This window comes from Vitis vinifera, chromosome 13 (genome assembly GCF_030704535.1).
Source record: "Vitis vinifera cultivar Pinot Noir 40024 chromosome 13, ASM3070453v1".
Taxonomy (NCBI): Eukaryota; Viridiplantae; Streptophyta; class Magnoliopsida; order Vitales; family Vitaceae; genus Vitis; species Vitis vinifera.
The window spans coordinates 10,765,857-10,837,945 of record NC_081817.1 but is presented as its reverse complement, the minus strand read 5'-3'; the positions used below and the strand labels follow the sequence as shown (position 1 = coordinate 10,837,945).

At 34.8% G+C, this 72,089-nt stretch overlaps 3 protein-coding genes and 1 long non-coding RNA gene across 19 annotated transcripts; 2 read left to right on the top strand and 2 right to left on the bottom strand.

The window, feature by feature from the left end:
- Positions 1 to 17,286: 17,286 nt before the first annotated feature.
- On the bottom strand, positions 17,287 to 27,566 carry LOC100249913 (pentatricopeptide repeat-containing protein At5g46100). Of its 13 annotated transcripts, XM_059741522.1 has the most exons (5): positions 27,371 to 27,564; positions 27,124 to 27,148; positions 24,745 to 26,177; positions 18,658 to 18,779; positions 17,287 to 18,558 (listed from the first exon to the last, which is right to left on the bottom strand). In XM_059741522.1, exons 3-4 carry the CDS (start codon positions 26,153 to 26,155, stop codon positions 18,712 to 18,714), a joined length of 1,479 nt encoding a protein of 492 aa, XP_059597505.1. In that variant the 5' UTR covers positions 26,156 to 26,177; positions 27,124 to 27,148; positions 27,371 to 27,564; the 3' UTR covers positions 17,287 to 18,558; positions 18,658 to 18,711. The 13 variants fall into 13 exon arrangements, with proteins under 13 accessions (XP_059597505.1, XP_019080009.1, XP_059597504.1 ...); XM_019224464.2 differs by lacking the exon at positions 27,124 to 27,148 and having other exon boundaries at positions 24,745 to 26,357; XM_059741521.1 differs by lacking the exon at positions 27,124 to 27,148 and having other exon boundaries at positions 24,758 to 26,357.
- On the top strand, positions 17,763 to 18,682 carry LOC100244781 (protein DMP6). The gene has a single exon (XM_002265378.5). It carries the CDS (start codon positions 17,763 to 17,765, stop codon positions 18,396 to 18,398), a length of 636 nt encoding a protein of 211 aa, XP_002265414.1. The 3' UTR covers positions 18,399 to 18,682.
- A 764-nt stretch (positions 27,567 to 28,330) lies between the features above and the next one.
- Positions 28,331 to 54,352, top strand: LOC100265348 (probable aspartyl aminopeptidase). 4 transcript variants are annotated; one of them, XM_010660473.3, is made up of 11 exons: positions 28,331 to 28,589; positions 29,133 to 29,217; positions 32,666 to 32,801; positions 33,171 to 33,443; positions 43,841 to 43,988; positions 44,843 to 45,082; positions 45,653 to 45,785; positions 48,462 to 48,643; positions 49,492 to 49,604; positions 52,301 to 52,405; positions 52,693 to 53,907. In XM_010660473.3, coding segments are annotated over exons 1-11 (1,608 nt in total). In that variant the 5' UTR covers positions 28,331 to 28,397; the 3' UTR covers positions 52,694 to 53,907. The 4 variants fall into 4 exon arrangements, with proteins under 4 accessions (XP_010658775.1, XP_002266672.1, XP_010658776.1 ...); XM_010660474.3 differs by lacking the exon at positions 52,693 to 53,907 and adding an exon at positions 53,982 to 54,352 and having other exon boundaries at positions 28,337 to 28,589; XM_010660475.3 differs by lacking the exon at positions 52,693 to 53,907 and adding an exon at positions 53,975 to 54,352 and having other exon boundaries at positions 28,337 to 28,589.
- LOC100243056 (uncharacterized) lies at positions 52,489 to 54,202 on the bottom strand. Its single transcript, XR_002031566.2, has 2 exons — positions 53,605 to 54,202; positions 52,489 to 52,937 (listed from the first exon to the last, which is right to left on the bottom strand). It is a non-coding gene; the product is annotated as an uncharacterized LOC100243056 (long non-coding RNA).
- Positions 54,353 to 72,089: the final 17,737 nt, after the last annotated feature.

Genomic DNA, 72,089 nt, shown 5'->3' with positions numbered 1-72,089 from the left:
CTACCTACTACTTTTCACATATGGAGTTCCTTTTTCTTAGGATTAATGTCCTATGAGATCTGAGGAGAAAGATCACATAAAGGTATTAGTGTATATCTCTATAGTGAGTAACCTTACAAATGTGATACTATATTAGATTGGATATTTTCTTGGCTATAAGGATGATGGGTAAATATCATTCCAATTAGAGATAATAACATTGGAAAATAGTTATACTTATATTCAAGTATCTTAAGAGAACAAAAGATTATATGTTAGTGTCTCATTGTTATGAGTTAGTACCCCTTGGGTGCATGAATTCAAACTTTCAATCCCATAGGACTTTCACAAGTCTACTTTTAGGTTGTATCCATTCTAGGTGGTCAGGTTGTTAGTTAGATAATTGTGTAGTAGTTTTGTATTTTTTTTTTTTACTCCACTAAGGAAGTTGAGTAAGTTGTTGCTTTTGAAGTAGCAAAGAAAGTTGTTTAGTTTAGGAAGTTCCTTAATGGACTTAAGGTAATTCCCATGGTTGTATTGCCCATCATCTTGTCTTGTGACAATAGTGGGATGGTGACACAATTTAAAGAACCAAAAAATAATCAAAATGGTAAACATAAAGAGAAAGTACCATTTGAGAAGATACCATATGGGAGAACTTGACGGATCCTTTTGCGAAGGTGTTATCTAGGATGATCATAGGGATAACATAGGCATCGATCAAATGTATACTTGACATGTTTTAAAGGCTAGTGAGAGTTGCTAGGATAGAGTCTTTGAAAGCTTGACATGATATAACATAATAAGATTTCATTAGTACATGTATTTATTATGATTTTTAGTCTCTTTTATATCTTTGATTATATTAATTAATTATTTCAACATTTACGTTTGTGTCACTTACATTATACATGATTTGAGTGTATTAATAATTGCATAGAAAATTCAATTTATAGATTTTTTGTAAGATGATAAATTACATTATACATCTCAGTTATTAAACAAATGTTTTGATTAGGCAATCAAGATTCTTAATTTTGATCAAAACAAGGATGAACTTTGTGTGTACAAGAAGATGCAGGGATGTATGATGGTGTTTTTTTTTATCTTATATGTTATAACATTCTACTCATTGGGAATAATGTAGGGTTACCGTCATAAATCAAGATCTGATTTACCTACTCAATTCCCGATGAAAGATTTGGGAGAAGTGTAATATACTTTTAGGGTTAAGGTCCTTAGAGACCACAAAATAGAAAGTTTGCATTGTGCCAAGCCACTTACATTGATAATGTAGGACTCCAAGAAAGGTCTACCTACTACTTTTCACATATAGAGTTCCTCTTTCTTAGGATCAATGTTCTAAGACATCTGAGGAGAAAGATCACATAAAGGTAGTAGTGTATATCTCTATAGTGACTAACCTTACAAATGTGATACTATATTAGACTAGATATTTGCTTGGCTATAAGGATGGTGAGAAAATATCATTCCAATTAGAGATAAGAACATTGGACAATAGTTATGCTTATATTCAAGTATCTTAAGAGAACAAAAGATTATATGTTAGTGTCTCATTGTGATGAATTAGTACACCTTGAGTGGATGAATTCAAACTTTCAATCCTATAGAGACTCTCATAAGTCTACCTTTAAGTTGTATTCATTCTAGGTGGTCAGGTTGTTAGTGAGAGAAGTGTGAAGCAGTTTTGTATTTTTTACTCCACTAAGGAAGTTGAGTACGTTGTTGCTTTTGAAGTAGCAAAGGAAGTTGTTCGGTGTAGGAAGTTCCTTAATGGACTTAGGGTAATTCCCATGGTTGTATTGCCCATCATCTTGTTTTGTGACAATAGTGGGATGGTGACACAATTTAAAGAACCAAAAAATAACCGAAAGGGTAAACATAGAGAGAAAGTACCATTTGATACGTTAGATAGTTGAGAAATGAGATGTTGGCTTTGAGAAGATACCTTATGTGGAGAACTTGGTGGATCCTTTTGTGAAGATGTTATCTAACAGTGTCTTTGATGGTCATAGGGATAACATATGTATCAAATGTATACTTGACATGTTTTGAAGGCTAGTAAGAGTTGCTAGGATAGAGTATTTGAAAGCTTGACATGATGTAACATAATAATATTTTATTAATACATGTATTTATTATGATTTTTAGTTTTTTTTTATGTCTTTGATTATATTAATTAATTATTTGAGCATTCAGGTTTGTGTCACTTGCATTATACATGATTTGGGTGTATTAACAATTGCATAGAAAATTCAATTCATGGATTTTTTGTAAGATGATAAATTATTCAAGTTGGTTCATCAAAATTAAGCAATCCATCATAAATTGTAATACACTACTAATTACAACCACAATTTATGCTCCAATGGCATATATAGGGAATGAATTATGCAATATAAAAGCTCGACAAACCCATCTTAACTTGAATTATTGCTAATACCCGAGCTATGGATCTAAAATATATCTTGAGCTAAATCTCATGTTTAAAGCATAAAAAGGATGCAAGTTAAAGGAATTTTTAGCCATAGTAGAGAAATGACTAAATATGCTTAAAAGAAGCTCCAAGAGTGTGAAGCATGATGAGAGCTTTAACAAATAAAAATGAAGCCATTTATAGCATGAGAGATGAGAAATAAAGGTTACAGTTGGAGAGTAAGCAAACATAAGAAAAAAGTTTGGATGTCATAACTAAAAGTTCAAACATGGAATTGAAATTCAAAATTTGGCAGTAACAAATACCTTCACTTTAATGTAAATATATTCGCTAAAAAGTAAAACAAAGAATCAAATATGATAAAAAATCAATTTAACAATTAAAACATTTTCAAATTCCTTTTCTCTATGCAAACGAAGAATGGTAATAAATAATTAAATTAAACCAACCTGAAAAACAAAATTATCTAATTTAAACTTAATTTTTATTCTTCTTCAATTCCTTGTTTTTTTTGTTTTCCTATACTTTTCCCCTTTATTAATTTTTTTTTCATTTGAATTTCTCGTCAAACTTTATAAATGAAATAGAACCCAAACAATCTAATTCTAGTAAATAGTAAATTGGCAAATTACGAATGCTTTAAAATGCCAATTGAATTGTCCACACATTTCTTTTTTATTTAGGTAAACTCTTTCACCAGTGACTCAGCTAGTCAAACCAATCAATCATGTGAATCAACCAATTATAATAGAAACCAATGGTCCCCTTTTTAGTCTTTTCCTTCCAAGGCCTTTTTAAAGAATGACACTATTGGTTTAAGGGTATGGAAACAAAGGACTAGCCCAAAAGATACAAACAAATAACAGAATGAATAAGAAGAAAAACTTATCAGCTGAGGCATGACAAGCATTGTCCTTGAAATAGATCCACCCTCTTCGAAGACGAACTCGGTGCACTAGGGTACTAGTGGTCTACCTCTAGGATTCAATAGCCAGATCTTGCCTTGAGTACACTCTGTAAGCAAGACGTGTACAACTTAGGTTTTGAAAAAATTCCTCTAGATAGATGTATGAAAGGCTCGTTAAAAAATTGGCATTCGTCTTTAGAGAGTGAGGGGTGACTTGCTTTTATAAGCCACTAACACAGTCCCAATAAGACTCTACTTGTAAGCAAAATAGGACTGAAAGTGGAATAGAATTCTACTTATAAGCGGAACTAAACTTCACTAGCATAATTCCAATTGGACTCTTCCCAAAAATATAAGACTAAGTCAAATGGAATAAAAATTAAAATTAAAAAAATTATTTTGAATTTAAAAAAAAAATAGTCAAGTTCGCTAAAACACTTTTTCACATTTACACTCTTCTTATAATCCTCTACAGAGTGTAGATGTGAAAGGAGAAAAAAAAATGGAAGAAAAAGAATCCAATGCTTCAGTACTGGTGCCCAAATCCTATGAACCAGTCTTAGGACAAATAAGTATTGAATCACAAAACACGATGAAAATAAATTTCTATGAACTAGTGTTTCTTGATGTAACTCAAGGGACTTTTATCCACATTGGTTTTCTCAACTTTACTACAAGCTGTACAAAATGGGTTGGCATAAATATGTCATGTGCCCTATCTAGATATTAATGAGAGCTTCAGAGAATCTACCTAAGTTCTCATAAGAAGCGACCCCACTTCCACTCTCATATAGGTGAATCCGTCAAGTATGTTCTGTATTAAACATATCATCCATAAGGAATATGGTATTCATTAAGAGTAAACATTCCACCTTAATCAATGTAGAATACGCTCTATCTACACTATAGGGATAGACTCTCATACAATTAGAGTTGATAGAGCACCTTAAGTCAACAAGTGATTTGTTATTACCCATATGAACCTACTTCATGGAATTTCCATTCTAATAGGTTAGGTTACCACCACTCTTGACTTCTGTAATAAGCATAAGCCCCATCCTCCACGATGTTTTTGCCACTAGTTTCTTATTTAGTGGTTTGGTCAAAGGATTGACCAAATTCAACTCGGACTTCACAAATTCTAAGGATATAATCCCATGTTTCAAGCAACTATCGTACAATATTGTGCCTTAGGCGTATATGCATGTTCTTCCTATTAGATATTTACTCTTAACCTTAACAATTGCAACTTGACAATCACAACGCATAGACACAAAAATGGTTGGTCTCATCCATAAAGGGATATCTGTTAAGAGGTTTTTAAGTCACTCAACCTTAGAACTTGCATTTTCGAAGGCAATAAAATCAGCCTCCATAGAAGACCGAGTAAAGCAAGTTTGCTTGGCATACTTCCAAGAAACTGCATTTCTACCAAGGATGAAAACATATCCACTAGTGGATTTTATCTTATCTAAATCTAAGATCCAATTTGCATCACTAAATCCTTCAAGGACACTTGGAAATCCACTAAAGCACAAACCATAGTTAATGGTGCCTTTCAAATACTTAAGGACTCTACAAACAATAGTCCAATGGTTTTGATTAAAACTTTGGGTGTATTGACTCAATCTACCTACTACATAAGCAATGTCAAGTCTAGTACAGTTCATTAAGTACATTAGGCTCTCTATGATCTGAGCATACTCTATTTGGGTAACACTATGTTCTCTATTTTTTTTTCAACTATGAGCTGGGATCATAAGGAGTTGACACTGGTTTACGATCAAAGTGTTCAAACTTCCTTAAGATCTTTTCAACACAATGCTCTTGAGAAAGTTTAAGCCCATTAGGTGTTCTAGTTATTTTAATTCCTAGAATCACCTCTGCCTCTCCTAGGTCTTTCATATCAAACTTAGAACCTAGGAATTTCTTGGTCTCACACACAACCTCTAGGCTAGTTCCAAAGACCAGGATGTCATCAAAATAAAGACAAATGACTACACATGTGTTATCCTCATACTTGATGTAGATACACTTATCAACATCATTAATGGAATATCCATTAATTACTAACACATGATCAAACTTGTTGTACCACTGTTTAGGAGCTTGTTTTAACCCATATAGTGATTTAACCAACTTACACATTTTTTCTCCTTCCCTGGAACTACACAACTCTCAGGTTGTTCCATATAAATTTCCTTTTTCAAATCCCCATTCAAGAATTCAGTCTTGACATCCATTTGGTGTATCACCAAATTATGAATGGAAGCTAGAGCGATCAATTCTCTAATTGACGCTATTCTAGTCACAGGGGCAAAGGTGTCAAAGTAATCTACATTCTTCCTTTGTTTAAAGCCTTTGGCAACTAAATGAGCTTTATACTTCTCTATGGACCCATCTTGTTTTAACTTTCTTTTAAAGATCCACTTACAACAATAGTCTTTGCACCAGAAGGTAAATCTACTAACTCCCATGTATGGTTATACATGATTGATTTGATTTCACTATTAATGGCCTCCTTCCAAAATGGTGCATCAGGAGAAGTTATAGCTTCTTTGTAGGATCTAGGGTCCTCATCTATTAGGAAGGTGTAGAAACCATCTCCAAGGTTTGTTTGTTTCCTATCTCTTTTACTCCTTATAGGTTCATATTCAAAAGGTTCAATAGATTTGTCTCTACTTGTTTTCTGAACTAGTTGTTCACCATTTAGTTTCATAGGAAAGATGTTTTCAAGGAAATCTGCATTCTTTGTTTCTATTATAGGATTGACATCTACAAGACTATTTTCTAACTTAGTAACAAGAAACCTATATGCCGCACTATTCTTAGTATAGCCAATGACATTACATAAAAGGTTTTAGAACCTAACTTTCGTTTTTAGGTTAAAGGAAAAGAACTTTATCTAAACACCCCCACACTTTCAAGTATGCTATATTAGGTGCATAACCCTTCCACAACTCATAAAGAGTTTTACCAGTTTTCTTGTAAGATATTCTATTTTGAATATCACATGAAGATAGGATAGTTTCCCTCCACAAGTTCAAGGGTGCTCCTAAACGTACCAACAGTGCATTCATAATTTCTTTTAAGGTCCTATTTTTCCTTTCTGCTACTCCATTAGACTCAGGGGAATAAGGAAGAGTAGTTTTGTGAATGATCCCATGATCTTCACAAAAAGATTTAAAGGGGTTAGACTCATACTCGCCTCCCCTCTCAGTTCTAAGCCTTTTAATTTTCTTACTTAGTTAATTTTCCACTTCATTTTCGTACTTGATGAAAACATCTCTTGCTTCATCTTTGTTTCTCAAAAGATATACCCTTGTATACCTTGAGTAGTCATTTATGAAAGTTATGTAGAATCGTTTACCACCTCTAGCTATTGTATTTTTTAGGTCTTCTAAGTCACCATGTATTAAACTTAGTAGATCCGATTCTCTTTCAACTGATTTGCAAGATTTCTTTGTGGTTTTAGATTCTACACAAGATTCACATTTTCCAAGGTATTCTAAGCACAATTTAGGGATTAAACTCAATTCAACCATTTTCTTCATGTATGAAAAGTTCACATGTCCTAGTCTACCATGTCAAATATCACAAGAATCAACTATGTAAGCAGAAGAAGAAGATGCATTATTATTGATAATATCAAGAACATTCAACATAGATCAACCTTGATTACAATAGCCCTTCCCCACAAATGCATCATTCTTGGTTAAAACTATTTTATCAGAGTCAAACAAGATCCTCACTTCTGCTTTCCTAAGTAGAGATATTGACACCAAGTTCCAGTGAATATCTGGCACATGAAGAACATCGCTAAGGGCAAGCACTTTTCCAGAGGTTAGCTTGAGGAGAACTTTCCCTTTGCCAATCATTGGATTAGATCTAGAATCACCCATGAATATTTGTTCATCTTCTTCCTTTAAAGTGGTATAGGAAGTAAATGCACTTTTGTTTCCACAGATGTGCCTGGTAGCCCCAAAGTTTACCACCCAGTCCTTCATATTGGTGACCATGCTCACCTCAGAGGAGACTACTACTGTATCACCTCTGTCTTTGCCAGATTTGCCTTTGAATTAGACTTCTCAGTTCTCTTCCTATGGTGACATTAAGCTGCATTGTGTCCAGACTTGCCACAGACAAAGAAATTACCCCATTTTTTAATAGTTAGGTTTTGGACCTTGTTTGATGCATTGGGCTTGGTCTTAGAGTTTTGCTTTCTAGACCTATTGTTTTTGGGTTTGGGTTTTTCTTCTACTACATTAGCCTTAGAAGACTATTCGTTAGCTTTCTCAACATTGTCCCTATTTCGGTTTTGTTCCTCAATCCTAATATGGATTATGACATCCTCTATGGACATCTATTTTCTTTTATGTTTCATGTTATTTTTGTAGTCTCTCCAAGACTCTGGAAGAGTCTCTACTAAATAACTAGCCACAAAAGGTTCGGGTAATTTAATGCCTTCAGTAGCTAAGTCGTTAATCAACAAGTGGTAGTCATGGATTTGAGATGATACATCTCTATCCTCGGTCATTTAGAAATTTATAAAATTCCCTATGACATATTTTTGAGTTCTTGCATCTTCCAAAATATATTTTTTATTCATTGCATCCCAAATTTCTTTTGCAACTTTAAATTGACAATAAATATCAAAAAGTTCATTAGAAATGGTGCTTCGAATAGCATGTCTAACTTGTTTATTTCCAATTTCTCAGGTTGGTAACAAATGAAAACCATCTGCTAGTTTTGGGTCAGTTAAAATGTGTCCCAAGTTCACCACATCAATTGTAGAGAAAATCATTTCCTTCCATATCTTAAATAATGTCATGTTGAAGGGATCAATTTTAGAGGTGTCAAGACGACTGTGAACTAGGGAAGCTTCTATTTGAAAATATTTCAAGATTGTTGGTTTAAGGGTATGGAAACAAAGGACTAGCCCAAAAGACACAAATAAAGAATAGAATGAATATGAAGAAAAACTTATCGACTCATGTGTGACAACCATTGTCCTTGAAATAGATCCACCATTCTCGAAGACGAACTCAGTGTACTAGGGTACCAATGGTCTACCTCCAGGATTCAACAGCCAGATCTCGCCTTGGGTGCACTTTGTACGCGAGACGTGTACAACTCGGGTTTTGAAAAAATTCCTCCAAATAGATGTATGAAAGGCTCTCTAAAAAATTGGTATTCGTATTTAAAGAGTGAGGGATGACGTGCTTTTATAGGCCACTAACACAGTCCCAACATGACTCTACTTGTAAGCGGAATATGACTAAAAGTGAAACAAAATTCTACCTATAAGTGGAATGAGACTCCACTAGCACAATCCTAATAGGACTCTTCCTAAAAATATAAGACTAAGTCAAATGGAATAAAAATTAAAATTAAAAAATATATTTTGAATTTTTTAAAAAAAAAGGGTCGAGTTCACTAAAATACTTTTTCACATTTACATTCTTCCTACAAACACAACATGAGATCCTTTTATGTCTTTTCCAAGTTCACAACAAGAGGCAAAACTCTTAACATTTAGGCCATGTTTGGCACATGGGAATGAAGGTTATGAATGTGTTGGAGTTGGGATTGGGTGCCCAAGCGGTAACCCAACCCGACCTAACCCAATAAATGAGAAAATAAAAGAACAGTTTCTGGGAGTTTTAAAACTACACAAAAATTGCTACTATTAAAAAAAAAATTCGAGAGAATTGTCTCTCCTTGAAAAAAAAAACAAAACAAAACGAGAAGAATACATTTTCTTCTCCCCTTTAAAACAAAAGATCTTACATTCTTCTTTCTTAAGAAACCAAAGTCCTTTCTCTTGAAGTTTTTTTTTTTTTTTTCGTTTTCTCAATGAAAATGAAGGTCAAGGCTCTTGTGTTGTGAAAAAATAATGGTTATCATATTCGTAGTTTCACTCATGACTTGGGGTGAAAAAATTGGTCAGTGAAACAACTAATTAAGATATGTTGGGTATTTCAGAAGGTAACCCAAAAACCTTATTTTACATTAGAATGAATATTTTGTTTTCATTCATATTTTTCCTTGAAAATGAATTAATTTGATAATTTTAATTCTTGTATTTGAATGCATCTATGAATATAAGCTTATAATGATTATTTGTTTTCATTTCAATGTTAAGTAACAATGTGAATGAGAATGGAAAAAAATATAAATTGACAATGATATCCTTGCACATGGTTTAAAATAATTTTTTTATTTTCATAAAAAACCTACCATACTATACATAGTTTATAATAATTTTTAAATTTCATTTAAAAAAAACATCTTTGAATTTTATTTTATTTTTTGCTAAATAATAAAATTTTACTTTGTCATGTGATTTTAAAACAATGTTCTTTTTTTAAAAAAAAAATTAAAAAAATTTGTAACATTGTTTAGTTATCATTCTCTAAATATTTTTTCAAATAAGGTGAAATAGATAACCATTTTAGAGAACAAGTACCTAGAAGTTGTTTCCATTAGTTTTTAAAAACAAATAAAATAAAATAAAATAAAAACATAGAAAAAAAAAACTAAAAAAAATAAAAATAGAACACAATATTTTTCTTCTTTCATTTTCTTTCTACCACCTAATATCAATATAAAAAAAAATCTTCACATATGATAATTATATGTGTTTTTATAAATTTCTTTTAATTTCTCTAAATTTCTCTAAATTTCCTTATTAAATAAATATATTTCAAATCAAGCAATACTTAATGTACATACAAAATTTATTAATTCTTAAAAATAATTGAAAACTCAAAAAATGATTCCATTAGTATTAGGAAGTCATGAAACTCAAATATGATCAAATTAATGATAAAAAGTCACATATCAAAATTCATTTTGAATGACTTTGCTAGTTTTTTTTGTACATATAATCATAATTTTGTAAATTTTTTTCTTAGTAAATAAACTCTAAAATTAAGTAAAACTTAACGTATTGGATTCATTAATGAGTTTAGTAATTTTTTTTTTAAAAAAAATTGAAACTCCAAATATATATATAATTACTATAAAAAAAAATAGACTAAAACTAATACATTATAAATATGATCTTTTTTTGTAAATGGGTGGTAAATGACCATCACATTAATTGTGGAATTGAAAGGTTCATTTATGAACTTCCATTACTCGTCTTAAAGTGAGTAATGGAAGGTCATTTGGAAAGCCTATAAAATGGCTTCCCATCCCTTGTAGAAAATTATCCTGAGAAAAGAAGGTTTCTCTTTCTCTCAATCTCTCATTTTCTCTTTCATTCTCTCAACTCTCTTAATTTTCTTCTATGATTTCTTCCTTCCCATTATATATTATTAAAGTAATATATACTTGTCTTTACTTTTATTTTTGTTGCATTTATCCTCATTGTACAACACATTATTAGCACAAATTGCTCTGAAGGTAATTCTCATATCTTAAACTTGAAGTTGTTTATATAGAATAAAATTTTAAATATTTATATTGCTATTGATTTGGTCATTTAATTTGTGTTATATATTGTTAAAAGCTATAAGCAAATTATTTGGTTTTGATTATAATCAAAAGTTATACCAATACTATCAATTTATTGTAACTGATTCTAATAACATTATTTTTTCATATATCTAAAGTTTCTTGACAATGTCGAATCTCACAAAACTTGAATTTGTGGCACTTGATATTTCAGGAAAGAACTATCTATCTTGGATCCTTGATGTTGAAATACATCTTGATGCAATGAATCTTGGAGCTACGATCAAATAAGGAAATCAAGCATCACTCCAAGATCCCACAAAAACACTAATTTTCCTTTACCACCATCTCCATAAAGGTTAAAAAATGAGTATTTTACGGTAAAGGACCATTTTACTTTATGGAGTGATTTGAAGGAAAGATATGACCACCAGAAAACTATGATTCTCCCAAAAGCTTAATAAGACTAGATGCACTTAAGGTTGCAAGATTTTAAAACTATTAGTGAATGTAACTTCGCATTGTTCAAAATCAACTCTCAATTAAAGCTGTGTGGAGAAAAAAAAAAATCATAGAAGAAGATTTGTTAGAAAAAACTTTTACTACATTTCATGCCTCAAATGTTATCCCGTATTAGTAATATCAAAAGCATAAATTTAGAAAATACTCTAAATTAATATCATGTATTCTTGTTGCTGAACAAAATAATGAGATTTTGATGAAAAATCATCAGTCTCGTCCAACGATCTTAACCATGAATGCAATATCGCCCCAAACTCATAGACGTGGATGAGGATGAGGATGTGATCGTGGTCATAGAAGGAATCCCCAATACCATGGTTCTTATGGTAGTAATTCTTCAAATTATCAAAAAAAAAAAAAAAAACCTTATTACACCACCAGAAGTAGAGTAATATTGAGACAAAACAAGAAAATGGGAAGTGTATACAAGATAAATCTCCTAAGAAATATGAGAATAATTTTTATACATGTGGTATCAAGGGACATTGGACGTGTACCTATCGTACACCCAAACATTTGGTCGACTTTTACCAAGCATCAATGAAAAAAAAAATAGAGATGAACTTTACTAATAGTGATGGATTTGACCTAATCTACTATGACATTGATTTCTTTGGAGGTCCTAGTGAAAAAACTGACCATTTGATAAATGATGAGAATACTAACATTGATTGATGTTACTATATATATCAAATAATATATTATTATGTCTTATATTTACATTTGATTATTACATTTATTACATTGTTGTTTACATTATGCTTCGTTTTTTTAAATATTAGTTATATCTAAAATCCATGTGTTATACTATCTCAGGATGAATGAGGATGATGTATGTTTCATAGATTATGAAACCACGCACACAATTCTTTGAGACAAAAGATACTTCCTCGAATTGACATTAATAGAAGCCAATAGAAGTACCATATCTGGTACTACAAACTTGGTTGAAGGCTCCAAAAAAGAAAACATAATGCTACCAAATGAAACTAAATTCCATGTAAATGATGCTTTATATTCTAGCAAATCCAGAAAAAATTTGTTCAATTTTAAAGATATACTCAAAATGCATATCATACTATGAATGAAGGTAATGTAGAATATCTTTACATTATTTCTATTATATTTGGCTAAAAGCTTATAATGGAAAAACTTCGAACTTTCTCCTCTAGGTTGAATCATACAACTATAAAGCCTATTGAATCATGTTGTCGTGAACCAGAAGTTCAACGACCCAAAAGTTTTTATCCTTTGGCATGATAAGCCAGGTCACCTAGGGTCTTCAATGATGCATCGAATAATAGAACACTTACATGGGCATCCACTAAAGAACCATAATATTCTTTTGCTCAATGAATAGTCATGTGTCGCCTGCTCATGAGGTAAATTGATAGTTAGACCATATTTTACTAAAGTCATATTCAAGTCACCAATCTTTTTAGAAAGAATACATGAGGACATATGTGAGCCTATCCATCCACCATGTGGACCATTTTGTTATTTTATGATCTTAATAGATGTCTTTACTATGTGGTCAAATGTTTGTCTCATTTCTACACGTAATGTTGCCTTTGCTAGATTTCTTGCACATAGTCCTGATAATGTCAATGAATTTACTTCTCAAACATTCATTAACTACTGCATGTCAATAGAGATAAATATTGAGCATTTCCCAAAATGGTTTAGTAGAGTCTTTTATCAAACGTCTCCAATTAACAGCTTAACCATTACTAATGAAAACTAAATTACCTACTTTTGCTTGGGGATATGCTATTATGCATGTTGTAGCTCTAGTCCGTATTCGACCTACAACTTACCATGAATACTCTCATTCACAACTCGTACTTGGAAAACAATCAAATATCTCTCATTTACGAATCTTTGGTTGGGCAATATATGTACCAATTGGACCTATACAACGCACTAAAATGGGTCCTTAACGAAGAATTAGGATTTATGTAGGTTTTGATTCTTCATTTATTATAAGATATCTTGAACCTTTGACAATCGATGTTTTTACAGCCTTCTTAGCGGATTGTCATTTTAATGAGAGTGTTTTCTCACCATTAGGGGAAGAAAAGTTGATTTCGAAATAACAATGAGAAATTACTTGGAACACATATACTATATCCCATCTTGATCCTCGTACAAATCAATGTGAATTAGAAGTTCAAAGGATCATTCATTTGTAAAATCTTGCAAACCAATTACTAGAGACGTTCATTAATACAAAGAAAGTATCAAAGTCACATATCTCGACTACAAATACTCCAACATGGATTGATGTCCCTATAGGATAGTTAACAAATGAATCTAAGATACGCCTTAAGCGTGGTAAACTTATCGACTCAAATGATGTAACTCCCTGGAATAAGAGAACACAAGAAGGAAAACTTGGCACTCTAGAATAAGCCATCAAAATAACTGATCAGTCTAAAAATTGATAAATCTATAGCCCCTGAAGGGCACAAATAAAGCAAAAAGCCCCCAAAAAGGCACATATTGAACAAATGGCCCCTAAAAAGGCACAAGAACTTGAAAATTGTGAGATCTCAATAAGTTTCATACACACGAGAGAAAAATGGGATCAAAATAATATTATTATTAATAATATTTTCGCTTTCCAAGTGGACTTTGATATCATAAGAAATGATGAAGATCCCGAACCATGAAATGTGGAATAATGCCGACATAGACATGATTGGCCAAAAAGAAAAGAAGTTATGCAGAAAAAGTTAAACTCATTAACAAATAATAAGTTTTTAGACCCGTAGTCTAAACACTTGAAGATGTAAAGTCTATTGGGTACAAATGGGTATTTGTACGAAAGAATGAGAATAATGAGATCATAAGATATAAAGTGTTATTAGTAGCACAAGGTTTTTCATAGAGACCTAGTATTAACTATGAAGAAACATACTCTCCTGTCATGGATGCAATCACATTTCATTTCTTAATTACTTTAGCAATCTCAAAAGGACTGGATACACATTTCATGGATGTTATTACAACATATTTATATGGATTCATAGATAATGATATATACATGAAAATCCCTAAAGAATTTAAATTGCCTAAAGCAAATGGTACAAAGCCTTATAGCATGTACTCAATCAAGTTACAATGATCCTTGTATGGATTAAAACAATCCAAACGCATGTAGTATAATCACCTTAGCGAGTACTTGCTAAAAGAAAGGTATGTGAATAACTCTATATGCCCATGCATTTTTATTAATAAATTAGAAACCGGATTTTTAATTATTATAGCATATGTTGATGACTTAAATCTCGTTGGGACTCCTAAAGAGATCATAAGGACAACAAATTACTTGAAAAATGAATTTGAGATGAAAAATCTTAGAAAAACAAAATTTTGTCTTGGCCTACAGATCGAGCATTTTCTAAATGGAGTTTTAGTACATCAATCAATATACTTTAAGAAAATTTTGAAGCGTTTTTATATGGATAAAGCACATCCTTTAATTTCTCCAATGCTTATTCGATCACTTAACATGAAAAAAAGACTAATTTTGTCCTTGTGAAAAAAGTTAAGAATTACTTGATCCTAAAGTACCATATCTTAGTGTTGTTGGTGCACTTATGTATTTTTCCAATTGGACATATCCAAACATTTCCTTTTCTATCAATTTATTAGCAAGATATAGTTATGTTCCAACTCGAAGACATTAGAATGGTATCAAACATATATTGCACTATCCTCGTGGAACTGCTGATATAGGTATATTTTAATTAAGGGAATCAAAACAACAATTGCTTGAATGGAGTTGTAAGATACCTTTCATATCCACTTAAAGCTAGGTCACAAACAAAGTATGTGTTTAATTGAAATGGAATTGCTATTTCATGGAGATTTGTCAAACAAACCATGGTGGCCACATTGTCAAATCATTTATAAATACTTGCAATTCATGAAGCAAGTCGTGAATGTATATGGCTACAATCTATGATCCAACATGTTCGAGAATCATGTGGACTCTCCTCCATCAAAGGCAACTCGACAATATTATCGGAAGATAATGTTGCATGTATTGCATAGATAAAAGGAGGTTATATTAAAGGAGAAAGAACTAAACACATTTCATCAAAATTCTTTTATACACATGAACTCTAAAAGAGTGGTGAAATTGATGTTCATAAATATGCTCAAGTGATAATCTAGTAGATTTATTCACAAAGTTATTGTCAACCTCAACATTTAAGAGGAAGTATGCTTGTAAAAGGATGTTAGTGTATTGTACTTTTTTTTCCTTCGTCCAGGTTTTATCCCACTGAGTTTGACTGGCAAGGTTTTTAACGAGGCAATCCTAACATACCAAGAACACCTTAAAGAATTATAGGAATATTGTACTTTTTTTTTTCCTTTGCTAGGTTTTTCTCATAGGTTTTTTGCTGGCAAGGTTTTAATGAGACATATTATTTTAATAAGATGGTCATCTAAGGGGGAGTGTTGTAAATGGGTGGTGAATGACTACCACATTAATTGTGGAATTAAAGATAAGTAATGGAAAGTCATTTGGAAAGCCTATAAAAGGGTTTCCCATCCCTTGTAGAAATCATTCCGAGAAAAGAAGCCTTCTCTCATTCTCTCAACTCTCTTAATTCTTCTCTGATTTCTTTCTCTCCATTATATACTATTAAAGTAATATATATTTATCTCTATTTTTATTTGTGTTGCATTTACCCTTAGATTTACAGTTTCTTCTATACACAATTATATTTTCTAAATTTTCTCACTAGGCAATAGATTTTAAATCAAGTAAGATATAATTAACGTTTTAAATTCTTTAATGAATATTCTAATTTTTAAAAATAATTTATTAAATAAATTTTTTAACAATAATCTATTCCTAATTTAGTATTAAATATATGCATATAATGAAAAGTTTGACTAACTTATACCTTAAAAAAAGTAAGCTTTATGTGTTTTTAAAGTTATTAATTTTGAATTATTGTTATTTATTTTTTAACAAAATAAATTAATTATGGTTTTATAAGGTTGTTAGTATCCATATCTTATAATATACTTTTGATGTTATTAAAATATTACTATTCATGTTTTATTAAAAACTATTTATTTATTTTTAAATTTATTTGTAATTATAAAATTATTTTTATATTTAATAAGGATTGAATTAAATTTAGTTTATATTATATAAATTGATTTTTTTTTAAAATCAAAATAAAAAATTATTAAAAACTATCTAGAAGTTTTTGGTTTTTTATGAAAATATATATATATATTTTTAAAATAATCTAGAGTTTGATTTTTTTATTTTTTTTTAAACTTTTGAAAAGTGTTTTTAAAAACAACTTGCATCAAGGGAATCAAAATACATCATAAGGTAAAATTTCACTCAAAAGTCAAATTTCATATCAATTCAAATCATTTTTTTATTCTATTCCTATTATCACTTAAAACTATCCAAACATAATAATGGATGAGAAAATGAATGAGATGTTCATTCCCACTCATCATATCCAATGATCCAAATATGACCTTAGTGATTTTAATTAATCAAATATACTATCCCCTCAATTAATAAACATATAAAATTTCTCAAATAAATATAAATATTTGTGCACATTTGCAAAATTCTAAATATCAAAATAATGTAAATAAAAAATAATAATTTTAAAAATGACAAAATAATATAACATACACATATTATAAAACTTCATTTCACTTGTCCATATATAAATACTAAATTTATAAAATTTAATAAAATTAGAAATAATAATTTATTTTATTTTATTCTTATCATAATTTAATCTATTAATACTAAATTAATAATTACTTCAATAAATGTCTCCAGCATATCGTAAAGTCATGACGTGTAAGGCATGAAGACTATGAAATTTTTTTGAAGAAGCTCCTAAATTTGGTAACATAAAAGAAAGATTTTATGCCAGAAAACATGTTTTGCAAACAAAACAAAGGCACAAAGTGTGAAACTTTAAAGCAAAGGTTTCTTCGCCCAAAACCCCACTCCTCTCATTTATTTTGCGTGAAACAATAGCAGACAAAAGACCACCCCTGGTGCCTGGTGGAGAAAAACCTTTTACAGGCTTTCTGAATCTTGCTTGAGGAAACCTCCCAAAAAGCATTATCCACATCCATCCAACAGGCATCAGGTGACTACTCACTCCTAACCACTTTGTCAGCACCAAATCTAGAGCCAAAATCATCCCCTCCACATTTCTAGCTACAGCTGCTGCTTTTCCTTGATTTCAGGTTCAGTTATGGGTTCTAGTTTCTTGCAAGGCATCACTAGTCCCCCTCCCTTCCCTCTCTTGCCCCTCACTCAAATACATCTACTTCTTCCACCTGCTTATATACACAATACTTCCATCTCAACTCACAACCACCTTTGTCAGACTATACCGGTACAGATCAGAAGAGAAGGGTTTCTACATGGAAATCAAGGTTGAAGATGAGGAATTCCAGATTCCTAATGGCCAGAAAGTCCCTCTCCTGCAAGACATGGCCATGCCCCGAGCGGAAGAGAAGACTCTGATACAGAAGGCCATTAGCCAGACATTCCAGAGCACAGCTCATTTAGCCAATCTTTTGCCCACTGGAACTGTTCTTGCTTTCCAGATTCTGTCACCCATTTTTTCAAACCAAGGGGACTGTGATCCTGTCAGCCGATTCATGACTGCAGCTCTCGTAGCCCTTTGTGGGGTGTCGTGTTTTCTAGCGTGCTTCACTGACAGCATCAGGGACAAGGACAGAAATGTTTGTTATGGGTTGGCCACATTCCGGGGCTTGTGGGTTATTGATGGATCAGCTACCATCACACCTGAACTTGCTGCAAAATATCAGTTGAGGTTTATCGATTTCATGCATGCCTTCATGTCAATACTAGTCTTTGCGGCCATTACACTGTTTGATGAGAATGTGGTGCAGTGCTTCTACCCAACACCATCAGATGAAACCAAGGAGCTCCTCGCAGCACTCCCAGTTGGGATTGGAGTCATCTGCAGTATGTTGTTTGTTGTGTTCCCCACCCAGCGCCATGGAATTGGCTTCCCCCTCTCTGCGAACTAACATTTCCTCTTTGTTTTCCTCATTTATTCATATTTCAATCTTCTCACAGTCGTATGCTCTATTTATTCTAACTATTTCCTTTGCGTACTCTTAGGAAAATTTGACTGACAGTAAAGCCTCTTTGACGCAGCTGTAGTTTCCAGAAGTTCTCTGTAAAAATCTGCACACAGAAGATTGTTATTCATAAAATATGTATGTATAAAAAAATTATATTAGAAATCTGATTGTGTAACTACTTTTCTGAAGGCATGTTGCCCACCTATGCAAAACAGAAAGTTCTTCGGGCCATCAAAAAACTGTCTGAAATACAGCCTTAATTGGAGCGGCTTGTATGAAGGACTTCGCATTCAGAAATATCATGCATGTAGTCCAAGGCCCTCCCTGTGAAAATTCAAACTTATATGATAGGTTTCAGAGACAATTCAGTGCAAGAAATAACTACAAGGAACTGGTTTGGAATTGGAAGAAATAGACACACACACACACACACAAGGAAATGTGGTGTTAAACAAGTTGGCTTGAATTTCGGCATTAGGGGAAAAAAGGGATAAATTTTGAGCAAGGGTCAAGCAACAGACAGGAGCATATTTTGAAATATTAAGCATAATTTCAAAATCCTAGAAAAAAATTAAATCAATCATAAAATTAATGACTTTATTCACAAATTATTTGATTATGTAAGGTTCAATCAGTTTACATATGTTCAATAAGATGGCCAACTATCGACTGATAGCTTTACAGTTTAAAACATACCCAAAAATGCAGAGTATCTTATTATCCAACAGAATACTTTCTTGATCCAAGTACAGTGGACAAATTGGTCCAGAGGATTCTAGACCATTGTGCTCTGAAGCTGTGGAATTTTCCTTTCAGGAGTTTGCAGCATTTTCTAAATATAGCTCTGCTGCTCTTAACCAGCCCTCAATGAAATTTGTCACATAAGAAAGATGCAAAGAACTTGACCAAGATGAATGCACATGAATTACTGAATCTTAAGTGCCCACTCTGGGAGGGAAGTACAGGCTTGAATCTGTTTCTTGCACTTTCCAGATTAGATCATTTGTATTATCTGGTCCCATCTTCCGATGCTCTACTGAACTTTCCCACAAAATCAATCAAAAGGAAATGAACTTAAACTAGTGCAGAGTTTGTGACATGCATGTAGTGAAAACAATAATAACCACAAATAGAAATATAGAAAGCAAAGAATAAGGAGGAAGTTTGATATGGTATATCTAGGTGTTGGGTGAGTGAATAGAAAATAACTTGATGGTATGATTGATTAGCATTGAAACTAAAATTCACAGTATTATAAGAATTGGGATTAGGTTGTTGACCATGTAAAATAGGTTCATAGTCAAGTATTGTATAGTAGTAGAATTTCATGTAGATCCTAAAATTTTGCTAGGATTAGTTTGTTTTCTTGTTTAGATTCTAGTGTCCAAAGCTCTGTTCAATATATAGTCTTCTATCAAGACCTTAGAAGAAATAAGAAAATAATTTTTTTCTCTCCTGTTTCTCTCTAACTTCAGCATGGTATCAGAGCCCATCGAGGGTTTCTGCAAGGTTTTTTTTTTAATTATTCTTCTGGTGACCTTCATTGCCATCACATCTCACCCTAACAGCCTTTGTTGCTGTCACTTTCAAAACTGTTTGTGAAGGGTTTTTTTTTTTTTTTAAAACCTATTTCACACTGTTAATTAATCTACCTTTATCCTTCATGTCTGAAACATCTAAGTCATTTTTTATTTTTTTTTTGATAAGTAAGAAGAGTAATTGTATTAAAAAGAGGCCCTAAAATAGCAGCCCATGAAATACAAGAAAGATACACTCACCCTCTTATAGCTGAAACAAAAAACTGTCCAAAAGGATATACAAGAGACAATGAAAATCAATACATTATCCATCAACAATGAAAATCCAACCCTTCAAATCGCCACTTCCAAGTTGAAGGGGAGAAACTTCATGGAGCGGTCATGATCAGTGAAGATATCCTTGAAGAGCAAGGGAAAGGTGAAGTATGTGATGGGGACTGCAAAACCACCAGCAGAGGATGGCCTGGAATATGAAGTTTGGGATGCAGAGGATTCCATGGTGATGTCATGGTTGCCCCACTCAATGCAACCTGAAATCAGTAAGACCTATTTGTTCCTAACTACTGCTGAAGACATTTGGGAAGCAGTGTCAAAAACATACTCCAAGGTAGGTGTTTCTTCTCAAATAATTGAGGTGAAACGACATATTTTTAACACCAAGCAAGGGTCCTCAACTGTTACAGAGTACTACAATGCTCTCAAAGGATTGTGGCCTAAAACTAGATTTATACCAGAACCTGGAGATGGAATTAGCCACTAATACAAAGAAATGAAAAGAAATAATGAAAAGGGAGAGAGTATTCCAATTTTCGGTAGGTCTTAATCCAGAGTTTGATCAGGCCAGTGGTCAAGTATCAGGCAGAGAACCATTTCCATCCATGGACGTAGCGTTTGCCCATGTTCAAGGGGAGGAGAGTTGTAAGGAACTGATGGTTGGAAATTCTAGCAATACTATACTTGAAAATTAACCTTTGGCAACCTCTAAACCCCCTTCTATCACTGGAAAATATAAGGGAGAAGGCAAGAGGATGATGGACAAGGATAAATTATGGTGTGATTATTGCCATAAGCCAAGACATACTAGAGAAATGTGCTGGAAATTGCATGGAAAATCTCAAAAATTTCATATCTTTTCATGCATCTTTAAAAAACTCGGTTTATGCATTAAAGTAACATTTCCATCTAAATCCAAGTTTTATCAAAAGAACCTTAGGTAAACATTTCAAAATTGATATATTAATTTACTTAAAGACCTTGTCTAAGTGTTAGAAGCAAAAAGATTAGAAAAAGATAGGTTTTCAGGCTAAAAATGGTGAATTGGTCGAGACACTGGCCAACTGACTCAACCGGCTAGGATACTGGTCGACAAGTTACTCTTTCCTGGTCAAGGTCTGACTAAGAGATGCAAACAACCTTTTTTCTCTTCTGGTAGCCTTTCATTCCTGGTCAAGGGATATGCCTTCCCAATCGATGTCCGATCGAGGTCCAATTGAGGGTAACGACCACCTGTCAAGCATTAAATGCTCAAACGGCTAGTGAACCGGTCGACCCCCAACTCAACCGGTCGAGGTTGCTTTTTGGCATTTTGGCTCCCGAGATTAGAAACCTATAAACTGAGAGCTCCACTTCATTTATGAACAAGAGAACACCTGCATTTATTTGTTTACCTACTTGTTCTTGCCTTAAAAGCTTTCATTCTTCTCTTGGTGCATTAAATCTCCATTTGCATATTCTTTAGTACACCTTTGTGATTCATCGTAGTCTTGAGTTGTATTTAAGCCATTGTTGAGCTAGATTGAGAGATTCAAACTTATTATTTGAGTGTTAAAACCTTCAAGTGAGTAAAGGCTTGAAGAGATTGTGTAAGAGCCCATTGGAGCTGGAATCCAAGAGTAAAAGTGATTAGAAGCTTGAGGAGAGTGGATGTAGGCAAGGAGGTATCGAATCACTATAAAATTTGAGTTTGCTTTATCTAACCTTATCTATTTATATTTGTGCTTCTTATGCTTAAATTTATTGTGTTTGAAAAAGAATTTTTTAAACTCCAATTCACCCCCCCTCTTGGGTGTTCTCTCTATTAAGATTTAGCCTTTATTTTCTCACCTTGAAATTGAGGTGGCTAGATCAAACCAAGGATTATTGATTTCTCAATGGAAGTATATACAAGATTTACTTAAGGAGACATGTATGCTTACACCTATTGAACAAAATCATAGATTAGGAGAGAAATTTAAAGGCCAACCAATTGACTGAGACAACTACCAACAAATAGTGGCAAAACTAATTTACTTGTCATACACAAGACCAAACATTACATATGCCGTAAGCATGGTAAGTCAATTCATGCATGCTCCACTTAAACCCAACTTAGAAGTTGTACATCATGGATTTTGAGATATATGAAGGTAGCTCTTAGCAAGGGTGTCTTATTTAAGAAGGGTAAAAAGTTGAAGTTGGAAGCCTACACAGATGTAGATTAGGTCGGATCCACTGTGGATAGACAATCAACTATTGGATATGGTACTTTCTTAGGAGGTAATCTTATCACTAGGAGAAGTAAGAAACAATTAGTACTACCTTGTTCAAGTGCTGAAGCAGAATTTCGAGCTATGACACAAGGTACTTGTGAAATTCTTTGGATTAAGATCATATCTAGGGATCTTGCCATCAACATAGCTCACAACCAAGTCTATCACAACCGAACCAAGCATGTGGAGGTTGACAGACATTTTATAAAGGAAAAGTTGGATAGTGGTCAAGTGTGCACACCATATATATGTACTATGAATCAGCTGGCTGATGTTTTCACTAAAGGAATCCCACGTTAAGCATTTCAACAAATGATTGACAAGCTAGGAATGCACATCTTTGCAAAAACTTGAAGGGGAGTGTTGGAAGAATTGGGATTAGGATATGGACCATGTAATACAGTTTAGTTGTCCAATATCATTTCTAACATTTTGCTAGGATTAATTTGTTTCCTTGTTTAGGTTCTGGAGTCAAAAGCTTTGTTCAATATATAACCTTGTATCAAGACCTTAGAAGAAATAAGAAAATAATTTTTTTCTCCTGTTTCTCTTTACTTAAGCAGAATCATTTCCTTTTCCAATTCAAATTAGCTAAGCCTCCATTCTTTAATGCCCAAATAGGTAGCTTCAGTCTTCACAGAATAGTCTTCAGTCATTATACAGCATCCTACTATTCAGCTTGAATCCAGATCAGACAAAGTGCAGGAGAAGCCCTCAAATAAGTCAAAAGTAAAGGTTTAAAACAGGGATTGAATGGCAAGAATCAAATAGATACCATAACATTCAGGAAAAAAGAAACGCATACAATTACTAACACCAGTGCAATGCTGGTATCCCATCCTAGGAACATGAATCATATTCAGCAACTTGACCCTAGTAAGAGTACTAACGTTGATCTTGTAAGAGAAAAGGAACCAGTAATTTTTGTGTTTTTTTTTTTTTTTTTTTTTTTTGGGATACTGAACATTTTGTCCCTATTAAGGCTCAAATCTGGAAACTCCCACATTCCCACCCCAACCCCTTACCCTTTTCCACTTGAGCCAAGCCTCAAGGACCACCAATGTTGATTTTTGGAATAAAATAACCCCATACCAGAGAGAGTTCCATAGACAAATGATCAAATAGAGCACACCCATGATCAACATAACCACTGTGGACCCAACTTCTTAACTCAGCCTGATGGTAGAAAAGGAACCATCAAATTACATCTTAGGTACATCCCAAGTTCATCGCAATCCATGCTACTAGCATTTCAGGGCTTTTGTAGAAGCCTAGAATATTAGTAATCATAAATGCAACATCTGTCTAGATTAGGTAATCAAAAGAGAACATGGACATCAATCACTTCTTGGACAACCATAAGACTTCCCCATAAACTGAGAGAAAATCATTAAGATTAACTAAATATATACTATGGATGATCTGATGCAAGCATTTGTGGTGCTTCCACAGAAAGAACTCACAGTTGCCACCACTCCACAGGAAAAACCATAAAGTCTGTTCTACTATAAGGGTTACTACCTGCCATACTGTTAACCTAAGTAAAGCAAGGCAAATCAACGAGGAAAAAACCCTCATCAAGCTTCAAGTCAATTAAGTTAAATTGCAAAGCAGGTCTTATTTTTACCATTAGATAGATCACATTGAGCTTCTCAGGTTTGAAAAGAAACACAGCTTGAAAATGTAAATATATAATCAAGTTCAGAAAGGAATTAATACAAAATTTAGTTATTATTGGTTGTTTATAGGATTTCATTTGACTAGTATCCCCCATTTGTTTTCAACTGTGAGTAGAACTTTAAGGTTTTGTCCATTACAAACCCTCTTGCTGATTATTTTAAGACCCTTTCTGTAAACTATGCTATAGATTATTTCTGAAAAATGCATGCCTATAAATTTTTAACAATGATAGGAAAGAAAAAAAATTACAATTATGCCAAAAAAGCTAGAAGTTACAATGCAACAGACCTTGCAGTTATATGCCAGCCCATGATTGTCCCTGTTCAACATAGATATTTAGAAATTGCATGCAAGTCCAATGCAGTTTAAAATGCACATTTCATACACAATGTACATCCATAACAGCAAGAACCAGTGAATGTACACATCAGAGGAGTAAAGCGAAGTGAAATCTTGTATTAGAAAATAATGAGCCACCACCAATTCTATTTACTTATTCGTAAAACTCAATTTGATATTTCTATTCCAGGTTAAGAAAAGTACCCATCAGCTCAACCTGTACAAGTTCAGCAGATTCCCGCACCTTCCTTCGATCCCAAAATGCACATACCACAGCATTCCATGTTACCTCATCAGGAATGCACCCGTCAAGCACCATCTCATCAACAAGGTGAGCAGCTTTGTGCAGATCACCTTTGTTACAGAAATAATTCACAAGAGAATCAAAAGTTTTGGCATCAATTGAAATGCCCCTTGTCCGCATGCTTAGATATAACTGAAAAGCTCGATTTGGATGCTCAGTACAAAGCCCTTGGACCACTATATTATGAATTCTAACATGAAGGCTCCAAGTTAGTCGGTTTGGGGAGATCCCCCCAAGGACCATTTCATCAAGGAAGTTTGCAGCCTCATGGAATTTGCAAATATCACAGAAGCCACTTATGATCTTCCCATACAATCCTGCATCCGGTCTCAAGCCTTGGAGCTTCATCCTGTCAAGAATCTCCACAGCTTCTTGAAGCTTTCCTTCTTTACAAAGTCCATGGACTAAAGTACTGTATGTAATCATGTTGGGCAAATGGCGTCTGCTAACCATCATATCCAATAACTCCAGAGCTCGTGATGAACACCCACTCTTGCAATGACCATCCATTAAAGAACTGTAAGTAAAAACGTTGGGTTTAATGCCCTTGCTTGCCATCTCTTCAAGCAACCTAATAGCTGAATCCAAATCTTTAGACTGGCATAAACCATGTATGAGAGAAGTATAGGTAACAACAGTCGGTGAACAAGCTTTTGTCTCCATCTCTTTAAACAACTCCTTTGCTTCACCAATCTTTCCCAATCTACACAACCCATTAATTAAAGTACCGTACGTATATGAATCTGGAGGACATCCTCGATTGGGCATCTCCCTAAATATCCGAAGAGCAGCATCCATTGTTCCACTATTTTTGCAGAGGGCTTTGATCAAAACATTTAGGGAAGCAACACTAGGTGGAATACCCATTTCTCTCATATATCTGTAAAATCTCAAAGCCAGTTTTAACTGGTTTTCACCAACAAGAATAGCAAAGACTGTAATATATGATTTTTGGCTGGGCTCACACTCATACTCCTTCATTTTGCGAAAAACCCGGACAGCATCCAGTGGCTTATGAACCCGACCATAGGCTCTGCAAATGGAAAGGAATATGTCCTCTGTAATATTGCATTTTTCTTCCTTCATTCTACAAAGAAGTTCCTCAGCTAATCTGAAATGATTTGCAGACACTAATCTAGAGATCATAAGACTGAATGTTTGGTGACTATGCCGGAACCCATTAGTATACTCTGCTGTTGCGGAATCAAATATGACAATAGCTTTCTGTATATCCCTTTCCGCTTTTATCAATTGCGCAACTTGGGCTGATCCGATTTGCTTTGACCATTTGATAACCGTCTTGCTGCCCATTTTTAACTTTACAAGACAACTTCTGAGCAAAATAATGATAAAAATAATCACTTTTGTGCAATTCACATTTAAAAGGCATTCTCCAGTGAGTGTCCATCAGTTAATAGGAAAGCAAGTAGCTCCTGAAGTGATTAATTTCCAGTTGAAATCAAACTCTACTACAGCACAAATTAACATTTTCTCCATAAAAGAAGCCATGGTCCTGCAAGAATTACTGACAATAATGTTACTTTCTAGAATTAATTGCATAAAATCTGGCATCTCATAATTCCATTAGAATAACATTTCTAAATATCTGCACAAGTACCAATATCTCCAATCTCCAGGAACTACAAGCGTTGATATGAATTTCCCAAAATCTTTATCTATAAATCTACCTGTTTTTCTACCATTTTTCTAAACATATTTTAATATTTGAACATCATCTCCCCATTTTCAGAACCCTGATATGAGCATTGACATCAATATTTTATTTCTTGACTACAAGTTTCTAACTTCCGAAAGGAGCACCAGCCATTATAACTCACTCTTCTGCAACATTCCCAAAAACACCTAAAACAATGCCAACATTATAACTCATCTTTAGCTTCCAAGAAATAGAAAAAGAAAAGAGAAAAAGGCGTTGAAATTTAAATATAGTGACATTTTCCTGTATTCCTGAATCATTGTTGGTGAAAATTTTACAATTCAAAGTTTTAATTACTTTTTTCATATTTTCTGTGTATCAAACCTAAAACTATTTTTATACGAGAAAGCATTCCCAAACAGAAACACCCTTAATTTAACACAATTTCAGTCTGAGTTGTAATCCAAATTAGCAATAGCTCCACGGCTGTTCAAAGAGAAACCCTAAAATTCAAAAATTCCAGCAATAGCATTTCCAGTTTATAAAGCACTCAGAGTGAAATCCGACCTTCTGTTTGGATTACCAAGAAAATGATAATAAAATAAAACCGCATTTCGATTACCATGTCATCTCTCAGACTTTCTTTGCTGCCAAAAAAAAAAAAATGTAAGAAAAAAAAAAAAAACCTCATATCAACTAACCCACATAGCCATAATTATTGTAGGTAAAGTACAATTTTCTGTATTTTCGAGCCCTAGATAGTGAAAAATTTAGGATTCAAAATTTTCTTTCATTTTCTCAACATCGAAAGGAATGTATCTAATCTATAACTCTATTGATTGGACTGGGAATATGCATTGGAACAATACCTTGAAATCAGAGATCGACCAAAACGCAGCGTTTGGAGAAGGAATGATCGAATGCTTTTGTGTTAACGCTACTGCAAGCAAACCCTAAAGCGGCGTGCAACATGAGTTCAGTCAATATTGCGCTGAGCTGAGCTTGCGCCGGCCCAATATTTGAACTATTGGGCTGTAACCGCCATGTTTTGGTAATACACAATACGCCTTCAAATTAAACGTTCGAACTCGTATCATCAAAACTAACTAATTGACTAAACTTAATACTAGTCAATAAATGTAATGATTTTAGAAATTATTTTAAACTAGATATTAATTTTTTTTTAAATAATTATTATCTTAAATTTTAAAATGTATAAAATAAATCTTATGAGTGGAAATGAGTCGTGTTGAATCATGTTCATATCACGTTTAAATAAAAATATTAAAAATTTACTCAACCTAAATACAACTAATTTAACATAAATATAGTTCATTAACACATTTCTAACTCATTCAATTTATTATTAACATAAATTTGTTAACATCTATTTAAAATTTTAAATTCATACATATATTATTTTAAAATATTTTTTACTTGTATTAATTTTTAAGTTTTAATTATTTTTAATCTTAATTGATTTAATTAAATAGTTTTATTATAATATGTATATAATATAGATGTAAATTAAAAGTTTAATTTTACCCTTATTAATGTTGTAATTATAAAATATTTTTAATCTTTATAATAAAATATATAAAATTTTATTTAATTATTTTTTTAAACTATATCATATTTTTAATATTTATAATTTTGAGTTGTCATTTTAGATTATATATATATATATATTAGGTTGTATTTTTATATAGAAATTTAAATTAAAAAACACTATATCTTTTATTTTTAAAAATAAAAAATAAGAACATTCTCCAAACCCACATTTAATTTATTTTTTATTTTTTATTTATTTTTTCCTTGTTACATTAATAAAATAGAATGCATATTAGGACCAATGAGACTTCTCAGCTGAGACTCTGAGACTGAGGGCCACAAGCAATGGCGGCGATAACTCGGCTGCACCTCCACCACCACCACCACCACCACCACGCTTTTCCGATCATCAAACCTTCGCTACTTTTATCAAAACTTTCTCACTCGCCCTCCTTCTTCCCCAATTTCCACTTTACACCTCTCCGCAAATTTTCCCTCTCCCCATTACTCTGCTCCATTTCAGATCAACCTCTCCAGGTTCCCTACCTCATTCTCTCTTTTCATACCCTTTTTATCTTTTCCTTGGTTCCCGTGAAAGCGAGGAAAATCGAAGACAGTTGGAGAAAGTTTTGAACCTTTTGTTTTTTTTCTTTTTCCTTTCTTTTGGTCATTTCTCAAAATCGAAAAAAGATTAAAAAAAAAAAGAGCAAAAACAAATCAATTCAGCTTTGCGAATTAGTGGAGTTTTCAGTTTTATCGTGCTCGAAACAGTGGAAAACCCAATATTTTGACTTCTGGTTTGTTTTGTTTTCCTGCATTTTCTACTCAACCAAACGGTGAATATCTTAACTTTTTGGGACTATGCTAGTCACTTTTGATGGATAGAAAACCGAAGAAGGCATAGAATTGAAAAGGAGTGAATTTTTTGTTTTCCAAGAAATGAAGCCAGATAACTGAGTGGCTTGGGTGTCATAACATGAGAAATCTGATCCAAAACTACATTTTCCTTCTCTTTTCCTACATTTTCTTGACTTCCAAACAGAGTAGTTGTTTATTCTAACATTTGCACTTTTAAAACAGAGTTCTTCGGGGGCAGGATCGCCGTCCATAGTTGGGGATCTTCTGGATTACCTCAATGAGTCTTGGACTCAATTTCATGCTACAGGTAGTGCAAAATTCACTTTTGAACATGTGAATTTTGTTCTGATTTAATTTGATTTTCTATTATCTTCTAAAAATGTGTTGAGGACATTCTTGTTTTCAGTATTCCTTTATATGGTTGCTGACACAACTTGGGGGGGAGGGGGAGGAAATAAAGTTGTTGATCATGTATCTTATGCTGTTCTAATTTTTATGAGAAATTCACCTAATGTTAGCTATATATATTTGTATTAGGAGCATTTGAGTGGACGCTTTGTCTTCCTGGTCCCAAATAGTAACAAAAATATGGGATTGAAAATTTTAATTTCTATTCTTTTTCTTAGTTCAAACAATTACAATAATTTTTTGTTTAAACTTGAATCTACATGATATAAAACATGCGAAACTGAGTTATTTAAGTTGTATTTCTTTTAGTGGTTTAAATCCATTTTGAAGTTAAATAAAAGAAATCAGCGTATGAAGTGTCCCTCTCTACCTAGTTACATGACAACCAAATTCAAAGTGGCAATAATTTCATTAAGTAGCATTTTATCTGAAAGCAAAATAGTTGACTTGAATTGCTTGACGCTGATAGATTTTTAAATATTTTGCAGGATAGAAATGTGTCTTGATCGTAACCATGATAAGTGTCACAGGAAATCTAGTGTTGGCTTATTCAATAAAAAAAGTTTGGTTTTTGTTGCATTATCAGCACTGGAATTACCAGTTTGATACTGTTAAAACAAGTCCAACTTACATCTGTTATTAAATATTATGAGCCAATGTCAACACGATATTTTAGGCATGGAAAGTGGTTATGAAATTAGAATATAGGTGGTCTAGTTATGTCCTTGTATCTTATTTACTTGTCTGGGACATGAGCATGAATAAGCCTGTGCATAGTATGAGGAATTGCTGCTCCTTTGATTGAGCTCTTTGATTTATTGATCAAACAAGAATTTTTGCTGTCAATTGAAGTCTTACATAGTGTTTGGTAAAACCGAAATCTTAACTTAATTAATTAAGATGACTTTAATATGAGTTTTCTTTAGTTTGTTAACTTAAAACTTATTATTTGATATTTGCTTTAAGTCTTGAGGGCAATTGGTAAAACCAATCTGAATTTTTTTTTTCCTGAAACTGTTGAATTTGGAAAAGGTGATGAGAATTTGAGAGTTTCATGTAATGAGAACTTGAAACTATTTGGATTAAAAAAAGGTGATTTTTTTAACTTATTAATTTAATGGTATTTCTACCACAAAGGTGAAAGGAAATAGAATGGAAGGAATTAGGACCATAATTAGGAATTCAATCAAAGTGTTTACCAAATTGTTAGGGAATGAAACTAATTTCCATTGAGTTGCTTACTAATGGTCAGGAAATTGGAGTGAAATGTATATATTTGCTATAATGTTCTTATACAAAGGGATATTGAAGGAGATATCTTAATGTTGTTTTTTAGTAACTTCTCTTTCAAGTTAATTTTTGGAAATCATACATCAAGAATATTATAAGATGGGTCAATAATAATCTAAGGTATATATAATGCATGGATTTTTTTGGTCGGTCAAGGGTTATGGTTTTATTTGAAAATTAAGATGTGTTTGATCAACCCTTAATCATTGATACAAGTTTCCTTGTCTATGGTCAAAATTCCCAATGTCTTAAAAATTTAATATTTTGTCTATCTAAAAGATACCATTCTTCTTGATGAAATATATTTATAATATTTTGACAATGTATATTTTGCATTAAAGATGGAATTCAAGCTCTCTAATGAATTTGCAAAAACATATGATAAATCCAAAGAGTAATTCACATATAATAAGCTATAACCTAGTGGTGCTTTCTTTTTCATCAGTCCAAAGGTTTGAAGACAAAATATATGAGAATGAGTTTTGTGTTCAATATGGTTTTGTGTTCTAATGAGAGTGCCTTCTTGCCCAAATGTAAGGGAGGCAAAGGAGAATGAGATTTCCATTTTATTTTTTTTATTTTTTTGGGGTGGGGGTCATGGTGATAATGAAAACCATTCCTCAAAGTTGAAGAATAGGCTTCCTCCAAATTTGTGGGACCAACTCACCTGTTTTTTAAATTCTAAATTGAAGTGAATAGATTGAATGACTAGAAAGGAAATGACTCCCTTGAATCCATTCCATCACAATAAAGTAAACATGTTGATAAATTAGTTTGATTTTAAGGAATATTATTCAAATATTTTTCCAAACATACTTGACATGCTTAATGATTTAAATTAACTTAGTAAGTCATAGTACTTCTTTGAGTCAATTAACCAAGCACCCACTTCATTTTTTTGATAAAATTCAATTGAGATGCTTAGAAATTAAATATTTCTATTTGGGTTTGAACTCTATTCTTGGCAAGCTTGCTTCTTAATTGCATGATAGTTTTGTGTGCTTTATAAATTAATGTTTTATGCTAGGAAAAACGATAAATAGCCACCAAAACCTTCATACAATCCAAGAAAGAAATCTGGGTGATTCCTCTCCTATCTTGTGGGAAAATTGGTGGGAGAGGCTAAGCGATTAGAAGTTGGAATAACCATTAATTCAATTTTTGCATTGTTTCTATCCATCATTGGGATTTGGTTGGTTTAAAGTGACATTGGTGAATATGCTAATTTGGCTTCTTAATTTTTTGGTCTACTCTCTCTGTCTAGTTTTTGCAAACTACAATAATGGGATTTTTTTTTTGTGTTTTAAATATTTGGAATGACAATTGGAATTTGTCCATTTGGTTGGTGTTTGGATGAAATATTTTGCTCAAACTTCAAGTTCAACAAAACCAATTGGATGTGCAAATGGAAAAGGCCTTTATTTCACATGTTGATGCTACCTATTAGTTATAAAAAGTTATCTCATTTCTAGTTTTAGCATCCCTCTTATAATCTTTCTGACGTGGATTCTATTTCTTGACTAGGTGACACTTTGAACCATAAAGAATGGTTTGCCTAACTACCATTTACTGGAACTATTGTATGTTTACTAACATCCATGAAACTGACATAATCATGCTCTATTAAGTTATAATTAGGATATGCAATTCTAGAACTTTAGGCTCTGATGATAGGGATGTTAGTTGTTAGGAAAATATGCTACATGCGTGGTTATGAACTGGACCAACTGGCTAGTGGCAGTTTCACAATTCTTTTTCCCATTGAAATATCATCAGTTTGATGTTTCTATATACCTCTGTCAACACTTGATGCGAGTAGCACAATAGGAAGAAGTTCTGATAGGGAACTTGTCATTCAGCCGTCTTTCAAAATTGTAATGCATTTGATTGATGTGCCTATTAACTCTTATATGAGAATACCTGTTAGTTCTTTTGAGGTGACATGATGCATTGATCTTGTTGGAGGAAAATGTGAAATGTCCTTTAAATTGATTTTTATGGTTGATAAGGTATAAAACAATGTTTTGTTCTGATTCAAACTCTAATTTTCTGTACAGCTGAAGCAAAACGACAATTAATTGCTGCTGGTTTCCAGTTGTTAAATGAGAATGATGAATGGGACCTAAGGCCTGGTGGCCGCTACTTATTCACGCGGAACATGTCTAGTTTGGTTGCCTTTGCCATTGGAGAAAAGTGAGTGTAAATTAACACTTTGAACTCTCAGCACTTGAGGAGGATCTATGACACTAGATGTACTGAAGCAACCTAGAGAGCAAACTTTCAAGAGACCCACTAACAGAACTAGTTGTATTTACTACTGGTTTTCTGTTCTCCATCTTTATAAGTGGCTCTCACTTTCATAAAATATTTGTCATTTTTTTCTTTGCTATCCCCTTCTTCAATAATTCCATCTGCTTCTATTGTTTCCTGTTCTGGATGCTTTCTTATCACTGTTCTTTCTAGTTTGTGATAGCCTACAACTTTGAAGTTCACTTTGTTCTTTTTCTTTGATTAACTTTACTTTGTGGTATCGTTAATGAAAGGCTTTTGTTAGTTTTTCAGGTACAGTGTTGGTAATGGTTTTCACGTGATTGCTGCACACACAGATAGCCCATGTCTAAAACTAAAGCCAAAGTCTGCAGCTTCAAAATCTGGTTATCTTATGGTCAATGTGCAGACTTATGGAGGTGGGTTGTGGCACACTTGGTTTGATAGAGACTTGAGTGTTGCTGGAAGGGTCATACTGAAGGGCAGTGATGGTTCCTTCTTGCACAAGCTTGTCAAAGTAAAAAGACCTCTTTTGCGAGTACCAACGTTGGCCATTCACCTTGACCGGTTTGTTGCTTGTTCCTTTAAAGACATGATATTTTTAATTATATTCAATGAATTAAATGTTACATAAGTTTTGGTTTATATTGGACTGTCTTTGAATAATTAAAAAGCATTCTATGGTCTATATTATAGTGATGCTATAGGTTTAATATAGAAAATTCACAGATACATGCATGTAACCATGTCTTGGTATCTAGATTACGGAGTTGTCATTTTGGAACTTTAGATTTGAAGCCTCCAATCTCAAGTTAGTGTGTCTGAACTTTAGGCCTCCCTTAAAGAGGAGCTGCCTTTCTTCACTTTACCTAAGATGGGGTGGCATAGTTCACAATACACAGTAACTTCCCCAATTTGTCTACCTATGTCGAGTAGTTGCATAGCTGCTAAAACCACCTCCTTGGGTAAGTCTTCATGATTAATTCTTGGATGCCATCTTTTGGATTATTGTGGCATCAATATGTTGTTTGGCCTAGATGTGTCATGGTCCAAAACCCACTCCAAGGGTATGACGGTCATTTCATACCTCAAGCCCAGAGACTCAAAGTGGAAACCACACAGACATTCATATTGTAACTGGAAATTCACCAATTATCAAATTCCTGTTCAGAGTAGTAGGACAAAATTTTAAAATCTCCAAGTATCAACTTTTAAAAAAAAACTAACACATCAATCAGAGTGTTATTGTCCAAATAACTCCAAATTCAAATAATTTAAATGGAGAATTAAATTTTAATATCTAAATAATGCCCAAAATAAAGTTTGAACCAAAATCCTAATAGAGAAAAATTCCCCAGCCTAGCCATCACTTCTCGCCCGAACTAAGAGTACCTGAAAAATTATCAACGAAGGGGCATGAGCTTAAAGCTCAATAAGGAATATTAATACAGTTTCATGGATCAAACATTTTCAATCATGCTTGCAAATAGGAGATATAACATATACTTATTTTTATAAAAACTTTTGAGTTCAAAATACTAATACACTCAAACTTTTCAACAAAACTTTCTCATATCCTTTTCAAAACAATTTCTCATCAAAACCAAATCGAATGTATTCAAAATACCTTTACTCTGGTTATCAAATAACAAATTGTGCCCAATTAGGTGGGGCTTCATAAATGAGTGGCTAGTTTCAAATTTGTTCTAATTAAGGTGAACAAAACCAAATGTCAACAATTATAACCCGTTGACTAGGGCCATATAATATCAACTATTAGAACCCGTTGATTAGGGCCGAAAATGTCAACAATTATAACCCGTTGACTAGGGCCATATAATCCAGAGTCAACACTTTATTTTATTAATTCAAACTTACAAAACAAAATATCATATCTCCTCAATTTTTCATTTTTCATAAACAAAGAAAATTCTCAAATATACTTTCCATACAAAACACATATTTGATCCATGCGAAAAGATAAAAATAATATTTTTACACATTTCAAAATACAATATAAAAAAAAATATTTTCTTTTATAAAAATTTGCATTAATTTCCCTTACCTTGAAGAAGCGTTCAAAAACTTGGAGTATTTAGCTTGATGAATTTACTCCTCACCTAACATAATATCATACACAATTATCTAAAGGTAAAAATTTGACAATCCTAAATATATTTTATTTAGTATTAGGGATCCTAATTAACTTTTCATGCTAATATTATTACTACCCAATATTATTTTCAACTTCTTAAACAATAATAATATAATTTAATGAATTTCCAAATTTTTTATAAACTCATATTTCTTCCAAATCTTATTCAACCATTTATTTCTTTTGTATACTTAAACTAAATTAAAACTTTTATTAAAAACAATTACTATTATTATTACTATATTTTTTTCGATACCCCGTAACATCCAAATAGTCCTGCTGTAAGTTACTTACAAGCATCCAAATCACACAATTTTTACTATTATTATTATTAATAATAATAATAATATCATTATTATCATTATTCTTATTAATCCCAATGTCCCCTCTTACTTAACAAAGTACCCCATGTACTTTTAACAACTCTAACAACCCCACTAATTCTACTCATTATTTTTTTTTATAGGAAAGAACAAATATATATATTGAAAGAATAAGTACAAAAGAAGGATGAGGAATCCTCCCACCAAAGATAAAACTAAACAACACAATAAAAGAACACGAAACTACACTATGAAAACTACGAACAAGCTCTCTTGGCTAGACCATCCCCTCGGAACTACACACTGCTAGCCAATCTATTTGTAACATGTTAAAGGGAATGCCCTTAAAAACCGCAGAACAATAAGCCCAAAAAGAAGCTAGGAAGTGAATGGAATCTCATAGATTCTCTGAATTCCTAGCTTTGTCCTCAAATATCCTAGCATTTCTTTCCCGCCACACAACCCAAATTAAAGCAATGCACACATTTTGCCACAAAACTATCCTTCTTTTGGAAGTGTCAAAACCTTTATAATTGATAAACATCATGTCTGAAATGCTTATCGGAGGAACCCAATCCATCTTGGCTAGCTAAAATAATCTGTGCCACAACCCCATGGACAAGGAACAATGTAGGAAAAGATGATCTACTGATTCTCCTTGCTTCATGCACAACTTACAAATGTCAGGACTAAGAGCTTTGTAGGATCTTCTCAATTATAGCAAGTCATTAGTGTTTACCTTCTTGTGTGCCACTAACCAAACAAAGGACTTGACTTTGAAAGGGACTTGAGAATTCCATACAAACTTAGTAGGAAAACAAGGAGATAAATCGGGCACTTGGGACAAGGCTATAAAGAAAGACTTGACTATAAACAATCCTAAAGAAGATAAAGACCAGGATCTCACATCTGAAGCCGAGGTGGATAAATGCATACAATCAAGAGATCACATGAGGCATTCTAGATCTTCTATCTCAGAATCGGAAGGATTACGGCGGAAATTAAAGTTCTAAGAGAAAGGGCGAGCAGAACCGAGAATTGAAAAAATAGGACTATTTTTATCCGTGACTACTCTAAATAGTCTTGGATATTGGGATTTCAAAGGCTGGTCCCCCCACCACAAATCTTCCCAAAAGCGAATTCTTTCCCCATCTCCTACCACAAACCGAGTATGCTTGGAAAAATCTTGAAAGACTTGTGCAATAACCTTTCAAGGACAACGATGTGACCATCTGACTAAAGTGTTGGCATCCCAACCATTTGTATGTGTCCCATAAATGCTTAGAATGACCTGATGCCACAGAGCTGTACTCTCCCTAGGATATCTCCACAACCACTTCCTTAAAAGAGCAAGATTCCTTAAAGAAATCTTTCCAAATCCCAAACCCCCTTTTACCCTCGACTTACACACTACATCCCAACTAACAAGATGATCTTTTTTACCTTTTCCAACCCCTGACCAAAGGAAATCCCTTTCCAATCTCTCAATTTTTGTAGCCACTGAAGCGGGAATCTTAAACAGAGAGAGAAAGTAGCTAGGAATGTGGGAAAGGCAAGAGTGGATAAGAGTTATCCTACCTCCGAAAGATAAGTAAGCCTTTTGTCACCCGTCTAATCTCCTTGAGATTCTCTCAATCACTGGATCCCAAAATCCACAAGCAATTGGGTTCCCTCCCAAAGGAAGACCCAGGTAGAGTATGGACCAATCAGAAGCCTTGCAATCAAGCAACAAGGCTAGCCTAGAGAGATGATCCTGATCAAGGTTGATGCCAAAAATATTACTCTTGTCAAGATTGACCTTAAGCTCAGAAATTTGCCTAAACACTAACAATAAACTCTTAAGAGTTTTCAGTTCTTCCGCGCAAGAGTTAGAAAAGAAGATGGTGTCATCTGCAAATTGCAGATGGGACACCCTAGTTCTATTCCTACCTACCCTGAAACCCTCCAACAAACTTTTTCCTCAGCTCTCAACATCATTCTACTCAACACATCTGCAACAATAGTGAACAGAAAAGGGGATAAAGGGTCACCTTGCCTTAATCCTCTAGAAGTCTTGACCAACCCTTTAGCATTTCCATTCACTAGAATAGCATAAGAGACTGAAGATAGACAACCTCTTATCCAATTCCTCCATTTATGACTAAACCCCTTTTTCTCCAACACGTGATCCAAAAAATCCCAATTCACATGGTCATAAGCCTTTTCAAAGTCAATTTTGAAGACAACTCCTTCCTCCCCAGATCGCCTTTTCTCATCCACTATCTCATTGGGTAGAAGAACTCCACCCAAAATTTGTCTCCCTTGAACAAAAGCGCCTTGAGTAGAGTGGATAGTTTTGTGTAGTACTCCTCTTAATCGTCCTGATAGAACTTTGGTTATTACCTTATATAGGCAAGTGATCAAGCTAATAGGTCTAAAATCTGAAATCTTCTTTGTCTGCCTTTTTTTGGGCAAAAGAACTATGAAGAAGGCATTGGTGCTTTGATTAATAATCCCGCTACCGTGAAACTCTGCAAACACCCTCACTAAGTCTTCCTTGATCATATCCCAACAATCCTGAAACACTGCAATGGTAAAACCATTAGGCCCCCACACCTTATCCCTATCTAACTGACAAATGACATTAAAGATCTCTTCTTCGGAGAAAGGGGAATCCAGCCTAGATGCACTCTCTCCTGAGATTGGGGACCAATCTATGCCTTTGACTCTCCAAGACTCTCCAGGAGGACTTGAGTAGAGCTTTTTAAAATAAAGTAAGATCTCCTCTGTGATGCTCTTAGAATTATCCAACACCAAGCCTTTTTCATTCTCCAAAAACTTGATGAAATTCCTGTTTCGTCTGCCATCAGCCACTTTATGAAAAAACTTTGAATTGCAATCCCCGTCTTTAACCCATTTCACCTTAGCTTTTTGTCTCCAATGAATTTCTTCCCTCAATATTAATTCCTTTAGCTCCCCTTTTCTTAAAACTCTTTGAGCATAAAGATTATAAGAGAGAACCCCTTCTTGCTTAATGGCATCAATGTTAGATATTTCATCCAAGATGCTTTTTTTCCTTTCCTTTAGCATTCCAAAAGTATTCTTATTCCAATATTTCAATTTTGCCTTAACAAATTGTAACTTCCTCATGAACCTGTGACCCTCCCAACCATTGCCTTCAAATTCTCTCCACCAACTACTAAAGCACTCTTTGAAACTTGGATATTGCAGCCACATATTCTCAAACCTAAAAGGTGTTGGGCCCCACTTGAAAGGATTGGTATCCAAAACAATTGGCCAATGATCGGATGTCCATCTAAGAAGAACTTCTTGAAGGCTTTGAGGGAAGAAGAGCTCCCACTCATTTGAATAAAGAAACCAATCCAATCTCTTGCACACCGACGACTCTTATATGTTTGACCAAGTGAAAGGGGCATTCCGTAAGGGGGGATCAATTAATTCACAATCACTTATAAAACCATCAAAATCCCTCATGCTAGAAGTGAAACTAGAGCCACCCAATTTTTTTGAACTTCTCCTTATAACATTAAAATCATCACCCACACACCATAATGGAAAAGAAAGGCCAAAAATGTCTAATAGCTCCACCCAAAAATCCTTCCTAATTAAGGGACTGTTTGGGCCATAAATTGTGGACAACCACAAGGGTCCACATCCATCCAACAAAAACTTGATTGAAACAAAAAAGATCCAATTACCACCTCCTCACTGCTCAATTTCTTTGAGTCCCAAATGATCAAAATCCCTCCCGAAGCCCCGCACGTCGGAAGAGCAGCCCACTCCTTATTCCTAACCGACCAGACACTACCTACAAACCTTTTATCGCACACCTCTCTTTTTGTTTCCTGAATCATCACTACATCGGGATTCTCGAGCCTAAAAAAATCCTTAACCACCCTTCTTTTTTTCCTAGAACCCAAACCCCTAGTATTCCAATTGATGATTTTCATAAATACACCTCATTGACCCAAAACGTCCAAACCAACGCCAACAGATCTCAACTATTTGTGTAAAATCTGTTCTTCCGCCTTGAATACACCTTAAGGTCCAGAGAACTTAAGACCTCACAGACTTTGGCCATTTTGCTAGGGGAAAGGCCTTCTATTTGGAACCTACCCATCGGGGGGGACTCCGCATCACCTTGGCTAACTGTAACCAGGTTGGGAGGCCCAAGAGGCGAGTTGGGATTAGGCTTAAAGGATTTAAAACTCTCGGACAAATGGTTCAGACTGACTAACTGGGACACTACAACATCTCGGTTAGGATTGCCAACAGACCCAAGACAAAAAGCCCCATCGCCATCGTCATCTTTTTTGGAAAAAAAATCATGTTTAACTCGAGGTTTCGTAGGAAACTGAGACTGAATGGCTGAATTGGGAAGAACGGGAACAGAAGGACTTAGGTGTGGAAGAACCAAGCTAGAGGGAGGGGGAAGAAGAGACAGAGATGACCGAGAATGTTGATAAGAAGATACCTCGAGGTTTTCCACTCCCATCATTCCACAAGACCCCACAGAGTTGAGCCCTTTTTCTCTAGTTACTGGATAAGAAGGAAAAACAGCGACTGATGAGCCACGATGAGGAAAACCCGCAAAACCCTTAAAACCTGCTCTATCTTCACCTTTAGAGAAGTTGGGTAATTTATCCTTCCCTTTTGATAGAAAAAGAGCCTTAAGAATAGACCTTTGATCCGCATCTCCACTCGGCGGCGACGTTCCTTCCCAATCCCCGAAACACCTTTTTCGACTCCCTGACGAACGACTTGGACTCGCACTGAAGCTCCGTTCCAACTGTGTTCCCGCTTCGAAAGAATCTTCCTTTGGAAGATCATCGCTAGCTGACGACGGTCTCTCAAGCGTTAGAGGCTCACTTCAACTTTGACCCCCTTGTCGACAACTAGAACTTGGAGGGAACGGGGCATTCCACAGCTTCTTTGAACCACAATTCAACACGGAACCCCTCACTTGAGCTTCAGAAGCCTCATATCCTACCTTCCCCTTTCCCTTTGCAGAGGGGTCATCTCTGCGTAAAGAGCCCTTCATAGAGATGGGTTGTTTGCCTCCCATTTCTTGACCCAACAACGAAAGCGGGCCAAATAAAGAAACTCCCCTCTTCCGACCCAAGTTAGTTTCGACCTGTGGACTGGGCTTAAGAGGAGATTGGGTCCTTCTCCCTTGTTTGGAGGCCCGAAGCCCATCCTCAACATTTGATTGGGCTTTGTCCTCTCCAACCCAAACATCTCCATCCTGCCTTGACCCGACATACCTTGTTCTCAGAATATTTGAATTCAAACTGAAAGACTGGGATGGTTAGGACCAGCTGTTCCCCACTGTTGGTCTTCTCTTGCCACGTGTCCCCATAAGAGCAAATTCAACCTTTTGACAAGCTTTTCCTTCCTTTATTCTGCCAACTACCCCATCAGAAGACCTACCTACAACTGTTGATTTAGCCTCCTCAGCCCTCTTTCTGCCACCTATCCACGAGTGAGGTTCAAGCTTCTGTCGAGTTGACTCACCCATTTCCCTAACGTCTTCCTTTCCAGCCACTGCAATTGAAACTATGAACTCCCATCCCCCATTTCATACCTCGATCAAAGCTGGGAGAATTGATCGTTCCTTCATTACAACTTTCACCCTTGCCTTGCTAAGATCAAATAGTTTTATTGTTCGCCAATCGATCTCTGTTACGGTCCCCCACTGCTCTATAATTTTCTTCAGATGCACCTCAGACCATAAATGAAATGGCAAACCCCATAATTCTAACCAACCTTCTCTAAATTTCCCCTCTATTACTGAATTTTCCTTTGGCGACCATCTTCTTAACAAGATTGTAGGCCCACCCTTGATCCTGATAAACCTTAAATCGTGGAGGGGTAAAGCTTCCTCTATGGTTTCCACAAAAAATAATCCTTTTCCACCGGAGAAGGGGATGATAGTCACCACACCTTTATGCCCTAATCTTTTCGCCAAAGCCCGGCTGACCTCAGCCCAGTTAACAGAACCAGCATGACATTCGCACACCACAACTCTCGCCTATCTCCCGACTGGAACAAGGCCTCCTCTCCTTGGTCCTTCTTCTCTGACTACATTCGCGAAGGACCGGCACAAAGGACCCACATTTTGTGAAAAGTCCCTTTTTCCCTGCACTGTCTTCCATTTTCATCTGTACTCGAGGAGGGGACCACCAACATTGAAGACAACACAATCTTTAGATTTTCCCATCCCCTACCATTCTCTCCCTCAAGTATTACCAGGAAAGTTGACTTTCTGTTAGAAGCGAACTCTAAGAGCCTTATAAACCTACCATGATTGTTGAAGCAAACCTCCATTAAATGGACTTTAGTTTTTCCTTCGAATTTTCTGTTGAAACCCATGAAATTCTTCATCTCAATGGCCTTCATCAAATGTTCTATCATCCAACCAACCTCTTCCTTCTCAAATCCTAAGGCATAAACAGAGCCTCTACTGCACTCTGTAAGCGAACACCATTTTCCCCTGGCCTCACCTTCGAACCTAACCAAGAACGTCTTCCTCTCCACAGAGACCTTCAACGTCCTTGGCATTTTCTCCTTCACCAATTCTACTCATTATTATTATTTTAATTTATTCCACTACCACTATTTGCCTCTCACGATTACATTTTTTTTTTTTTTCTTTCTTTCTTTAGTGCCTCAAATCCAAAATCTAGAAACATGCAATTCTTTTTCTTATTATTTTCCAATCCTTTAAGCCACATATAATCATAGATTTATTTACTCATTTAATTTTTAAAATTTCATTGTTTAGATCTATTCATCTAAAAAAATAATTTCGAATTTCCCTATTTTCATCAATGAAACAACCTATATTCATAATTTCAATCTTTTGATCTTAAAATAAATTAACTAAACTAACCCTAATTTAAATTAAAATTTTCTAAAGAATATCTAATGTGTTCAAAACTAACTAACGAATATAATATATTAACTAGGGTTAGAATTTTACTTGGAAAAATCTGAACTTCTAACTCTAGACCTCCAAACCTTTAGCCCTACGTTCTCCAATTTTTTTATTTTTGGTTAATAGAGTTTTCTGAATGGAGAAGATGAGAGGAAAATCTAATTTATACTTAGAATTTTTAATTGTAAAAGGACTCTTTTACCTTTAATGAGTTTAATTAATTCATTAATTAATTTTTAATTTACTATTTTGCCCCTAAAGTTTATTTTGGGGTATTACATCTCTAATGTCCCACATTGGATAGGGGAGAATGTTCTTGGCGCTATATATGTAGAGGTTCCTCTTAATCAAGTAGACGCGTTTTAAAGCCGTGAGGACCCCTTTAGGTTCAAAGCGGACAATATCTACACTGTTGGGAGTGAGTTGTTACAAATGATATCAGAGCCGATCCCCGACCCCGGTGTGGGGGTTTATTTGGCCCCGTAAGGGGTGTTTGTCTGTTTAACCCCACAATCCCATGGGATACAACGAGGGCATTTTGTCTGCATGAGGGGGTGTTTGTAATGTCCCACATCGGATAGGGGAGAATGTTCCTAACGCTATATATGTAGAGGCTCCTCTTAACCAAGTAGATGCGTTTTAAAGCCGTGAGGGCCCCTTTGGGTTCAAAGCAGACAATATCTACACGGTTGGGAGCGGGTTGTTACAAGATGAATCTGTCTTTATTGCACAAAAAGCAAGTGATTCCATGTTTGAGAGCCAGGAATATGAAATGGAAGATGGTTACTGAGTATTCTTCTTAATTAGCAAAAAAATATGGAAAAGAATCTATTAAGGTTCTTTTAATACACCAATCTTCAAGTGTCAACTATGTGGAATCAAAGAACAGGTGTTCACTTGAGTCAAAACTTCTCAAAACATTGATAAAAAATTATGTATTTATGATAAATGGAAGTTTGAATTGTTAATGGACTTTTATATGACAGATAGATCTGAATGCCTTAATGGCACATATTGTGTGAAATTTACCTATCTTTAATTGCGTACTTTCTTCTTGGTTAATTAATTGAGGAATAGACCATGGATAAGATCATTCAAATGAAGATAACTATAATGTTAACAATAATAATTTAAAGGAACATCTCTTGGATTTAGAAGTCAGATGAAGAATTTCAAGAACTCAGTATGTGTTGTAGTACATATATTAAAATTTTATTTTCCAAATAAGTAAATTCATTTTTCTTTTTAGGGGTGCACATAAGAAATGCATGCATAATTCTATTTCATTATTTGGGTGACAAAATCCATTTTGTTTTTTGGGGTGCACATAAGAAATTCCATTTTGTTTTTTCTTTTTTCATGTTTTCAGTGTGTTGCTTAGATGGTGTGTAGCTTTGAATATTCCTTTTATATTTTGGTTTAGTTTTCAAATCACTGAAATGTTTGAGAATTTAAAACTGGCTTTTACATATGGTTTGTAAATTGTTAGTTTCTGTTGGTTGCCAAATCTGTGTGCTCACTTGTTTTTCGGCCTTCTTTTGTTGTTTAGCACAGTGAACAAGGATGGATTTAAACCAAATCTTGAGACTCACCTAATTCCATTACTCGCAACAAAACTTGAGGAAGCATCTTCAGAGTCCAAAGAGAAAAGTACCTCATTATCTTCAAAAACTGCTCATCATCCACTGCTTATGCAGGTATCTTTTTTCGTTTTTCTACAGCCCATGAGGGAGTAAATCTAAGGTATCTTGTAAGGTGATTCTATAGGCAGATTGCTGAGGACATAAGTCTGCTGGTAGTACTGGAACTAGGCCACCCTATGGTTCTTTTTAATGCTGCTGCAGGAAGAAGAATGTTTATTATATTAATAATGGTAGATTTACCAATTTTTCTAAAAGCTTAAGTTTTTTTAGGCTTGTGTGGCCCTATACTGCATGTGGGAGGCACAAACAGTAGTAGCTGCAAGATAAATAGATGGGGGGAGGACTTGAACCTAAGAACTCTAGTTGACTAGAGCTTTGATACTATGTTGAGTTACCAATTTTCATAAAAGCTTAAGCTCTTAAGGATTTAGACCTGCATTGTATATCATGCTCCAATATTAACTAAATAAACCATATTGTTTCATAATATGTTGAGAAATATAGATTTATTTCAGTTAGTACAAAAACAAATTCACTCATTTAATTTGCTGCTTACTGCTTAGAACAAAGTGAAATGTTTTTATTTGTTTTATTATACAATGACACCTGTTGATAAGTAATCAGAATCATACAGTTTTCTTCACATCTTAAAGGGAAAATGCAAATGGTTGGACCATTCAAATCATTGTCCTACTTGGTGTATATTGGCTGCATGTACTGTCATACTGTTGTTAAATTGGTGGTATGTCATTTCTATTGTTTTACTTTTTTTTCTTTTTTTTTCATGTAAACATTAGTTTACCTACTTTTTATGATAACTATTTAAAATAATGTGTGCTGCAGAAGGATTGTAAAAAATGGTTGTAGGTGTTAGCATTTGTTCTTAAATTTCACTATGTCATTCTCAGGTTCTATCTGATGAGCTGAGTTGCGGCGTTGATGACATAATGAGTATTGAGTTGAATGTTTGTGATACACAACCTAGCTGTCTTGGAGGTGGAAACGACGAGTTTATATTTTCTGGAAGATTAGATAATCTTGCTTCTAGTTACTGTGCGTTGAGAGCACTTATTGATTCATGTCAATCAACTGGGGATTTGTCAAGTGAACATGCCATTCGGATGGTTGCATTATTTGATAATGAAGAGGTAAGTTTTTCTTGAGCAACTTTCAGCCTTATATAAGATGGCTTTATTTCTCCCGTGTCTGGAGATATATATACACATTATATTTCGTAAGGTATGGATATCATTATATCATGTGGGTGAAGAATGAGGATGAAGCTCAATGATTTAATTGTTTTATTTGCTCATATGTCTTCTCAATCCAAAAGTAATTTAGAAAGAATCTCAGTCCATATCCTTTCAATGCTTCAAGCATGGGATGCACTAAATAAAATGGTTTGTAATGTTAGAAAATTTTCAATGTTATGGAAGCTATCTTTCTTTTCTTGGATTTCTTCACTTCAGCTTATGATATTTTAAAGATTTAAAGAAATGAGTGGCTAATGAGCAATAATAGCTTGTAAGTAACATGATGTTGTTTCAAAATAGACTATTGTAATCTGATTTTCTCTGATCTTCTCACATCAGTTTACAGTTTTAATTGGTGGTGTATTTGAAATTCTCAGCACATTTGTATATTTTGGAAATTTTTTGTATGCACTTCCAGCAGTGTTAGCTAGATTCTAAATTTTGTTTCTAACCCTTGTTGTGCAGGTAGGTTCAGATTCAGTTCAAGGAGCTGGTGCACCAACCATGTTTCAGGCTATGAGACGTATAATTAGTTGCTTAGTTCATGAGTATGTTGGTGAGGGTGCTTTTGAGCGAGCGATTCGTCAATCTTTTCTTGGTATGCTTGAGTTAGAATCTTTTAAAGTTTGGCTTAACCAGATTTGTTAGTAAATCATCTTCTTCTTCATATTTTTTGTCCATTTATCTTAGAGAAAGTCTATTTCCACTCCATTTTTTTCTTATTCAGTGCATATATGTTTTTTTGTATTCATTCATGATAGAAATTCTTTTTATGCAATAGATAACAAAAAGGTAGGGTGGCAATATGCCCACCCTCTATTTTGTTCTCCTTGTGCTTGCTAGTTAAACTTATTTTTTCCATCCATAACTCAAGTAGAAAACCAAGGCTCAATAACATGCAAATAATTCTAAAATAAGGGGTGTCTTGACTTTCTGGGTTTGTTCATTGTATCAAAACTCTATAGAATGAGACAAACACATACATAATACACTATGTGCATATAAACTCACATATATTTGGTTTATAGAATTAAGTATGTAAATACTTTAACATATAAAAACCACAGTCAACTCAAGAAAGCCTTAAATCCCAATTAATTGGGATCTATAATGCCAATCCTTTTTGCCTTGCAGCTTCATCCTGGGCCACATCTCTGTTAAATACAGTAAATCATATCGTTTCTTGCCACATTCATCTGTGTTCTTTCTGTCATTCATCTTATCCATGTGACATAATTTCTTGAAATAGATCACCCCCTTATATGTATATTCTTTTGCCTTCACTGCAAATGACATAGCCATATTTAGATGACATTTGTTTATCCTCTATTGGTGCCAGTGGTTGACTTAAGAAAATGAAAACACCTTTTCTCTGATGAGGTTCTATAAAATTTGCAATTTCTTTTCAGGTGGGGTTGATGAAGGTAATTTAATTAGGGTTCTGTAGGGGTAGTGGCACTGGAGTGGGTGGGTGTGGCTCTTGCCTCCCCACCATGACTGCTAGTTATTGGGAACATTTCTAGCTTTGCATGAATCTGTGAAAAATTCAAACAAAATCTTGGATAGCTTTAAAATGTGAAGTTGCTTTAGAGGATCTAGTGCCTAGCTTCTTTGGAAGATTGCAAATCTAGCTTCCATACGGTTAGTATGTGGAGGAAAGAATAAATGCATTAAAAAATGCAGATTATTTTCTGTTTCCTCTTTGAAAAAACAAGCAAGCTATTAATTATGAGTTTATGCACCATTGCAGAAGTAGAATAATGTAGGGACATCTCAAGGACTTAAAGATAAGTCCTATTAGAACCCTGTACATTAATGCTATTTTGGTTAATTCACAAACCAAGATATTTTTGTTGTTTTGACCACCTTGAGACATTTTGGTATCCCTGTACTAGCCATCCATGTCAACAGACAGATTAAGGGCTAATGCATGCCAATGCAATAATAGCCAAAGTCTGGGATACCGTCCTATTTGCTCAAGTAATAAGAGGCTCCTTCTTATTAATCCAATCACTTTTTTGAATATACATGGAGCATATTCTTATTAAAAGACATGTTTAGTACCTTCAAGACATCCATAAGGAGGGAGAGGGTAAGGCTGATGTTGCCAATACAATTCAAGGAGGCTGTCATGAGAATATGATCTCAGGAGTTATTTGACCAATATTTTCCAAAAAAAATAATTTGAGAATTGTATAGATCAACAATAAAACTAGTTATGCTTCCCAGGAAAATTGCTAGGTGGCCAAGAAGTAGTTCAATGAGATGAATTCATCCTCAGGTGAGGAGGTGAGACGAATTAAGTTGGAAACCAGGAGAGATGTTATTTGAAACAAATCTAAGGTTTCTGACACAGCTCAAATGTTTTACAATGAGAGGTTGGGGTCAAGATGGTTTGGTCAGTAGCCAAAGAAGCTCAATGACGGTGTCATGGGAGTTGATATGAATTAGTGCAAGCTGAAGGTTTATGAGTGGAAGACAAAGATGTGGATTGAGTTAAAGAGGAGATTTTAATTTTTACAAAGACGAGGTTTTTTGACAAACAAAAATGCAGAGCAGGAGTCATGTAGGAAATTTCCAACAACTGGAATAGGCAGTCTAAATTTTTAAATATGTGAAGAGCAAGCATATCAATAATTGTAAGGAGGAAATACATAAATACACCCTATAAAGGTAATTTAGCTGATCAAGGGAGTTTTAAATGGAATTCCTTGCACATAACTTTTGTTTTCAATGAGAAGTCTAAGGTAAGATATTGTAGATTTGATTTGTTGCTATGAATATGGCTTGCCACTCTACTTCAATGCAGCAAAATCATTGTTTCTGATCAAAATATTTATGTTGTTACTCTATTTTTCTTTATTCACCTTTCTAATTGGATATAATTCGCAAGTTACAATTTCCATGAATCTGCACAATTATGATTATTCCTTGGTAGAACAGTTTTTACTTTTGTCACTTTTGGTTCTAATAATTTTTGCATTTTGCTAAACTCTTGTTAACAAGGATACAGACAGAAAGGAGGGGGTGGGGATGGGGGTGAGGGGACTACTGGTGTTCAGCATGAGTTGTCACTCATGTTGACCTCCAAAGAACTGGAATATATGATTATGGGAAATGACATTGTTGTTAACCTAATACGGTATGGTGTTAATTGCCAAAAATAAGATTGTTCTTGTTACTTTTCTGACAGTTTGTCTTTCCTTTTAACTACTACATCATCTATTACATTAGCAGGATTTTAAGGGCTTCTTTTTCTATGCTCTTTGTACAGTTTCTGCAGATATGGCTCATGGAGTTCACCCAAATTTTATGGATAAGCATGAAGAACACCATCGGCCAGAATTGCAAAAGGGACTTGTTATCAAGCACAATGCAAACCAGCGCTATGCTACCAGTGGAATTACTGCTTTTCTTTTCAAAGAAGTGGGAAGAATCCATAACCTTCCAACTCAGGTAATTTCTATTTGAAATGATTTAGTAGAAAAAAAAAAGAGGAAAAATTATCATATGTTTATTCTTTTTTTGGCTTTTACTAGCTATTTATTTAGTTTTATAAATTCTCCCTCTTTGGTAACTAGATGAAGATTATGGTGATTCAATTCAATGGGATCACAACCATGCATTAGCATAAGGAATAAGTAAAACATTTATAAACTTTCCCTGGCTAGTCAAATAAACTAATGCATAATGACCCTAAAATAGTTGTTTGCAATCAAATAAATATGAACTAGGGGGCCACAGAAAGAAATGATAAATTAAGGTTATGACAATGGGAAAATAAATAAAGGTGAGGAAAAAATGGAAGAAGAGAGAGGATTTAGGTTTTATACCATGTCCGTGTCAAGGAAATCTTTATATAAGTGTGTTGTGTTATGTCCATGAACTATACAACAAAATGAAAATGTAGGCTATAGACAAACTAGATGTGATTAGAGATAACTTTAATAAGGAACTAGGATACCTGGCAACCCTTTAGTTGATTTTTCAAACCTGAATCTGTCTTTCTTAAGACATCAAAATCAATATAGATGAGATTGGGATTGAGTAAATGGTTTGGGTTTCAAGTCAGGTATTGGGTGGGTCAGGAATCACCACCCTTGTGTGAAGAAAGTGATCAAAATTTCATCATTTTTTCAGAAGAATATTTCTTTGAAGTTATGGATAATAAATAATAAATAATTGACATGCTTTTTCCAAATGAAGAATATATAGAGGTAGATTACATGTTTCACTTTCTTCATTTCAAGATTTAAAATTGAGACACCAGAAACTGCATCTACTTACCATTCATTTCTCTGTAGGAATTTGTTGTGAGAAACGATATGGGATGTGGATCTACCATAGGTCCCATACTAGCTTCTGGGGTTGGCATCCGCACTGTTGATTGTGGTATTGCTCAGCTCTCCATGCACAGGTATCATACTTATTTTGATCTTGGCTCATACATTCATTTCCCTGGTGTAACATCTAGTCTCCCACAATAAAGCTGTATTCAACAAGGTACTCCATTAGTACTAATAGGCTACATAGGGGGTCAATCCTACTACATCTGAGCATTAAGAACACAAGAACTTCGTTATAAATTACCCTCTTTCAGTCTTTCCTTGTACAAACAAACTGTTGATGTGCATGGGGAAAAATATGGGAACCCACTATCCACTAGGATTTCCCTTTTCTCAAGGGGGATGACACACCATCTGATCTAAATTGCTCACTTTTAAGAGAATGGAAACAATTGTAAAGTAGGGCTTTTAAATTTTCTGGTAGTAATAAATAGAAGATTTATTCTTCCTGTACAACTCTCACTTTTAAAGAGCATCAACAGTCCATCCACCTGCTGATGGTAATAGATCACAAAGAACTGTGAAGAGGATTTATGTAAAGAGGTCAAAGAAGTTTTATTGTAACTGCAATAAACCTAACCTAAGACAAAAATTGAATGATAGTTTATAAATTTAAAATACAACATAACTATTATCCAACTAAATCTGAAATCTCAGAAGTGTAACTTTACGTGTTTTTCAATGCCAATCATAATTGCACATAGAACTTTCTGATCTCAATAGCCTTCAAAGATTAGTGTTATATTTGAAGTTCCTTTGATTTATATACATGTTTAAATGGAACGAAGTTTTTAGTTTGATAAATGACAGACTTATTAGAGCTCCTTACTGTTTGCATAATGGAACAAGTTTTAGTGATTCAGCTGAATTTGAGTAGTTGATAGCATGGGCCACCCATTTGATGGAGTACACCTTAAGCACCTATCGATCTTTCCGTCAGTTTGACAACAGAATGCATAACCTATCTGACCTCAACTTAAGATGCCATGCCATTTGAAATGCTTTTTAGTTTATGGACAACGGTGTAAAGCACAATTGCAGAAGCAACCTTAAAATCTAAATATACCATCCTCTCTAGAAATTTTGGCCAGACTCCCTCAAAACTTAGCTGTTAAAAAATTGGACGACTGAAATAGTGGCCAATTCTAGCCCAAAAAAGTCAGCAGCCTGGTTTGCTTCTCCATAGATATGTCATTTTCACACACATGTCATAATTATATATAAGATTGAAACATCCCCGTTGTAACTGTAAGGAATATTCTTCAATCAATATCTTTCTGTGATTCAGATCCCTAGGGTGTAAAGGCATCTTCTAAATCTGTTCATTTGTTTTGGTTACAGCTATGAGACCACTGTTTCCATCATTTGTGTTGGTTACCTCATAAACTTTCTCCATTGCTCAATGTATTCCTCTTACTGAAGTTGAGCTTTATTCAGAGTTAGCACTATGAATCTGATTTTATACTTGTGATGTCTTAATTTTACACCATGTCTATCACCTGCAAACAGATAAAATTGAATTGTCAATTTGTATCTTAGTAGTCAGTTATATTCCACAATTCTGCAGGGCTCTTAGATTTATACAAGAAAATCTGTTATTTCTCCACCTGAGTAGCCATATGTTGAAATTTGGGATATTTTTTTTCCTGTTTTCTTTTGTCATGATCTTTGCTTTCTCAATCCAGTTAATAATTAAGAACATCTCAGGGCAGTAAATCTCCTTGTTGCTAGTTTTAGATCGGTTTTCTGTATCACAATAAGAATATGATCCCGAATTCCAGTACATTGTCTGGATTAGGTTCTTCCTTGTGTTTCCTCCTTGGAAATTCTTTTAGTTGGAATACGATCTCTGTAGAAGCTCGATGAAGAAGATACACTGTTTTTTCTCTGCTTTCCTTCCTATATATTTTAATCTGACATTATAATGTTATGCTGATAATGGTTTAACAAATGGAAAATGGCTGTTGTCATATGTCCACCATCAATGATATTATTGCTTGAACCATGAAAATAGAGGGAGAAGAAGTGTTCCTGTTAGTTGTCCAATCACATGCAGCAAGTGAAGTAGCTACGTTTGTCACAGGTTATGTAGTCACTGCTGTAGCCACAATTAATCAGATAAAAGATCAGTAAAATTCAGAAATTTAAAGTTTATTAGAAAGCATCTCTATTGGGTCCGATGGTTTGTCTAGAGAGTTTCATCAAAATTCAGAAAATTTGCTCCAATTAAAATAACTAAAGAGAAGTTATTTCATCTGTTAAGAAATTTCACTAGTGCCAAGAACAACAATGGATTCAAGTTCAGTCAAGTAAAAGTTCACCCCTAAAGGCTTATAGTTTTGAGAAAATAATTAGATAAGCAAACATTTTAAACTCTTGGGCAGAATTGTTCATCTCTACAAGAACTTATTGGTGGTTTCAAACAACAGGGCACAACAGAGCAGACATTCAGTTGTTTGATATCTGATAAATGTGCGATGATTTACATGCTTGACAGTGATGCAACCATATCAAGAACATGGACTAATTTTGCGGATCTATTTAATGTACTACCTAATTTTCCATAATTCAGTTGTTCTCCTACCCAACAGGATCAGACTGGAAATTTCTCTTCTCGTAAAGTCCCTTGCTGGAGAGAAAGCAAATTGTTCTTTTAGTTGTTCTTTTTGCTGCTTCCATTTCACTGTGCTGCTTGAACTACATTTATTTTGTGTGTTCTTGGTGCTGATATACAGTGATACTTAATTTTCCTTGTCTTATATTGCAGTGTGAGAGAGGTATGTGGGAAGGAAGATATTGACATTGCTTACAAGCATTTCAAGGCATTTTACCAAACATTCTCAAGTGTAGACAGGAAACTGAATGTGGATTAGTGAGTTATAGTTTTAACAGCATTTGAGATTATTATTTATTTGTCTGGTTTATGTTATGAGGGAAAGGGAGACACAATGGATATGAATAAGCTAGAACATCATATTCAATTCATCTTCCAAAGGTCAAAAACTTTATTTTGCCCCCACGAATAAATTTTTTTAAGAGATGCATATTTGGTTTCGTAATAAGTATTGCGAAGAAAAGATGCCACTGATACTCTGCCCATATGGTTTTGTACAAGGGAGGGTGGGGACCTTAGTGATGCCATTGTGTTCATATGATCAGGGTTTGCTTGATCGACTAGGATTTGAGGTGGAAGTGGAACTTGAGCCATGGCTGGGATCTCGATTTGGGTTCGAACTGGAGCTTGTCTTGGGGAGTTTCTCCTTCATCTCTGCCAGCAGAGCCTGATTTTCCTGGTTGAGCTGCTGAGCTTTCTTTCTTAGCCTCTCATTTTCTTGGATTATGTAGCAGTTCTGCAAGTACAGCTCGGAGTTGAGCTTCTCCATACTCATTCCCTTCTATTGCCCCTGAAATTAAAGACAACATATACAAATGATCTCAAATAGGTAACCTTCGATTGCTATGAGGAGATTAAGGTATCACATTAGTACTAAAAATCTTCTATACATGGACAAATAAATGTATGCATATCCTTTCCAATAAAATGAGAGGAGAGAAAATTGTGGAAGTTTGAAGAAACAGAAGTTATTGTGAAAGCCTTGTAACCTTCAACAGAAAAGAAACGAAGAGAAGGCAAAGCTTGTTAAAGAGAGATATTGTTAGTGGCTTTGCCGGTGAACCACATTCATTGATGTTTATATGGAAAAGAAAACTGACGCCCAAATAGGCAAATCTACTTCCAACTGAAAAAAAGAAACACCCATTGAGAAAGCCACCTTGTCTGCCTTTCCTTGTAAAAGAACACAAATATGCAGGACTTTAACGGTCCATAGAAAGGTTGTTTATCTGTAGCTTTTGAATAGAAGAAGTAGCTTTATAAGATTGTTAAGGCTTTGGACAGAAAAGTCGCATGTGTGTAGAGTGGTGAAAAGCAAAATAGGAGGGAAGATATTTGGGAGATAACAGAGAGACGAGTGTGGGGTTGCCGCCTGCTGCCTGCCGCCTGCCGCCTGCCGCCTGCTGCTACTGAGAGGGGGAAGGGGGAAAGGTGAGGAAGAGGAGGATAAAGCTTACCGCAACTGCCACAATAATCATGCATGTGTGGGGCTGTGAGCACGGGACACAGCCCAGTAAGGTGATGATGGCAGGCACCAGACTTGCCCGAGAGGTGATGATGGCAAGCACCCACAGTTTTCCCAAAGTGATCCTGGGTGTATATCTATACAAGTATATAAAAATATATATACACATATATATAGACCTTTCAACTCTACTGGCCTCTTGTAAATTCCTCTCTTCACTGTGCCAAACTGTTGATTCACATTTTTCCTGCTTGCGTCTATGAAAATGATGGTATTCATGTGCTTTTTTCGTTTTGCAAAAAGAGTGGCACCTGTGGATTGTGACTAATTAGACATCGTGTTTGAATGTTGTTCTGAGTAAGATTACAGGGCGCATTATTGGGGAAGAGGTGGAAGAAAATTAGTAGAGGGTGCCAGTTAAGGCAGAAAAGTTGAAGGACATGATGATACAGAAGAAAGTTTATGCCCACTTTTTGTGAGACTTAGCTTAATTCCAGGGCCGTTTTTTGTCTACTTGTCCAGTTTTAGCTTGATTTCAGGAAGCCCTCTGGTTGTTTTAAGCTTACATTTCCTTGTTTGAGAATTGAGATTTAGGCGGGCAGGGACTTCACCTCTGTTAATTAGCTGTCATTTGCATTCTTTCAAAGTACAATCCCCTTGCTTCACTTATTACCTAATACCTATCTTACCTTTATATAAAGTGGTATTATTTATTTATTTAATCAATAAAATCAAAATTATTAAAATAATTTGTCTTTACTTCCATTTTAGTGACACGAGATGCTGAGTAGATTAAAGCCTTGACTGAAGACACTTTTGAAAATGGAAATGTGATATGACTCAGAAAGAGAAAATTACGGGCAAGGGGCAAAACCAAAACATACTACAAAGGCCTTTGTTAGTGTGAAATCTTAAGGACGGTGGGCGTACTGGAAAATCTAAACTATCAATTCATCCCCCACCATTGGACATGCATCGCACTTGCTGTTATTTATGAACCACTTAGGGCTGGTTACCTGTAATTCCTAATTACCCGTAATCATAAATGTACATTGAGAATCAGTCTTACATGTTGAGTCATGAATTAGAGATGCATTTAAAACCACTCTGTTGGTGGGTCTCTTTGTAACCAGAAGTGAAAATTTTGGTAGGTAGGGAACAATAGCTAAGAGCCCTGATAGTACCACTTGGATCTAGAACCTACGTGTTGATGCTCGCGATTTCGATAGCCGTACCAGTGATTGATTTGGAGGGTATTTTTTTGTTTGATCAATTGATCAAATGGTTTTCATCGTCACACCCATTTCTCCAAAACTCCTAACTCTTTTTTTTTTTCCTTTTCCCTCCCATTTCCTTCCGTTTCTTCCTTCATTCCTTGCTTTTTTCCCTTCATCTTCTTCCTCAAAATTTCCTTTTTCCTTTTTTTTTTTCGAACATTGGAAAGAAAATAGAATTAGGGGGAGACCGCTTTAAAAAAAAAAAAGGAAAAAGAAAAAAATTAGGGATAAAGATGGAAAGGACGGGAAGGAAAAAAAAAAAAACAGAGGAAAAAACGGAGGGAATGATATTAGGGTTTGGGAGGAGTGATGGCTGGAAGTTGAAGAAGAGGGTAATTTGGTCTTTTACATTTAAATTTTATTTTAATTTTTCGGGGGATTTTATAGAGATGAGCTGGATGTGTTTTAACACAGAAGAATTGTGCTTTATGCCCATTTTAGCTTGATAATTAATAAAATGTCCTCTAAAAACCCATAATTGATTATAAGGATATAAAATAGGAATAGACAAAAATATCCCTTTGATTTACATCCATCATTTTTGTCTTTATATCATCACTTTTTATATGTCACTTTTATAAAATTCTCTAATTTTTTAATTTTTTTTAAATTTTCATTGTTTTTTAAAACTCTTTTAAAAATAATTAAAAAAATCAGCATTATTTTCTATTTTTAAATTAATGATTCAAAAATTATTTTGGAAAATGCTTTCAAAAAAATTAATTTAAATAAATAAAAATTATCTTTTACATTTTAGAAGTAAATAATTTAATAATTAAAACACAATTTTAAATAAATATATTTACTTTTTTTTCTTTTTATACTAAAAAGTATTTTAAAGTTTATTTTTTTTACTATTATAAAATAAAAAGTTTAATTCTTTTTAATCTTCTTCCTTCCTTATTTTAATAATTTTTTGAATATAGACTTTTGGTAATAAGTTATATAAAATGTTACAAATTGGTTTATTAAAATTTTTTTTTAATGATTTGAATTAATTAAAAATTTATTAAAATAAGCAAAAGAAAAAGAGAGAAAGAAGATGGATAGAAAGTTTTTATTTTAAATATTTAATTAAAATGTTTTCATATTTACAAATGGATTGTATCGATACATAATACAATAGATTGAACTTTTCTCATATAAAAGGGTTGAATGATATATTTACTCATTTAAAATGAAAACAAGTAGTTAAAAATTATATAGATTATATTTGAATTTGGCTTTAAAATATTTTTCTAGTTTTTATTTTTTTTTTGTTTTTAAACAATAATTTTTATTTTTTATATTGTCTCTTTTTTAAAATACTTTTAATTAAAAAATAAAAAATATTTATAAAAAGGAAAATTGAATACATTGTTTAATACTATTTTTTTATATGAAAATAATAAAAAGAATTAAATTTTATTTATTGATTATTCTTTTTTATTTTTTCTATTAGTTATTTTAATAAAAAATAAAAAATATAATATGTTTACAAAAAAATCTTATTTAAGTTTTCCGTCATTTTCTTAATCAAATTACTGGAATCATGTTTAATGCACATATGGGCACACATTCACTATGGGGATATGAAATTTGTACAACTGTATAAGGGTATTTACCAACTCTACAATGTAAATGTACTAAGTGTATAAGGGGTGTAAAAAATTACCATTTGTAAAATATTTCAATTGATTTTAAACCATTCCTTTATTTTCCTTGTCACCCACGGATTGCATACCCATGTCGTGCACTTTATTTAACTCCCACATGGAAATTTCGATACTTTCCCCAATAATGATGTTTGGGGAAAAAAATTTAACCCTAATTCATCCATTTTTTTCTTAGCTAAACCATTAAAAATATGGTTAACATACCAATATGGACACATAACTTAAAAGAGATATATTGCGTCATTGTATAATGGTGTTACACTAACTGTACAAATGAAATGTACTAAGTCCACAAGGGTGTACAAGGCTACCATTTGTGAAAGATTTTAATTACTTCTTCATTTTCCTTATCACACATAGATTGTATACTCATGTCATGCACTTTATTTAATTCTCATATGGAAATTCCAGTACTTTCCTTAGTAATAATGTTTGAGGAAAAAAATTTAACCCTAATTTATTGACCATTTTTTCAGTCAAACCATTAGAAATATAGTTAACATACCCATGTAGACACATAACTAAAAGTGATATATAGTGTCATTGTACAATGGTGTTATACTAATTGTATGAGAAAAATGCACTAAGTATATAAATGTGTACAAGGCTACCATTTGTGAAAGATTTAATCGATTTTGAATCACTTCTTTATTTTCCTTGTAACTCACAGAATGTGTATGAAATTTGCACTACTGTACAAGGGTGTTACACTCACTGTACAAGACAAATATATTAACTATATAAAGTAAATGTACTAATTGTACAATGGGTGTACAGGATTACCCTTTATGCAAGATTTTAATCAAATTTGAACCAATTTTTTTTCTTGTTACCTAAGGATTGGACACTTTTCCTCCACACATTCCTTCACCTAAAAATTGTTTCAATTTTAATTTTTTAATTTTATCATCCAAAGTTTGTAATTGCATATTTTGTTTGAGTAGTTTTAACAATATTTTTTTCTTAGTACATTTACATCCCATATAAAGGAAAATTAACCATAATATTTAGGTACTACATTTTTTGTGAAATCAAATTAATATAAATGGATAACACATTAGTGTCATTGTTTCAAATGACTTAAGACAATATAAACAACATATAATAACTGTTTAGGAAAAATTATCAATATTTTTTACCAAACTATGTCATTTATATTTTTCCTACCAAAATCAAAACATAGGAAATAAAATTAAAGTTAATCATGTTTAAAGTGTTTATTGCAAGTAAACCGAATGAAATATATATTTTTAATATTTTACCTTATAAACATAATGTCAGAAAATATTAAAAAAATCATATTTAAATAGAATTAAAAATGATGAAAAAAAATTCTTTGTAACATTTGTAATTTTTTTTTTATAAAAAATCATTAATTTAAATTATCGAGTTAATTTAAAATATTTTTTTGTTTTAATTATAGTTTTGAAGATTCTATGATTTTTATATTATTACTTTTAATTTATTTTCTTTGATTCTTTATCTTAAATTTCATCTAAACTTGTTTTTTCTCATACTTTCATGTTTTCTATTATATCCTTATTTAAGGTGATTTTCATCTAATTTGTGCTCCATTATATTTTCTTTTTTATTTTACTATGTTTTTATACTTCTTTACATAATAAAAATGTAGACCTCGCATTTTTGCTCAATGCGTTCCCACTTGATGGCGAACTCGCTTTTTATTCGAAAAAGATTTTTATTTTAGAAAATGACTTGGAGTCGCCACTTATTTTTGTTTTATTTTCAAAGGGGAAACAAAATAAGAAAGAAAACTCTAAGTGTGACTCCTAAAGGAAAAACAAGTCTACGAAAAATCGAGTTTGGGCTCGGGGGTCAGGTTACTTATCAGAAAGGTACGGTAAGGACCGTAGCACCCCTCTAAGTCCCTAAAAAACGGGTTTCTACTAATAAGATGAAGCAATTATGGAAATTGATTGATTAAACATTGATACCGAACAGTGATCAAATGTGTGAAAGCAAGACACACATGATAACAAGTAAATCGATAAACACAATCGAGTACGAGGTGTACCTTAGTCACAAGCTGAGCATTATCATAAGATACAAGGTTAGTGCACAAATACAGAATAATCGTATGCATGTCATAGAGTGAGGCAAGCCAAACAAGCATAGCAATCAATCTGAGAAAACAAAGGCTATGTTTAGTTAAGAAAAAAACACCCAAAAGGGGAGGGGGGTGAATCAGGTTTTTAAAATCTTTTCAATCACAACAAATTTAAATAAAATATAAGCAAAGTAAAGAGATAGAGTTTAGAGAATTCAAACTCGGGTTTATAGTGGTTTGGCATTCCTTGCCTACATCCACTCTCCTCAACCTCCTAACCGAGTGAGGGTTCCACTAACTTGAAGCTTCAACCAAGCTTTCAATCTTCTGACACTTGGATTCCGGCTCCAATGAGCTCTTACACAACGTCTTCAAGATTCAACCCTCTTGAAGGCTTTAACACTCAGATTGTTACAAGATATAATCACTCAACCTAGCTTAAAGATGGCTCAAATACAAGACAAAGTTAGGATGACAAACAAGAGTGCACTAAAGGATATGCAAGTGGTGATTTAATGCACAATGAAAGAGATGAGAGCTTTTTGATCAATAACAGGTAGGTAGGCTTTGAATGCAAGTGTTCTCTTCTCAAAAAATGAAGTGGAGCTCTCAATTTATAGGTTTCTAAGCTCGGGAGTAAAAAACAACTAAAGGCAACCTCGTCCGGTCGAGCTAGGGGTCGACCGGTTCACTAGCCGTTGGAGCATTTAATGCATGACAGGTTACCGTTGCCTCAACTTGACCTCGACTGGTCCTCGACCGGGAAGAGAAGGCTACTAGGAGAGAGAGAAGATTTTTTACCTCCCTCGACCGATCCTCGACTGGACGACCTCAACCGATCCTCGACCGGACGACCTCAACCGGTCGACTGGTTGGCCATAGCCTCGACCGGTTGGCCATAGCCTCGACCGGTTGGCCATAGCCTCGACTAGTTGAGCCTTTTTGCCCCCAAAAAACCTATTTTTTGGTTCCTTTCTTTTCTAACACTTAGACAAGGTCTTTAGGTAAATTATTAAGCCAATTTTGAAATATTTTGCCTAAGGTAAATTAGTTAAAAACTCGAGTTTTAATGAAATTGACATTTTAAAGAATAAACCGAGTTTTCTAAGATGCATGAAACGTATGAAAATCCTAAGTGCACTCATGCATTCATCTTACATTAGTTTCCTATGATCACAAGTCTTCCAAGCGTCTCGATCTTTTATCCATTTGGTCATTTGATGAATTTTCGAGTTTATACTTGAGATTCTTAAACATTTAAACCAATTAGTCACTTAACCATGGTTTGTTATCATCAAAACCCGATTAGGAGAACCCTTGGGCTAGCAATCTCCCCCTTTTTGATGATGACAAACCTTGGTTATCTAGAAGAGAAAAAAATCTCCTCCTCAAACCAATCATAGATCAATCAAACGATAAGCAATGTAAAACACGAAAAATCAATGGATAAAAATATCATATCATATCATATCATATATATATGGAAACCTCACATGTACAATAAGATAGATATGACAATGATAACAATGACATGCATGAGGGTCTAGCTCCTAGATCCTATAAATATCTCCCCCTTTGGCAACATAAAAAAGAAACGAAGGGGGATATCTAGATAGTCTCAAGGCTGAGGGGGTGGAGGAGGAAACACAGAGCGAAGATATGCCATCATCTCCTCATGTTGACTCGCCTGACGGCTCTCAATACGATCAATGCGCCGCTTGAGATGGTCAAAGGTAGCCTGCTGCTGATCCATATGCTCCTCTATGAGCTCAAATCGCTGCTGGAAGTGATCAAACCGAGAAGTGACGCCAGTCTGATACTGATCTAGGTGCTCCTCCATAGAGTAGAAGCGAGAGTCATGGACCAAGGTGAGCTCCTCCATACGAGTCCCAAGAGAGCTGATCTGAGCGGAGACATCCATCCAAGGCGCATGATTAGGAACGTGAGGTGCTTGAGATGGTAGCTCGGTAAATGATGGCTGAGATGAAGGGCCTGCTATGAAAGATTGCTCAGTCATCATAGGCTCTGAGAAGGTAGCCTCAACATCAATGCCCTTTGACTGATGTGGAGGCGGAATGTCAAGCTTGGGCCACCCCCTCTACTCAAAGTCCCTCTAAGGGTCCAACCCATCCTCCATCTCTCTAATCTCGGCCTCTTCCTCGACTTCGGGATGTATCTAATCTTGTCCTCGGGCCTATCACTCGGCTTTCCTAACCCAGGAGCCATCGGGTGCCTTCTTGAACTTCATGCGCCCAAAGGACTGCTCATCATACATGTCATAGCTGGTGGGGGCCTCGAAATCCGTCTCTCTGCTCAAGTCGACCCCGACATCCTTGAAAACACTGGTAAGGAAGCAGCCGTAGGGGAGTACTCGTGTCGAGCTCTCAACGCAGGAGATCATATGCATCATCATCAGGTATTCCACGTGAATCCGTCTCCCGGTGAGGATCGAGTCCACAATAAAAGCCTCGAGGTAGGAGACCTCGTCTCGATGTCCTCCATGTGGCAAGAGAATAGAGTAGATCATGTGGTGAAGGACTCAGCTAGTCACGGTCAAGCTATGAGCCGATGGTTTGCCCATCCCCTGGGGATCGGCGAGTTCGCACAACCTCTGAACAGCCTCTCTAGGCTCGAATCCCGGCACAGTGGGCCACGCCTTGGCCTCATAAACACGGGGTCGAACCGAAGGGATGTCGAGAATGCGGTAGATACTCTCGGGACTCAATCTGATCTCAACTCCTCTCACAGTGGATAATACGGGTCCTCCAAGCCCGTAGGTCGCCCGAGAATAGAAAGCCCGCACCAGAGTCGAGAAGATCGGCTCAGAGATCGTCACTACGGGCAGCCATCCCATCTGTCCGAATAGCCCATCAAACCCGAAGTGCTGAAGTTGGGAGAAATTGACACTTCTCCCTATGACGACTTTCCTCTGGGCAAATTTTTGCTTGTAGCGCTGATAGTCTTCATTTGAACTGAAAAGTGCCGTGTCAAACCTCGCCTTTCGGCGAGCCTCTGTCTGCTCGGGCTGAGATGCCTCAGCAGGGTGCTTGCCCTGAGCCCTAGAGGTGCCCGTCTCTCTCCGTGGTGCCATCCAATGAAATGAAAAGGAGAAGGAGTCCACAGAGAGAAGGAAATCAAATGAGAAGGAGCAATCACAAACCCAAAGCCCTAGGTGCACGGAGAAGAAGCTGAAACAACCTTGAGGCGCGCAGTGCAGAGAGGAGACGCTCCAAAAAGCTGAAACCTTGGGTTTCAAATCAAAACCCTAGCTTAAATCCGTCCAAAAAATGAACCCAAGCCTTCAATCAGACCAAAAACCAACCCAAAAAAGCCTCTAAAAGCAGGTATGTAAAGGGGCGGCAAGCTCTGGAGGAGGAAATGTGAGAAATGAAGTGCGCGGGGGGGCGTTTTAAATTCTCAACCCCGACGAATCGGTCGACCGGTTCCTCAACCAGTCGACTGCTTGGTCAACGGTCAACGGTCAATAGTCAACGGTCGTGGTCAACTGTCAATTTTTCCAAATTTTGTTGCATTTTCTTGTCTCGTGATCCTCCCCCTTCCATTTTCAATTGAAATCCCCAATTTTTTATGTCCAATGCCACGTGAATTTTGATTTTTGGTCAAAATTTGACCTTTTTCCTAGGATTATTTCTATATGATGCATATGATATGAATTTCATGCAATCATAGGGTATATTCAAGAGTAATATCAACAAAAATTCATCAAGCAATCATTTGATCATAAAGAAATCACCCCTAGTTGTCTTCTAATATCAACAAATTGCTCTTCACTTAGGGGTTTTGTAAAAATATTGGCAAGTTGATCTTTTGTGCTTACAAATTCAAGTGTAATATTACCCTTTTGTGCATGGTCTCTAAGAAAATGATGTCTTATCTCTATATGCTTAGTCCTAGAGTGTTGTACCGGATTTTTTGAAATATTTATGGCACTAGTGTTATCACATTTTATAGGAACATGCTCAAAAATCAAATTGAAATCACTAAGTGTTTGTTTCATCCAAAGGATTTGTGCACAACATAAACCGACTGCTATGTATTCGGCTTCCGCCGTAGACAAAGCTACCGAATTTTGCTTCTTACTATGCCATGAAACAAGTGAGTGTCCTAGGAAATGACAAGTGCCACTAGTGCTTTTCCTCTCAACTTTACAACCGGCAAATTCGGCATTCGAGTATCCAATTAATTCAAAGTTATCACCCTTAGGATACCATAGGCCTATGTCCATAATTCCTTTTAAATATCTAAGAATTCGTTTTACAACACTTAAATGAGATTCCTTAGGACAAGATTGAAATCTAGCACACAAGCATACGCTATACATGATGTCGGGTCTACTAGCGGTCAAGTATAGCAAAGAACCTATCATGCCTCTATACATAGTTGAGTTCACGGGCTTACTTTTCTCATCCATGTCAAGCTTGATGGATGAACTCATTGGAGTCTTCATTGTTTTGGCTTCCTCCATATTGAACCTTTTGAGGAGATCTCTTATATACTTTGCTTGATTGATGAAGGTTCCTTCCTTTAGTTGCTTGATTTGAAGTCCAAGGAAGAAGTTAAGTTCTCCCATCATGCTCATTTCGAACTCACTATGCATGCATTTAGAGAATTCTTCACAAAGAGAGACATTAGTAGCTCCAAAAATGATATCATCAATGTATATTTGTACTAAGAGCATGTCATTATCTTTGATTTTTATGAAAAGAGTTGTGTCAATTTTTCCCATTTTAAAACCCTTTTTCAAAAGAAATTTACTCAATCTTTCATACCATGCTCTAGGTGCTTGTTTCAAACCATAAAGTGCCTTTTTAAGTCTACAAACATGATTAGGAAAGTTAAAATTTTGAAAACCGGGTGGTTGTTCAACATATACCTCTTCATTTATAAATCCATTTAAGAAAGCACTTTTCACATCCATTTGATATAAAACAAAGTCTTTAAAACATGCAAAGGCAAGTAGCATCCTAATGGCTTCCAATCTAGCTACGGGAGCAAAGGTTTCGTCATAATCTATCCCTTCTTCTTGATTAAAACCTTGGGCTACTAATCTTGCTTTATTCCTTATAATTATGCCATTTTCATCCATTTTGTTTCTAAAGACCCATCTAGTTCCAATAACACTTTGATTTTGAGGTCTTGGCACTAATTCCCATACTTCACTTCTTTCAAATTGGTTTAACTCTTCTTGCATGGCAATCATCCAATTTTCATCAACTAGAGCATATTTTATATTTTTAGGTTCAATTTGAGAGATAAAAGCAAGATTATTGCAAATATTTCTAAGGGATGATCTAGTTCTTACCCCACTAGATGGATTACCTATAATTTGATCTTGTGGGTGGTTGATGACAAACTTCCAATCTTTAGGGAGGTCTTGGCTTGATTCACCTTGCACTTGTTGAGAAGGAGGTAATGCCAAAGGTGATTCTTCTTTCTTGGGATCCTCTACAACTTCTTCTTATTGCCTTCTATCTTCAATTTGTAATTTTCCCATGGAGGTCTCCAAGCCTAAATCATCATCAAAGCTCTCTCTTTCTTGGAGAGAATTGTTAGATTCATAAAAAATAACATGGATGGACTCCTCAACTACCATGGTTCTTTTGTTAAAAACTCTAAAGGCTTTACTTGAAGTTAAGTAACCAAGAAAAATTCCAACATCCGATTTTGCATCAAATTTTCCAAGATTGTCTTTGGTGTTTAATATAAAGCATTTGCACCCAAAGACTTTGAAATAACTAATGTTGGGTTTCTTATTTTTCCAAAGCTCATAGGGAGTTTTCTTAAGAATAGGCCTTAATAAAATTCTATTTAAAACATAACAAGAAGTGTTAACCGCTTTGGCCCAAAAGTATTTTGGTAAATTGTTTTCATTTAGCATGGTTCTAGCCATTTCTTGAAGAGTTCTATTTTTCCTTTCAACTACCCCATTTTGTTGAGGAGTTCTAGGAGCTGAAAAGTTGTGGTTAATATGATTACTACTCAAAAAGTGCTATTTCATAGCTTGTAATTAACTCTTTTAAACACTTTTGAGTAGTAGTTATTACCTTTTAACTCAATTGGCATGTTAAGGACCCTTGCAATCAATTCTAATCAAATTGTGTTAAGTTTTGGTGTTTTGATAGCTTTTTGATCACCAAAGCAATCCGAGATTGAGGAGAGTTACTTGGAATCCATGGCAAAGCTTTTGGAAGCTCAAAAACATGAAGAACCAAAGCTTTGAAGTCCTTTTCCATAAGCAAATCCGGAATGCAAGGAGGGGAAGCAAAGAGAAATCTGCCATGAAGCATTTTTTGATGACAGTCATGTCAGCCACTTTTGGAGCACTTCCTGAAGTCCAATTTATGCATGCTATATGTCGTTTCAAATCTCAGGAAGTCAACAATCCAATGCTTTAAACGATGTGCGATTCAGAGTTGAAATGAAGGAGTTACAGCCATTGCAAGCAGATCACTCCAAGCTGAAGGAAGATTTTTGCACGGCTGCGAAATCAGCCTTTTGTTGCGAGAATTTCGCAGCCATTTTGCACAGTGCACGGGTGTTCTCCTGAAGCTTCCCGATAGTTGCGACCGACACTTTTGGATATTTTGCTTCAGATTTTTGATGTCTAAATCCCCATTTTCTCCTTGTAACCCACCAATTATAGGATTCCTTAGTTATTAAGTTTGGAAAAGGGGTGAATAACCTCAGATATTTTGTTTTGTAATTTTCTTTATATATAGCTCTCGGGAGCTTGTTCTCAGGGCATCATGTAATCCGACGATATAGATATAGATATATAGATATATAAATATATAGAATATACAGAGCCTTGCTCTGTTTTTTCTTCTCTTTCATTTTCATTTTCTTTTTATTTCTAGCCAACCAAACTCTGAGGATTTTTCCTCAGAGGATGAGAGGCTAAGCTTTTCGTCTCTTGGAGTGAGGAAAGCCGGGTAAGTTTTCACATGCATAAATTGGAAGTTTTGTTGTTTTAGTTTTTAATGAAGAGAAAGTGTGACCCGTTAAAGGTTTTTATCTTTTTAGTTAACTTAAAACGCCTTTAAATCACCTGGGCCAACACTTGGTAAGGCAAGTGATCTCCGACCATGGAGATTCACTAGTTTATCTCTTGCGAGCCTTTGGGAGGTGGTTTGAAGGTAGGATTTTCTAGAATAGCCAACACTTGGTAAGCTTTTGGACTCCAAGGAGACATCCATTAGTTATCTCTTGCGAGCTTTTGACTGGTAATCCAAGGTTAAAGATCACCTTGAATGGCAAGTGCTAGGTGAGAGGTATGAGCCATTGCAAGGTGCATCAGTGAAAGGGATTTAGTGTTTGAACCCATTAATGGGAAGCATCTGTACAACACCGGTTAGAGAATTAACTATATGTTAATTCTCTAATGCGAGGAAAAGAAATAAGTGACTGGAACTCTCATTTTTGTATGAGGAACCTGAGCCTAGTGATCTGAACTCCAAGAAACACTTTTCTTTATAAGTAAAATCAGTTACTATTTTTGGTTAGTTTAAAACCGAACCTTTTTCATTCAAACATGTTTATGTTTTCTTTTAAAGCTAACCTTGAAATGAAAAGGCACCAATTCAACTTTGAATTAATATCATTTGTGAAGTGAAAACCCATTCCCAGTGAACGATCCTAAAGCCACTATACTATAGTAGCTTTTTCTTTGCTACCCTAGTATATGGTGTAATAGGTTATAAATTTTGTTGATTACTCCCTAAATCAAGGAGCACTAGCTGGACACGAATCAGCTGAGACACCAATTGGGCATGAATCAAATGGCGCCGTTGCCAGGGATGGTGCCACTTTACAGTGATATCACCTTTTCAGAGTACTTGTGATTTTCATCACAAGTTTGGTGACTTTTCTTTTCCTTTTACTAACTCTTTTTATTTCTTTATTATTCATATTTTAGTATACCTTTTATTTAGTTTTTAGTTTACCTTAATTTTTTTTCTTTCTTTGAATTGTTTTTTCTTTTGTTTTCTTTTGTTTTCTCTGTTTTTAATTCACAATTTGCTAGTTGTGCATGTCATATTGAATACGAGATAGCAGAGGAAGCCATGAACTTCATGAGTTATGTGGCTGAAGTCTCAAGAGGATGGGATGAACCAAATGCTAGAGATATGGGAAGAATGACGTCTCAACCTAATGCTAAGGGTGAGATGTATATTTTGAATGATGTCATAGACATGAGGACAAAGTTTGCAGCTATGGAAAGGAGATTGGAAAAGCTAGAAATGACGAATATGCAACCAGTGCAAGCCATCTCTCAAACACCATTGCAAGCTATGCCTTGTGCCATTTGTCTATCTTATGAGCACTTGGTGGATGAGTGTCCTACCATTCCAGCCGAGAGGGAAATGTTTGGTGATTGCAACACTTACAATTCCAATTGGAGGGACCATCCAAATTTCTCTTGGAAACCACAGCCACCTCAATATCAGCAACCTGCTCAAGCACCACAGCAAGCCTCAAGCCTTGAACAAGCTATGGTGAATCTTAGCAAGGTCATGGGAGACTTTGTTGGAGCTCAAAAATCCATCAATGCTCAGCTCAGTCAAAGAATTGACAGTGTAGAGAGTTCATTGATTAAAAGGATGGATGAAGTGCAAAATGATCTATCTCAGAAGATAGATAATCTCCAAGATTCAATCTCAAGGTTTGCCAACCTCAACACAGTGCAAGAGAAAGAAAACTCTCCTTCTCAACCTTATCAAAATTCCATGAGTATCCATGAAATGGAGGCTAAGGAGGGAGAACCTTCACAAAAGAGGGAAGTCAAAGAAGTGATCACTCTGAGGAGTGGTAAAGAGGTTGATCTGCCCACATGCAAGTTAGAGCATAAGGTAGAGAGTGAAACAGAGAAAGAAAAGAGGGAGGAAATCAAAAGAAAGAAAAAGGGGAAAAGCATAGAGAAAGATGGCTATGATGTAAATGTACAAAGAGAACCACAGAGGATAGTCATCAAGGAAGAATTGATGAAGAAACACATACCTCCACCTTTTCTCCAAGCTTTGTATGGCAAAGCTGCGAAATGGGAGTCACTGTGCTGCGAAATGGCACTCGTGTGCCAAAATTGGTTTCGCAGCTGCGAAACACCCTGCGGAATGGAGCTTTGGCTGCAAAATTGGGAATTTTCATGCTTTGGAGCTTCGCAGCCGTTTCGCAGCTGCGAAATAGCTGCGAAACAGTTGCGAAGCATAAAAACTCCCAATTTCGCAGCCAAAGCCCCATTTCACATGATGTTTTGCAGCTGCGAAACCACCCTTTGGCACACGAGTGCCATTTCGAAGCCCCATACACTCATTTCGCAGCTGCGAAATGGTCTGCGAAAATGCCACTTTTCTGCGAAATGATCTCCAAGCTTCGAAATGGCTGCAAAATGACCTCCAAGCTTAGAATGACCTTCAAATTGCGAAATTGACTTGCGAAATGGAGGGAGGTTTGCAAAAACACCTTACAAAGCCAAGGGAAGTTGCTAAAATGCCAACAGAGCCCTGCGACCATGCATATGAAGAGGAGAGCCCTGCGCACCCTGAGATCACACGCATGAAGCCTTTCACTCCATTTCTAACCTCCTAAAACCATCAGAGCCCATAGCTCCATTTTTCTTGAGAGCTCCAGTTGAGGAGACTATGCCACCTAAGGAGACTACCAAAATAGAGGTCAAAGTCCTGATCCAACCCACTCAAGAGGCCACCACAGATGCATCAGCTCCACAGGACCTTACCATTACTTGATCATCTCTTTACTTTTTGTCTTTATATTATATTAGTATACATAGCTCCATGTTTTGATGTCTTATATTCTATGATTAGATGTATTACTGATGATACATCATATATAGACATCATTTTTGTTTAAACTTAGCATTTTTCTATTTCCTCTACTCACTAACTCTTATGTTTTCTTTGAAACATGTGGTTTCTCCTATACGACTCAGACTCCATGTCACTCAGGAGGTACCACTTCCTCCCTATTTTTCAATCGCTTTTGTCACATTGAGGACAATGTTCATCTTGGTTAGGGGGAGAGTTGAGGAAGTAAGTATTGTTAATAATGCTAAGTTATTTTGGTAATTTAGTTGCTTTTTGCTTAATTTAAAATTTTTTTTATTTAGTTTTTATTCTACTCTCATGGTTATTAAGGAAAAATTTTCAAAATAAAAAGGGAGAAATTGAATTTTTGTCTTTTTACTTGACTTAGAGTTTGTATTATGCTTACTAAATTTGATGAATTGTTGAAACTTCTTTTGAATTCAACCTCAGTTCTTCCACTTTAAGCTATCCACACACTGTGCACAATAGGTTCCGAGTATGAGATGAAAAACTATTTCCCTCTTGACTTAGGAAAATTTAGACTTGGTACCTTTGACCTCATTTAATAGTGTTGGGACACCTTATGAAAGGCCAATGAGTCTTTGGAAAAAAAAAAGAGAGAAAGAAAGCAAAATGTTTGCTTGCCTTGAAACCCGAGCAAGGTCTGAGGGGTATATGGTGAAAATCTTTAAAACCTGGTGCCCTAAGCCTTAATTGGTTGGGAGTCACCGACCTCAATGCTCGTTACAAGGGTGGATAGGTGGAGTTTAACATACTGTAGGTGCTTGGGTATTAAAATTCATTCTCAAAAGTCCGGGGTAAAATCCGAGGAGTTAGTGGTTGAAAGATCCTTAAAGCTTGATGCCCTAAACCTTAATTGGTTGGGAGTCATCGACGGACCCCCGTTACATGGACAATTTAGAAAAGAATACCCTTAAGCCTTGTACTCCTACAATGAAAAAAAAAATTGTGAGAAAAGAGGTGCGTTCTTAGCCTATTGGAGGTTGATTAGTTTGCTAAGCTTTGAAAAAAAACTAGGTTGGGGGGAGAGATTAGTTCAACATACTATATTCGGAAACTAATAAATAACACTTAGATTTTTGTGGAAGAGTAAGGTTTGGTCCTTTGGGAGTGGAAACTCTTTTAAAGCTTAAATTTGCATAATGCCTTCTCTTTAAGAATTGTGATTAGACAAATTATTTGATAACTCTTGTTGAAGTTTGAGTTTTATTTCTTTAATGTTCCATGTGTGAGTTAGAAGTTAATACCATGCTCATTGCAATAGTATTCAAAATCAATATTTTCAAATTCTCTCCCATGATCACTTCTTATACAAGTAATTGTAAAACCTTTTTCATTTTGAACCTTGTTGCAAAACTTTGAAAACTCATAAAAGACTTCATTCTTTTGACTTAAGAATAAGACCCAAGTGTATCTAAAGAAGTCATCAACAATAACAAAAGCATAAGATTTTCCTCAAAGGCTTGGTGTCCTAGAGGGACCAAATAAATCCATGTGCAACAATTCAAGAGGTCTAGTTGTTGAAATGATAATTTTGTTTTTAAAAGAGTTTTTTATTTGCTTTCCCATTTGACAAGCTTCACAAACTTTGTCTTTTTGAAAATTTATTTTGGGAAGGCCTCTAACAAATTCATCTTTGTTGAGTTGGGAAATGAGGTCCATGTTAGCATGTCCCAACCTCCTATGCCACAACCAACTTTGATCATGCATGCTTGAAAAGCATCTATCATGGCCATCATATTTTGAAATATTTATTGCATAAACATTATCACATATATGACCCATGAAGATGGTTTTATCATTTTGAATATCTTTGATGATGCAATGAGATGCGTCAAAAATCACTTTAAAACCTTTGTCACAAAGTTGACTTATGCTCAAAAGATTATGTTTTAAACCATCAACTAATAAAACACTTTCAATAAGAGAGGATGTGTCATTACCAATGTTGCCTTAACCAATGATCCTTTCTTTTGAGTTGTCTCCAAAGGTAACGTATCCTCCCTTTCTCTTTGTAAGGAAAGTGAACTTGGATTCATCCTCGGTCATGTGTCTTGAGCATCCACTATCCAAGAACCACTTATCCTTCATTGATCCCTACAAAATAAAATTTAAGTTGATTTAGGTACCCATATCTTTTTGGGTCCTTAAGGGTTAGTGACCTTGGATTTCTCAACCCAAACCTTTTTAGCTTTAGCATTTGAATTCTTTTGAGAACCATTTCTTAAGGGACATGTACTACTAATGTGCCCTCCTCTTCCACAAAAGTTGCAAGTGGTGGAAGGACTTGCACTTGTGGATTCTTTTACAAAGTAGTTTTTAAAATACTTTTGATTTTTTGATGATTTGAACCCTAGCCCTTGTTTGTCAAAGACACATTTTTGGCTAGCTAAGATCATTTCAAAAGATTTTTGTTCACAAGAGAAAATTGAAAGAGAGGAGGTTAACCATTCATTTTTCTTTTTCAAAATCTCATTTTTCACTCCTTAAAATCTCATTTTCCTTTTCAAGATGAGTTTTAGATAATTCATCAATTGAAAACTTTTCTTTCACTTCTTCAAGTTCCTTTTCAAGTTTTTGAATTTTCTTTTTAAGAGAATTATTTTTCAAACTAAGTTTTTCAAAATCCTCATATAATTCTTCAAAAACATCATGCATATCTTCATTACTAAAGTTAGAGTTTACCTCATCAAGATCATCTATTGCCATGAAGGACATGTTTGCCACTTTCTTCTCATTTTCTTCTTCGGAGGATTCTTCACTTTTACTCCAAGTGGCCATCATTGCCTTCTTCATTCTTCTCTTAGCTTCACTCTTGTAGAGAGGACAATCATATTTGATGTGTTCCAGTTTTTTGCACTTGAAGCATGTCAATTCTCTTTTCTCTTCCCATTTCTCCTTGTCACCATGGGATGAAGATTCCTTTTTAGAAGGATCCCTTCTAGAGGTGAATTTCCTTCCTCTAAACCTTTCACCTCTCATGTATTTATTGAGCTTTCTTGTGATGAGGGCTAGATCATCATCTTCATCAATTGGCTTTTCTTCTTCAACATCTTCTTCTTCCTTGGTTGTAGCTTTAAGGGCTATGCTCTTCTTCTTTTTGTCTTCACCCTCTTGTAGCTTCTTTGTCAAATCGATCTCATATGTCATTAATGACCCTATGAGCTTTTCCATAGGTAGCTTAGTCAAGTCTTTTGCTTCTTGAATTGTAGTGACCTTGGTATGCCACTTTGATGGGAGAGACCTCAATATCTTCATCACCTTCTTGGATTCCTTGTAGGTTTTTCCCAAAGCTTCAAGACCATTGACAATGTCGGTGAACCTAGTAATCATCTCAACAATAGTCTCAGTTTCTTTCATTGAAAACAATTCATAATTATGAACAAGTAAATTGATTTTTGACTCTTTCACTTGATTAGTTTCTTCATGAGTTATTTCAAGCAACCTCCAAATTTCTTTAGCCGATTTGCATTGACATATTCTATTATATTCATTTCTATCCATAGCACATTGCAAAGTAAAAACGACTTTAGCATTTAATTGAAAGTTTCTTCTATCAAGCTCATTCCATTCTTGCTTGGGTTTTGGAACCAAAACTCCATCCACTAGTTTAG

Bases quoted from the DNA above. Each gene is read 5' to 3' on its own strand.
- LOC100244781 (XM_002265378.5), top strand. From the start codon at position 17,763: ATGGAAATCAAGGTTGAAGATGAGGAATTCCAGATTCCTAATGGCCAG.
- LOC100249913 (XM_019224460.2), bottom strand. From the start codon at position 26,155: ATGGGCAGCAAGACGGTTATCAAATGGTCAAAGCAAATCGGATCAGCC. The intron at 19,492-24,744 runs GTACTTTTCTTA...GGGAAAGTTCAG, and splicing joins TGTACAGGTTGAGCTGATGG to TAGAGCATCGGAAGATGGGA.
- LOC100265348 (XM_010660474.3), top strand. From the start codon at position 28,398: ATGGCGGCGATAACTCGGCTGCACCTCCACCACCACCACCACCACCAC. The intron at 43,989-44,842 runs GTATCTTTTTTC...TGTCATTCTCAG, and splicing joins ATCATCCACTGCTTATGCAG to GTTCTATCTGATGAGCTGAG. The intron at 45,083-45,652 runs GTAAGTTTTTCT...CTTGTTGTGCAG, and splicing joins CATTATTTGATAATGAAGAG to GTAGGTTCAGATTCAGTTCA.